At 39.1% G+C, this 72,089-nt stretch overlaps 1 long non-coding RNA gene across 2 annotated transcripts; it reads right to left on the bottom strand.

Annotated features, from left to right (window-relative positions):
* Positions 1-36,859: 36,859 nt before the first annotated feature.
* LOC136292950 (uncharacterized) lies at positions 36,860-71,557 on the bottom strand. 2 transcript variants are annotated; one of them, XR_010722012.1, is made up of 4 exons: positions 71,478-71,557; positions 43,562-43,679; positions 41,424-41,548; positions 36,860-41,270 (listed from the first exon to the last, which is right to left on the bottom strand). It is a non-coding gene; the product is annotated as an uncharacterized lncRNA (long non-coding RNA). The 2 variants fall into 2 exon arrangements; XR_010722011.1 differs by lacking the exon at positions 41,424-41,548 and having other exon boundaries at positions 36,862-41,270.
* Between the last annotated feature and the right edge of the window lie 532 nt (positions 71,558-72,089).

The following is a 72,089-nucleotide window of genomic DNA, read 5'->3' as shown; positions in this document are numbered from 1 at the left end:
GAACTCAGTGGCTGACATTGTATTAGCCCTGTTACTATTTCTCATATGTTTCAGAGATACTCAGATTCTGTCTTAGGGAAATAAAAAAATGCAGTAGCTGTTCTGGTTCCACAAGTTTTTCCAATAACACTGGCATCAAATAGGTAGAGTTTTAAGACAGCTTTCAGTAGGAATTGCAGGTATCTCTCTTCACTGTCTGTCCTACAAACATGCAGAGTACGTTTCTAACAAATACTGTGATGCTACACTACTTCATAGAAGGAATAAATTAATGACAATTTCTGCACTGGATTGAATCACCAAGTACTCAAACTTTTAAAGAAATATTTACATTAATAATCAGTCACAGTCTAAGAAGAGGGTAACGATGATGTAGGTATCTCCCAGAGTGGTACGTGCTCAGTGGCACTGCTCAGTCAGGGCAATGACTCATTTTATGGCTTCTTCCTGTCACAGGAGGTGTGAAAGTTATGGCCACATTCACCTCATTTGAAAGTATTCCCTCTCAACATTCTGATCTTTTGACAATCCTAAAAAAATTGACTAACCTAACCAAAAGAAACTTGATAAGGATCAGTACTGCCAGAAAATGAAATTCCTGAAGGAAGTAAAGAAGCATACTAACATTTAGCACTCATGGAAGTGGTGCCTCTGCCTGGTTTGAACTAAATCTGAGGACATCACAGCCAGAGGAGTTTTGTGTAATGATTAAAGCAGTGATAGTGCTAACCCAACATAACAAAGATTTACAGCATACTTTTCTTGAGGTTAATTCACTCAGTTGATGCCTTAAAAACTCTCTCCTAATTTGGGAATTTCATGTAAATTTTGTGCCAGAATCTCAAAACTGCATTGGTGAGTGAAAACACTAACTAGGAGTGGAAGATGAGCATTTGTCATGACTGTCAATTGAAGGGGAAAAACTGACAGCTAGAAATTGATACCCTGATTTATGGTGACAGTCTTGCAGAGAATTCAAGAAGGAACTTTAGACAGACCAGCCTTTGCGGGTCTCTTAGCTTCCATCAACACCAATAGTTTGGTTCCTTAGAATCATGGTACCCCAGAGTCCAAGTTTTGCTGCACACAAGATAACTCCACTAAAGTGTAAAACATACCAGAGGAAGCAACGACAGAGGTTTTATGACAGCTGGAGTCTAGACTACGGTTTTCTCCAAAATTAGAGTTACAAGACTTGAAATAAACCAAATGTTTGATGTGGTGGAATGTAGTAAACGCAAAGGGATTGCACCATTCCTTATTTATTAGCTCTCTCTAAACTAATAATATGCAATTAGTTAATTCTATAAACAATCACTAAGAAAGTACTTCATGTGAGGACAGCATTCATGTATCATTTATGTATTATTAAGCCATTAATGGAAAAGACAGCATTTCTACTCTCTTGCAGCTGTTGGTGGATGCCACATCAACAAATACATGACTGAAGGTTCAGAGCATTAGAATATGTTTGCCTAAGAACAGAGACAGGAGTGAGACTGCAGATCTCATCTCCATTAGGTAAAAGACAGCTGTACACTGCTGGGCTGCTAGAGCATTATTTTCTAGGAGAAAAACTTGGGTTACTGATCCACAATCTCATTTTCATACAACACCTTATCTACAAGAGTAAGTCCCTTTATTATTTAGGCTACTGTCCATATTCCACAATCTTTTGGGCCTTCCTGTAGGTCTACCAATACGCGTTTCTCGCACATTGGCAATAGGGTAGAGAAGGATACTATTATGCAATTCAGAACAAAATGGTAGGCTGGAGCATTAACATGGATAAAATGAAGCCTAAACAGCATTCACAGAGTTTATACACGTTGTATTTTTGGTAGTACTACTCATGTGATTATGGATAGCCATTTATCAGGGTACCGGGTCCTCACTGACAAGGGAGTTACGTTGCTTCTTCAGAAGCAAGTTGCTTGTGTCCTTAACATCTTAAATTAAAAATCAGGCACTAAAATGAAATCCTGAAATGCTAATACTTTTTAAACCAAGAAAGACTTCTTCTCAAGGCCTATTTACCATTTTCACCATAAAAGGCATTCTCTATTATCTCCAAGGGACAAAGAATACCTTGCCAATAACTATGTCAAAGACAAAAAAAACCCTTCCTACAATTAGATCCAAAGTACTCCAGTGTACTGGGGTGGAATCCTTACACCACAGAGGATTACTCTTGAACATTATTAGAAAAATTTTTGATCAACTTCAGCACTGCAGCCCATTGAAAATTAAATGTAATTTATAATAAGTATTTTTAAAAAAAAATTATCTATGTGTAAGTATTTTATTGGCTTCCAGAGCAGTAGCATTAATAGCTATCACGAAATAAACAGAAAATTTCTTCTCATGTCTTTTTTTAAGCAGGCTGAGTTAAAAACATCCGCTATTTTCCAAGAACATAACACCTTATAACCGTATTTTCTTTAGATCTTCTGCATCCTTCTCTATTTTTACAGCATCACTTCTCTTTATAGAAAACATACCAAGTAGTGTGAAGTAACCTCCCTGGGTACAATATTTTGCCTTATATCCACTGCCGTCAGCTTCTATGCATGCACAAATTTGTGATTCCCATTCTTTGCATTAGAATTTTCTCACCAGTTAAAACATACATATTCTATGCTGTGTGTTATGAAGTGGAAGAATTTGTATTTTCACAGGCAGTTCACCTAAGTAATTTCAGAGAAATGCACACATAAGGGGAGCTACATCACATGTTCTAGCATGATAATATCTGGTCATGTATTCCTTATTACTCGCATGCTGGCATTGATAAATGCTGAATAAGAGGGACTAATGCTGGTTATGCTCTTACAGCGTGTGCCTAGAATGAAGCCATCAAAATAAATTTGTTCCTTTTGTGATTTTCTAGGTTAATTTTTTTGTTGTAATACCTTGAAGTTTCTAGTATTTCATATTTTTAAAGTCTATAGACTACCTGTTCCACATAAATTGTATCTGCGCAGAAGTGGAAAGATACATTTCACATATCTGAACTACCAGAAAATTTCAAAATGCAACCTTTTTCACAGCTTAAATTTAATCTTACTTGAGAAAAAAAAAAATTAACTGGGGTTTTTTTTTCCCAGTGTACATACACTGTGAAACTAGGTACTGTAAAAAAAAAAGGGGGCTTCCTCCATGATTTTTGAGGCCAGTGTTGCTATTGAGATGATTTTGTCAGCTGTGAAGTGTTAAAGCCAGACAGAAAAACTCACAAGAACTGTGCTGAAGAAAGCTTGAGTCAGTTTTATAAACAAAGCCTTTTAAATAAGGAATTATTTACAACATGCTAATATCAGTTAGCTGAAAAGTATTAAAACCCTTGGAAGAGAAAAGCTGAATTTTGAAGTGATGTGGCTGCCATCTCTCCCTCCCCATCTGACCTGAGGAAGGGGGAAAGGCATTTCAGTGAGGGGGCAGTGCAAATCAGCTGAAGACAATGGCAGGAGGTGGCTCAGAGCTGGCATTGAATGTGATGGGAGATTGGCACCTGGCAGACTGTCTGAGTTGTATTTTGGAGTTACTGAAGAGACAGTTTCCAGATGTAAGAGAAATGCATCAGATCTTTATCAGGACGTCTTCATTTTTTATTTCCAGGGGCCCAGCTCAGATGGATTTATTCTGGATAAATAGAACTTGATGGCCCAAAGAACCTTTCCAAGAAATATTTGTGGCAGGACTTAGTAGTATTCATCATGAAAAGGGTGACCCTTCAAAAAAAAAAAAAAAAAAAAAAAAAAGGAGGAAGAAACAAAAAGTGGCCTCGTGGAAGGTCTTTAATTCTCTGAGGTAAACATAACCACATCAATTTTTAGAATGGAAAAAAACAACATTTACACTTGGCTGGTACCTTTCTGAACAGACTTACTAGTTTCTCTGGCAGTTTTGATGGCCATCTTGTGGCCATGGCATTTCGTTGTTGGGCCTCAAAACTGTTCTGACAGAGGGACACACTCTTATTTCTCAGTTCTATCACTTTATACTAACCCCGTGGAAGACATCAGCATGACCACACTAAAGTGAGGTAAAGAATCAAACTTTGTACCCCCCACTCAAGATGCACAGTCATCTTGCTTATATTAAAATTTAAAATATAGATTTATTTTTAAATAAGGATTTGATTATGCATAAGTGGAAGGCTTCAGAGCAGGAGGGATTCACTAGAAGGGATTCCCCCAACTGCTGGCTCCTTTGCAAAGCTTTTGTGCCAATTCTAGCTCTTGAGCACCCATTCGAACAGTCCAGCACTGCTGGTTAATCAGGCATCAAGGTGTTCAGTGAGGCAGTTTTCAGTAAATATGGGGAAATACCTGATGAAGCAGTCTTGTCATTCAAGGACATTCCTTCATCCAGGAAGGACTTGAAGGACTTTATTCAAATCCTCAGTGTATCTTTTCCTGGGTTGTATACACATCCCCACAGAAGCCAACGGGAATTTGCTAAGGGAGGTGGTGAGGGGAGGGACAGGCACTAAAAATACTGAGGAGACAAGGAGAAAGTACTGAAAGGAGTGACGTGATACTGAGAAATGTGCACCAGAACACTCCTAAAACAACAACAGAGCGCAACCATTCTTACCCAGACTTCATACAAAAGATTTTGAAGGATTTTAGACATACACTGAGATAAACCTTCCTCACAGAACCAGCAAGATGTTTTCTTTTTACTGCAGGTACACAAAAGTACATGTTTAATCTAAGTACAATGTTTTTTACATACTGTGATAGGCCAATTGTTTTCTCTCTAGATTCTTAATTATAACTAACAGAAAAAAATAATTTAATCTGACTACTTTTTAAATGTATTTTAAACATTTTTTCACATACTAAATGAAACAATACATTGTTGAAGGACCCCATTAAATCACCTGTAATGTCTCATTTTTTTTATAAAAGCTGATCTTGACAAGAGAGGAATTTCAGCTCATGCTGAAATTAGCATAATTTCAATGTAGCTTATTTACTTTTTGGAAACAGCAGGTGTTGTAACTTGTTTCTGATTATGAGCCTCCTAGTCACGATTTATTTTTCTGGTGACTAAAGAAAATGGTACTGTGAACCTTAAAAAACCTAATAATTTCTAAAAGGATAATTCATTACTATATACTATCAGTCTTTATTGTTAAAGAATCTAGTACAGCAGGACAGTGACTAAGGGGTCCCTGGTATTGCAATAGGACTAATATTGATACACTATTGGCTGACTCTTTCAAACTCAACTTTGAAACAAAAATAAATTTAGAAAACAATAAATTTTTATCATTTTAACAATTCTAACATAGAAATAATGTACTTTTAGTTTTGGAATTGATGAAAGAAGTTTAACATTTAGATCTGTCCTCCTCAGAGCTTGATGAAGCATGTATTAACGGGGGGCCTTATTTTGCAGTGACAGCATGTGGACATGAAAAAGACACTTGCTACAAGCCCAGACCAAGTCACTGCATAAAATCACCTCTTCTTGGAAAGCTGGGTCTCACAGAAACCTGGCAAATCTGCTATGTCTGTACCCTCCTAGTGCCTCTCCCCTCTTGCCAGAAGTCTGGCTCTGTTTTGTCTACATCCACAGCAGCTCTGAGCCTGGCTTCTGCCACATCCTAAGAGAGATTCTATTTGTGTCCTCAAAAGTGAACCACAAACTTTGGGAAGTAGCAGCATCTCCACAGTGGAACATATGAGAGGCACCTCTGATGAAATCACATTGCAATACATTTATAAATTCACCGAGATTGATTGAAAATGGATGTTGGGTAGCAGAAAAAGGGAGAAAAGAGTTCATCGTCACCTGGAAGTGATTTGCAAGACTGTACTGTGCTTGGTAACAAAATCAAGATTTCCCAAACATGTAAACATCTCTCTGGGAGCTGCTGAAGTCATAGGTTCCATTTTTTCATTTTTCTTTGGGCAATCAGGAGAAAGAAAGCTGGCCATTGTTGAATCACCACAGAACAGAAAGTACTTTGTCTTGGCCACTGACCTGCTGTGCAGGTAACCGACAAACTGCTTTGAACAGGAGCTCTGCAGGATGCACAATTCTTCACTACACAGACAACTTCCCATTATTCAAGTTCCAGTGCTTTGCAAAACAGATTATTCTCCCTTTGAGGTACAGTTTTATAGCACACCTGTATTTTAAGAAGCAAGAAATGCCCAAGAAAGATGGAAGATGCCAAAGGCAGAATGCTGTTTGTTTATACCTACAGGAAAAGTATTTCAGCATCAGAAGCAAAGGAAGAAGCTACATAATTCTGAACTGTCAGCAATATTTTTAGATTTTCCTCAGACTAACCCATTCCATACACTGTGTGGAAGCAATTTTATTGCAACTGCACTAAGAAATCACTTTCATGAATTTCAGCTGTTGCAATAGGGAAAGATATTTTAACAGCTGCTTTACAGCTGGTCCTTAATATGCAGAATAGTGTTAAATAGAAGAGGGCAACTTTTTAGAAGCTGAAGGTGGTGTGATCATAACCACTGGAATATTGGTGTCTCTGACTTCTCTCTAAACATCAGTATGAGAAACCATGCTTTTGTTATTTCCAACTTTGCTTGAAGTTTCCATTTGTTTCCACTTTTTTCATGATTTTTAGTTGCAAGACTGTAAGAAAGTAGCTATACTCTGGGTAAGATTGTTTAATCTCGTAAAAAAGAAGTTTAGTAGTGTGTGCAAATGCCTTTGGGGAATACTCATGAGGAAACAGTTCTGCAACTCTTAATAAAGAAAAGCTGCAATTGCAGTGGAATTGATTGCTACAGTCTTCAAACGAGGATACAAAGGATGAGGGTTTGCAGCAATGTGGTTCTGGCAATCAGGGGGAAGCATTAATTGTGAGGCTGTGTGAAAACAGTCACTCTTCTTTCTCTAAAAGCAACAATAAAAAGCCTACCCTGGCTACTCAGTCTTTCATCCTTGCTGAAGAACTTAGGTGCCCAGGTTTACCTACCAGGTGTTAAACCTAAAAACCACCAAGTTTCCACTCAGCACAGATATTTTTGCAGTCTTGCTGTACTGAATGTGGGTGTGAGAGAGTTATTTGTCTTCAGGACAATCTGTAGGGTGGTGGATTTGACTTTTGTGACCAAACCAGCGTTGACAGCACACCAATGTTTCAGTTACAGCCGAAGAGCTCTTGCACAGCTTTACTGCACTAGTGAGTAGGCTGAGGATGAGCAAGAGTTTGGGAAGGGACACAGCTGGCACCACTCAGCCCAAAGAACCAAAGAGATTTTTCCATCCCATATCACATCATGCTCAGCAATAACACCTCAGGGGGAGAGGGGGAACACTCTTTCCAAAGTTACTGCTGCTGTCAGTGAGCTTTGGTCATTCAACGCTGTGACGAATTCTTTGGACAGCACATGCTGTGTTCAGTGTCCTGTTCCACTACCTATTTCCTTCTGTGACTTCAACTGCATCACATAAGCAAAGTTTTATTCATTTAAATGCGACATGGACATGGAATAGAAAAAAACCTCAAACCTATAATTAATGTAGCTAGACTGGCAAGGCACTTGAACATGCAGTAATTTCCATTTTCATACAATTACTTGCCATGAGGGAAACCCAAAGGAAACCTTCTGTCATCATAAACAAAACACTTTTTCAATATTGATGGTGCCTTACTTTTTCTGCCTAAATGCATCCTGTCGTACTGTGAGTGCTATATCAACACCCCCATGGAAAACATTCTAACAGCCTTCATTCTGGTTATCCCCTCCAGCCTCACAGCATCCCCACAAGTCCTCACAGAACTTAAATCACACCAAACTCTACTTAAATAAAATACATTGTCTCCTTTGAACTGCTACCCATGACTGCTTCATACGAAAGGGCATGGGGGATAAAAAGTGAGCTGCAGTGTAGATCTGTGAGTGGACAGCAGGCCATGCAGGTCCACTTCTGTACATGGCTGGGCACAAGAGCCAGCAGCCACCACTCAAATTTACTGTTCTTAGGCAGAAAATGCCTTGGAAAGAGAGATTCCTCTTCATGGCTTGTCCTCCTTCGTTAGCAGACAGGCTAATAAGATTTTCTTTGCAAAGGTTTTGGCTAAGGGCACTAATACAAGCCTGTTTTGATAATATTTTTATAGGCACACTACCAGATAAATTATACAGCTGAGAAAATCTCAATTGGTTTCACACAAACTCTGAACTTGAGCAGAAGAGCATGTGGTCTACTTAGCTATTCCAAATTACTTCCGAAATCAAGATTAAGGGCTAAGGATTATGATAATAGAGGATAAGCTACCCTCATAGAAAAGTCCCCCTGGAAAAGGAAATCTGTTCAAGCCTTCGATTAGGACCTGCAGGCCTGATTTAAGGTAGAGCTTTCAGATAAGCTGACCTTGGAAAAGGACCTAGAGAGATTTGGCATGACCTGTTATTAGATGTGTGTCTGTTCTAAAACCTGCTGATCATGGCTTGACTGAGTTTTATGCTATTTGAGCTGAAATAACCCGAGGCAGGAGAGGTGCACTCCCAGATTCTTTTCAACCTCAAAGATTCACTTTGTGTTCTAGCTGCACTTCTCCTCAACAACTTTGTACTGAGTCCACTGCTAATAAAACCCCCCAAAATATGAAAGGACCATGCTGTCTATACTATGATTACAATTTGGTATGGACAAGCTTAGTGCTATTCAGTGCATTCCAGGATTCACTTTGCCTTACATTTCCACACTGTAATTTAAAGGAAAAACAACCACCAACATAATCTGCATAACTGTCCATCAAACCACGTGAAAATATTTTCAGTTCATACCTGAAGTCTTGTCACTGAAATCAAGTCACCCGTTTGTTAAGTTACCTAAAAACATAGCACCTGGATTAGAATCACATCCAGTCCTTAAGGAATGACACATTTAATGCTTTTTGTGCAGTCTCTTTCATTTTCTTAACATTGAGTGACTTTAAGAGAAATCAGTGAACAAATATATGTAGTAAATATGATAGGAGAAAAACTGAAGACAAAAACAGGACTTAGTTCTTTCCAAGAATATTTTGAATTACTCTGTTACCAGAGCATTTGGTATCCTAGAAAGCAAGATATAGGAGGTGGGAGGTGATCCTTAGAAAGCTGCATCTATTTTCTCTCTGCTGTTTTGGGAGTTCCTAGGCACTAAAAACATTCATTTTGTTGAAGTCAACTATTTTTACTCAGGGTGCTAAATTTTATAGCCCAAAGTAGGAGCTTCTGAATGCACTCTGAGTTTTTCAGTTATTTTAGCATTGCAAGCAATTTTTTGATAGCTTTGAGAGAAAGAATGAAGTCAGAATGGCAGGGAGCCTTTATTAAAACTATATTATTTTCCCTCTTCATTTTGAACTTCTTCTTTCCACCTATTCAAGTATTCATGTAACATTTATGAGAATACGCATATTTTTTTCCTTTGGCACAGCTGGAAGTTCTTTGAATCTTTTTATCACTTTTTAAATCAAAATCAGAGACTATATAAAAATTTAGTTACAAAGAACTTTATGAAGGATATTACCAAGTCAAGGAATTTTCACTGTGGGATATTGCAAACTTCTTATGTAGAAGAAGTGTAGGCAATATCTTGAATTAGCCTGAAACACAGGGCATGGTACAGTGAATTTTCAATCAGATGCAGCACTACAATTCAAAAGTAAACCTAGAGAACAGCAGTGAGGGCCCACAACAGACTTACAAATGGAGGTGAGGCAAACACCTCTATTTGCCATGTAAGTGATTTAATGAGGACTGTGAGTTAATAAATCATTCTCGTTCCAGCATAGCTGCATTTTGCATTCTCATAAAACACTGGTCATTTTTCTGGATGGTTCTAAGACATGCAGAAGTTCAAGAATACACAGAAAAAACCCCAAAATGCAAGAATATCACAGGAAAGAGGCAAGCACAGGTGTGAAAAGTATTGCTAGTCAGCTTTAAACAGACGAAAATGGATGTGTTCTACCAACTGAATCACCTAAGTATCTGTCATATGAAGTAATTCTTCCCAAGATTTTTGAATAGGAAAGGGAACTGTAAACTCTAGGTTGATTGAAAATTCCTGGAAGAACTTAGCACTAATTTTATCCTGAAGTTACAGGCTACCTTTTCCCGGAACCTGCCACCTATAATTAAATCACTATGGATCATCTTGAAAATTTGAGCACTTACTAATCAGTTGTTACTTTGTTGATATTAATTATTTAACTGCTTTATCCTCAGAGAATTCCCTTTCAGAGGATGGGATAAGGAGAGAACGGTAAATGACAAGCAGTAACATGGAGAGGACTTGGTAAGAACTTCAGCCCCCCAGAGCATACGGGTATTCTATAGCAATCTGAAAAGTCTTGCTAGAAGCATAAAATTTAGCGGTTTTTTACTTCAATTTTGGCAGAAGATGCACAAGTTCCCCTTTGAATTCAGCATACTGGACTATTCACAGTCAGAGGTGGGTAGAGGAGTTCATTCACTTGTGTGTATTTTTTGAGTAAATGATCTTTTGTGTGGTTTCTCACTTCTTTGAATGAAAATAAAGGCAGGTGCCAGCTCAGGTCACACCACTCAGTGCTCACTTGTCTGCTAATTCTGGAAACACATGTGGCTCAACTTGCTCTAGAGGTCATTAAGTTTTGAGTGAGGGTTTAGTTGAATATTCACCCACTCTGATGGGTTGCTTGTCTTGCAAGAATGCAATCTGCTGGCATTATTTAGATTATTAATTTCCACATTTAAAATTGATCACTTGAAAGTTAGCAAGAATTTCCTGTAGAAAAACAGTAATCTCTATTTCTAGATCTTTTAGAATGTACTGGCATGTATCATTTGGCAGTGAAATCAGGCAACACGGGACAGGAGGGGAAAACAGTTCATTTTTAGTAAAACTGCTGATTTTGACAGATTTTAATTTCTCCTTTCTTGGGCAGGAAATATTTAATGAAACCAAGAAAAATGGCACTGAGGCATTTGCTATCTAGAAATAATATTTTTTGTCCTACTCTATCATCTTTGCTTACTTTGGATTGTTTTCTCTCACTGATTGGAGTCCGTAAACAAGAAAATTCTATAAGCAAGAGTGGAGATGAGAGAATAACACAACTCCTCCTTCCCTCTGAAACTTTTATTTTATTAAATTGATCTCTCTCGCATCTAGTTTGCTATGATGGAAAGCTTTTTATTTTTGAGGGATAGATGCAGGGCAAAAATTAATATTTGGATCGTTAACACAGCCTTTCCACACCTAAAGGATTCTGTGTTGTCATAAAGACAAAGAAATGACCTGGTCAACATGGAAGATTCAGTTTGAAATTGTGTGGGATGATCAGAGATTAAACCCCCAAACTTTGGGACAAGGGAATCAGGGAGGGGACAGTATTCCAGCGATCACACACCTTGTTTGTTCTAGACTACAGTTACCTTATTCTATTAATGCATTACTGCAGCAACTAAGGTGAGACAGACAGCATGAGAAACAGAAACCAATGGAGAACACTCTGGCACCTGGAAATTGCCACTGCTGCAAATAGAAAGATTGAAATAAGGCCTAACTGCTTATGAAAGGTTTCACAGAACACCTGCAACTGTGTTGCAAGGTAAGGGCAGTGCAGCTACAGAAATACTGATCTTTTCCTACCTATTCATTCATTCATTCCCGTTAACTTATTTTCATTTATTCATCGGCTCTGAATAGCAGAATCTGCTGAAGCATGAAGCTTCAAAAATATTTGGTGCTGGTTTTCCCCTGCCCTGGAAAAATGCCATCCTCTTATCCAGCAAAGCGGACCAAAGTGTGAAAACTGTACTTTTTTTCCATACCTCAATGTACTAGGATATTTTTCCTGCTGGGAAATAGCATCAGAAGAGCAATACAACATTTCACATCCTGCAAATATTCAATATTAAAGAGGATATGAAATGGATTTCTGGATTTGTATGAAGGAGGAAGCGTAACTGTGGAACACACCGCAGCATCAGTCAGCAAGATTTCTGTCTCCAGGGGATAATAAACTCACTGAAGCAGTGAAATAATCAAGTACTGGTTAAGTGGGAAATTAATGCACATAGACCCCCTTCCCCCATCATTGCCTTTAGTGAAAACATGAGACAGTTTAGCTGAAATACATCGAAAATTAACTTCTGGTGGCGCAATGAAGCACATCCACGCCATGCTTATCCTAAAGCCCAAATATTCTTAACAAGATTATGTACAGTTCAATACCTATTAGTAAGCCAGATAAAAATTGATTTCTATGAGCTTGCTAAGAGTAAAATTATTAAAAGCTTCTCCTATAAAGCTCCTTCTCTCTCTTATATACTGTAGAGAGCATTCACACGGGTTCCTCAAGGTAATATGTTCTGTATATTTTATATTATGGATTCAGTATTGCATTTTGGTCAGAACATACCCATGGCAATGCTGCTCTTCTGACCATCCCATACATTTGCTCAGAAATAGTCAAAGCTTTGTCAGGGCAAGAATTTGGTTTTTGGAAAAAGTTCAGTACTAAGCCAGTACTTGTTAAAAAGAAATAAGATTAAAAAAAGAAAAAAAAGTTGGCTCCAGAAAGATGTACTAAGACTAAGTTTCCTGAGCTGCTGATTCATCTTGGTGGAGCTCCACGCATGTGTTTTGAGTTCCAAAAACATCTTCCCTGTGTATACAAGCCTGGCCAAAGGCATTACAGAATCCAAATTTCAGCTGACAGCATCCAGAATGTTTTGCAAGCTTGAAACCCTGCACTAAAGAAACAGCATTGCAAACTTGCCACAGACTGGGTGCTGTGTCCACAACGCAAAGAGCAGTCTATGCTGTGAAAACATAAGAAGGACTTTGACTCACACAGTTTTGTGCCACTTTGGGGCATCAAGACCACCTGGTCTAATAAACTTCCTTGAAGGTGGGTCTGGAAAATTCTTGGAATACACCGGTGCTATGCCACAACCCCAGGGCGAAGAAAGGCTTAGTATAGCGTGCTCAGATTGTCTGAAACTACCAGATGGTTTTTGGAGAATGTTCCCTGTTATACATGCTACCGCCACCCCAAAGTTGTATCAATGTATGTGAAAGTAAAAGCAGAGCTCGGCTAGGCCCAGCTCTAGGAACCGGCAGTGACTCCTTAAAGTTTCCTCTCCAATGTTCTCTGGAATAACCAGGTACTTACTGCTGCCAAGATCTTATCCCTGGTACCTCTTTTTTTTCAACTGATTTTTCAGTTCTGTAGATTGAGGAGCAAGCTCATTTGAATACATAATTGAATGAAACCAAGAGCACAGGCAACCGAAACCCCCCTGTGACACTGACAGTAAAGAGCATTTATAAAGCAAAAGTTACATACTGGAGTTTTTTCACATAGGGACCTTGCGCAGCTTCACCTTACACTGCCCAATGCTACAGTAAGAAAAAAAAATTACATTTGCTTAACCACGCCTCGGTGATGGAAAGAGCAACTTTAGAAATGTCATGTATAGGAAACTACCCATAGCACACCCAGTTATGGGTTTGAGAGACAGGTTAGGTCAGTGCAGTATTTAATGCTGTAAAAATGTCAAATTAACCCCACATTTTAATGACAACATTAAGATGCAATATTTCTGCAGTAAAACAGTTTGGCTGTGATTAAAATGAACACTTCTAAATAGCATGGGCCATTATCTATAGGCCTTTTATAAAATGTCACAGTTTTCAGTGACTTTTTACTTGGTCAATAGATCTTTTGACTGTAAAAAAAGTTTGCAACTGGAAAACAAGCGTGTCTCATTCTTAGGAGCAAAAATCACTTATTCCATTATCTAGGCTGCAAACCCAGAAGATGTTTGCATTTGAATGACTGTACACATAAAAAGAGAGTTCCTGGCAAATCTGTCTGCCCAGCTCTCTTCCACAGCAAAGCCATGCATTGAGAACAGAGTATTATAAGGGAAAAGTAGGTACCAGCACTAAAAAGCAGCACAGCAAAGAATGAAGTAAGGACCTTTTATTCCAGCACCAGGCTGTGGTTTTGGGACAGATATGACTAAAGAGATGGAGTATAAGAAGAGGGCAGGGGAGGCTGGCTTTAAGAAAATATTCTTAATAGTCACAGGGAACCAAGAGATACTAACTAAATATTTATATTCACATCTGATTCAATTGGAATCTTAGCATAAAATTATTTAATTTTTAAAATGGTCAGCCTCTCTTCATATTCTACCTTCTTATCTGTTAACCGTAATTTTATCCTTCAGAATGGTTCAGTCAAATTTGATGTCTGTTTCTACAACATCAAACCACATTCATGTGGAGTACAGAACATTTTCATCTTAAAATCGAAGTGCCACATGCCAGCAGCCTGACAGTTGAACCAAGAGCAGGGAAAGTTATGTGGGGATAACTGCACTGTAGTGGAGATATGCTCTACTATTCTCAATTTCAAAAGACAATTCAAAATAACCTCCCAAACAACCAACTCCTCACCTCCCAACCCCCCAAAAACAATGACAAAAAAGCAATGTGTATTAAAGGTGTATTTTTCCCCAGTTCTTACATTTTACAAAAAGACCTCAAAATAGTAAAATCCATATTCCACACCATGGCAAATCCTGGGGATTTACTCTTAAGAGTTCAGTAGTCTCCTGTTCATTTTCCTTCAATCTTTTATCAATCTCTTCCCAAGATGTTATACCAGACAAATAATTTTCCTTATGTTCTAATGAACTGATGTTTCAGGAATTGGACAGCCCTACAGCACCTGCTTTAGCTTATAGAACAATTCAGACTTCTGTTTGCATATAATTTGACTTTTTTTGCATATTCTGGAACTCTCCGGCATACTGTCCTCCTGAAATAAGATATGCCATTCCTGTTCATTGTTATCATGCATGCATGATTAGGTCTAAACCAACCATTTAATGTCTCAGTCGAAAACAACACAGAAACACAGAGCGTAAAGAAAAAGAAATAGCAATTTTAGTTTGCCTTCCAGTTTTATCAGAAAGCAAAAATCAAACTTTTCCACTCTAAATGCCACCCTTTTAATAGTTGAACTAAAGGAATAAGTGTATATAAGTAATTTTTGAATCTTACCTTTCAGAGATATCAAAACTGCAGACCACTATTTTGCCATAGAATAGCTTAAGTTTGTAAATAAATGTAAGGATATTAAAACAAAATTGGCATTATTTTAGTCTAGTTTTTCCAAGTGATATATGCAATCTATGACTTAGTTTTGGCATTCTCTTATTCACGCAACTAACTCAGCCAGAATGTTATGTGAACATAGTTTTTTAAATTTAATTTCTCCCTGCTAAAGAAACTGCATTATTTTTTATGAAAGTATTTTTTTGTTGTTGTTCTTTTTTTTTTTTTTTGGCTGCATTATTCTGACTATACCTAAGAATACTTCATTACTTGGATTGCCTACATATAACCTTCTGTCCCTTGGCTATTTTCCTTGTTAGGAAATACCTTGAAAAGACATCTGTGCTCATGGCACTTGCTTTAGACATCTGATCCATAGGAATAAATTCAGACTTGGGAGCTTCTTAGTGGATGATGGTAACAGTCTTATATTTTTTTCTTTATCTCAGTAGACAAAATTATTATTACTTGAGTGTTGCAACCAACGGACAGAAAAAAAATGCAGCTCCTGAAAGATGTGAATTTAGAGTTGGTTTCAATGGAAAATAAGTCAACTTTTCACTCCTCTGCACTTTCCGTTACTGTATTTCTGCTGTGTGGAGATTGGAAATCTTTCTTTGTAAAGCAGGGCAAAGTAACACTAATAAGATTTACCATGCCAGCAAGACAGTTCTCAGTATGATGTTTAACTCATGCCTAAACAACAACAGGCAAAACCAGTTTTTGCAAGAGTCTACCATGAGCTGGATGTAACTTACACCCTAAAGTGAGTTTTCCCCCTGCTGAAGAAATACAGACAGGCAGCGTATTACTACACAGAGCAATTTCTTTAGCAAAAATGCATGTCTGGAGCAACACTTTGCTCCAACTCGCCTCATAAAAACCCCAAACCACATTGTGTCCCACTCCCATGCTTTAATTTTTTTTTAGTTCTGCAGGAAAAGAATGGAAATTCACAGAATATACTTTTAATTAATAGTGTTGTAGTGCCTGTTTCTCAAGTGACTGAAAGGCTTCACTGAAACGTGAACAGCAAATAACAGTTTATCTAGGTGTTGTTATGAAATATGACATAAGGAATTATTTAAAACAGACTTGGCATAATAGAGAAGAAAAAGATGTGTATTTATATATCACTGCTTATTGTATGGAATAAAGAGGAGGGAGATTTAAATTAAAAATAGAGATGACACTACTTCTGTCAAACAATTCACAGAAGATTGAAGCCAAAATAATTTGGTACTTTGATAAAAGCATGTTGCAGAAAAATAAGTTCAGTGTCATTTACCAAAAACAAATGTCCCAATTTCCTAGAGTATTTAATGCAAGGACACATAATTCATGCATCTGGACCAGTTAATATATTAATCTAATCTCATCTGGCCTAGAAATTGAATTACCTCACTTCTTGGAGATCCACAGCATACTGGAGGTCAAGGACAGGCAGGGTTTTTGACCTGGCTTGTTGAAAGGTTATGTAAAAGATTGGCATTAGGTTTAGACTCCACTGAAAAAGTGCATTTACCAACAAAGTCTTAAATAAAGGAAGAAACCCTGAAATACAAAACTGTACACAGCAGTGATCTTTAGAAACTGAAGAGGATCACCTGAACACTGCCTTAAGAGTACACTAATTTTTTTTTTCAAAATACTGCTGTTTAAAATATCAGACATTTATTTTATTTAACGTTCTCTAACAGTGTTGGGAGCCAGCCTAACAGTGGTCCATAACTGTGCTGGGAAACAAATACAAGACCCCCAACCTGACAAGTACAGCAGCACCACTCGTACCATGGCTTAATCAACTGTTTTAGTTGCAGGTAAGAGTCATATTTCCTGCAGGTTTATGTCACTGTTAGTGAAGGAGGTTGGACATTGAGAAGAATTTCTTCACAGAAGGTGTGATTAGACATTGGAATGGGTTGCCTAGGGAGGTGGTGGAGTCTCTGTTCCTGGAGGTGTTAAAAGAAAGCTTGGATGTGGCACTGAGTGCCATGGTCAGGTTGGCAAGGTTAGGACTGGTAAGAGGTTGAAGTCAATGACCTCAGAGGTATTTTCTAGCCTAGTTGGTTCTGTAATGCAGTGACAATAGTGGAATTTCCTAGGAATGAATTACCAGGTAAAGATCCTTCGAACTGCAATAGGATGGTGTGACTTGGCTGATTTGCAAAAAGCTGGCTACAGAAATGTTGGGCCAGAGGATTTGGCTGTGAAACTCTACTGCCTTTTTCAACTCCACATACAATTCCAGAAAAGAATCTTTGAAAAGCTTCTTCCATAGGCTTCTCTTTTGGTTTTGTCTAGTACACGTATTTAAAACCTCCCCCCAAAAAACTTCTGCTGGGTGTTTGGGAGTGAGCCACTGCAGCAAAGTGGTTTGTAGCTAAGAGAGCAATAAATCCCACTGTGTGGCCAAACACTGCTGTTAAGAGGACACAAACAAACCCCTGGATTCAAAGGCTTCTATAAGTGCATGCAATCTGCAGCATATCCAGGGTGTGAACAAGTCAGCACTACAGCAGAGCTGAGTGGGGAGCATATTCCTCTGACAGAGACCTTGGTGGACATTCCCATGAAAGGCCTGCTGACAAGTCATCTGGTTTTACACAGGAGGTCTCCCTTGGAATTTGAGAGCAGAGGGCTCTGTGCAAAGAGCAAACTGCGCGACAAAGAAAATAGTGACTCAGATATGCCAGAACTAAATCATTTATGGTTATAGATTAAAAATAAATTGAATTCCTCTTTGCAAATACAGCAGACCATAACACTCTGCTCCCCTAAAGAATGTATGTCCAAATGACTTCTGAGAACGACTCTCATCATAGATGCAAATGGGATTATTTCCAGCACACCACATGATCCCAATGGCTGACATGAGGAAAGAGAAATCCATAAGATAGGAATTTCTAGGAACATCCCATCTGTGTCTTCTCTGATTTAATGGATAATACTTTTCTAACCCTAAGCTATGCCAGTTTATTCTCTCCAGGGTTTTCTAAAGTAAATAATGCATTTCTCTGAATCTGTGCTTCAAAGCAAACTGATTGGTTGCCTCAATTTTTAAGTCAGTGTGAACAGACCAGAAGCAGGTAAGCTCTGGAGAAATACAGAAAAGCTTACAGAAGTATTTGCAAAGTCTTGAGGCATAAATCCTAACATGAATGTAGATTATACAGACAGCATTCCCATGAAAACACAGGTCAAGCAAAGCTCTTCTATTTTGGGCCCACAGATTATAAGCAGGGTGTGAACTCCTTCATGTTCCTGAACCTCCAAATTCCCTCCCTCCCCACACAAGCCTTCCAAATTTATCTGGAAGGCAGATATTTTTCAACAGTTAGTGTCCCATGAAAAAAGGGAATCTGAGGATGGAGTAAATACATACACTGTAAAGAGATTTTGGCAATCTTCCTACTGTCTGGGTCTTGTTAAACTCCTACTGACAGTCATACTTGCATTGTACAAAGGAACAGAAAAGGTCAGGTGCATTCTTAAACAAAAACAATGCCAAGGCTTCTTTTAGATAAATTTATTGCTGAGCTTTTTCTCAGAATTGTTGAAATTAAATGTCAGTTATATAAATTATGCAAAAACATTGTTTGTGTGTATACAGCAGAGGATTCAGACAAATAACACCCAGTGCCACAGAGGCATTCCTCACACTCAGTACACTGAAGATATTAAAGGACAAGATTGTCTATGCTCTCAACTCTGTTTTTTTGACAGGAGGCACCTATAAAGTGCAGGGGGGCCGGTTTAGTGTAAAAATTACCAGGTTTTATGCTTAGACTTCTAGTATTCTTACAAGGATACTCCAAAGAGGTTTTAAAGCTTTCTTCTATTTTCCAGATTAAAACAACTTTGATCATACAAGCAGAGAATCATTTAGGTTAGAAAAGACCTCCAGAATCATCAAGTCCGACTGATAACCCAGCACTGCCAAATCCACCACTAAAACATGTCCCTTAGTGCCACAGCTACGTGTCTTTTAAACACCTCCAGGGATGGTGACCCCACCACTGTCCTGCGCAGCCTGTTACCATGTTTGTCAAGCCTTTTGGTGAAGAAGTCTCACTTAACATCCAATCTAAACCCACCCTAGCAAAACCTGAGGCCTTTTACTCTGGGCCTGTCACTTGTTTCATGGGAGGAGAGACCATTCCCCACCTGCCTACACCCTGCTTCCCACATGTTCTTGTGTCATCGTCACTAAGGGAAAATTGGCCTCAAACAAACCGCTGGCAACTGCAGAGACCTTATCACAGAATGCTTTGGGCTGGAAGGGAGCTCAAAGATCCAAATCCATGCCATGGGCACAGACACCTTATACTAAAAGAGGTGGCTCAGAGTCCTGTCCAGCCTGCCCTTGAACACTTACAGAGATGGAGCGTCCACAGCTTCCCTGGCCAACAGGTGTGTAACCCTCATGGGGAAGAAAGTTGTGTTCTCCATCTTCAACTTTGTAGCTGAAACAAACCAAGCTCTTCTAGCCTCTCCCAGCCACACTGAACCTCCTGACCAGTTTCCCTGCATTGGCTGCATCTTTATTTTATCTTTAACGTTTTTAAATGGTCCTGGGGGACCAGAGTTCTAGGTCATTTTGAGAAGTACTTTGTGCAGCACCCCTTTGCGCTGCCCTGCCGAGCCCTGGCGGTCACCGCCTCCCTCCCGGTGGGGCTGCGGCAGCCGTGCCTGACACGCCACAGGGGATGATGCTGCTGCTGCCGGGAGGAAACCCTGCCTGCTCCCTCATCCCTTCCTTTCCCCCGGCTTCCCTTGGCTCCCCACACTCATCCGGCACAACCACCGCCCTCTGCCTCGCCGAGGGGAGCCGTGCACGGCCCGCGGGGTCGCGAACCGGGGCAGCGCCTGAGGGGGCGCGGGGAGAGCCAGGGGCCGCGGTGGGAAAACCGAGATGTCGGAAGTCTTTCCCGACTGAATTAATTGTGTGAAAACGGGGCTCCTGAGGCAGGAGCTGCCACGGGACCTCGGGACCCCAGCGGGGTGTGCCCAGGGAGAAGAACGCCTCCACTCCGAGGCTGAGGATCACCGGAAAAGGAGAGAGAGATTATTGCAACCGCACCTGCCTTCCCTGGGATGGGTGTGTCAGGCAGACTGTGACAGAGGCATGGTGAACTCATGCACATAAATCCATGGGAATCCATCCCAGAGTAGAGGCCAGCATCGCTATGTGCCCCTTCGCATTACTTTCAGAGGTCTTGGGGTTCTGAAGAAGTCCCAGTCAACGAGAAGCTGGCTAATGTAATCCTGGTTTTCAATAAGGGTAAGAAGGATAACCCTGTAACCACAGGTCTGACAGTCTCACTTCAGTGCCTGGTAAAATTATGGAGAAGATTATTTTGGGAGTTTTTGAAACACACTTGAAAGTCATTGATCATAGCACAAGTGCATGAGGGAAAAGTCCTGTTTAAGCAACTTAATTTCTTTTTATGGCAAGTTCACCCATTTAGTTGGCAGAGGGAAACCAGAAGATGTGATGGGTTAGGGATTTTAGCAAAGCTTTTGGTACTGTCTCACAACAGCCTCTGGTTAACCCTTCCAGCTCGCAGCTAGAGATGTCCATGGTGTGTTTGCCGAGCAGCTGGCTGACACAGGGGGTAGAAAGAGGTCACGTAATTAATGGGTTTATATCAGGCTGGTCATCAGTGGGGCTCCCCAGGTCTCCATCCTATGGCCAAAAGCATAAAAACTTTTTAACGCTTTTATGAGCGATCCAGATGCAGGTATCAAATCTGCATTAAGTACATTTGCTGGTGCTACCAAACTAGGAGGAGCTGTGAGTGTTCTTAGAGGTTTGTCCAGCAGTTTAGTAGCAGCAAAGTATAAGTGTGAAATCTTTTTTTCACTTCTGTTCAGTGGAAGTTTCATTGCTGAGCTCAGTAGAATCCATAGACAGCACCTTTAAGCTTGTATTCCGCCTAACAGTCTGCATTGGATCACAAACTCCATAAAAGCATTTGAAATGGTGGGCACTCTGTACCACAAACATAGCATGCTCTGGGTATTCCAAATCACCAGTGTCTGGTCTTGTACAATCAGCTCTTGTCTAAATAGGAGCACTTACAAATTTCTGGTGAACTGCTAAGTGCTCAAAGTTAAACAAGTGTGGCTTGAATCTATGCAGCTCTACTGTGGAGGCCATTCTGAAGTTATGTAGCCTCCAGACTCTGAAGGATCATGAATTAGAACCAATTTAAGTCAGCATGCACTTTTGGTCACGGCCTCACGTGTTTAGAAGTAAAGAAAGGCAAAAAAAGTACTTTTTAAAAAAGAAAAAAAAAATCAGTCTCTTGGGATATCTGCTTAGCCCTAATTCAGAACAGACTCTTGATGTAGCAGATTACCCTGAACAACCTAGCAAGACATTTGTTTCTCAAAAATAAAAATATGTCAAATCTGTCTCTGTAAAGAGCAACATTTGGCTTTTTTTTTTCTCCTACCAGAACAGAGGTGGTTTCAATCAACTGCCTTTAGAAACTGACATGTGAGCAGAAGAATAAAAGGGACTCTAGAGGACTTGATTGCTCTCCTTTTGCTATAGCTAGAACCACAATAAAGTACTAGCTGGGATGGATAACTAAGATTACTAAATTTTGAATTTTAGCTTTTTGGTGGGACATTTCTGAAATTTTATACAAATGATATCTAACGTGATTGTATACAAAAAAAAAATCTCCTTTATTCTTAAGGTTTTCCTCCATTTGGAAAAATTGTTCTAGGTAGAATTTTGTTCATCTTCTGACTGTAAGGTCTACAGCAGAATTAAGCAGGATTAAAATATTTTTTGCTTCCCAAACTAATTCAAAAGTCAAAAAAACCTTCAAAAATTTTGAGTTTGTTCTTTCTCTGCAAATTGATGCTTCCAATTTCAAGTCTTGGACAGAAGAGGATGTCACAGGGGTGTTTTGGACATCTCCCTGGTGGAAAGCCAAGGCCAGTAGAGGTTTTAAGGACTTAAGTTGCAGCAGAGGGATTTTATGTGAGCAAAATATCTGACAGTCACATCTTGCATCCTATGTAATTGTTTCCAGGAGGTGTTTAAGAGCAACATTCCCTGTTTGCATGCTTCACTGTCCTCCAAAGGCGGGGAGCTCACTACAGAGCCTGATGTAGTGCTGCTTTGTAAGATATTTGTGTCTCTGATTCTTAATTTCATGTACAGAGCTTATTCAGAGAAGAGGGTATGAGCCAAAAGGCTCTCTTCATGTGCTACAAAACCAGGTAAACTTGTTCAAACATCCAGAAATTAAAAGGAACCAGACCTGAAATTTGAGACACCACTGTTCCGTGTGTTCTGAGAACATCTTGGTGACAGTGTTTTGGAGAATGTTAATGGATGGCAACTTGGGAGATAATAGTCACGAGCTGCAAAGTTCAAAACAGAAAGAGAAAAAGCAACAAAATAAATTTCGTACACTCCAAGAGGCCAGCTTCTGTAGGGCCAGAAAATTGACACGTGAGCACTCAAGAGACAGCAATGCAAATATAGAAAGAAAGAAAATTGGCATTAATTGCTGGCCAGGCAGATAAGAAAAGATGAATTTGAGACAACTGAGAAGGTAAACAAACTGCTAAAACACATCGAGAGTCAGTTACAGGAAGATCATTCAAGCCTGGCCCACTGTTTCCCCTCAACCTTCCAGAAAAGGAAAAACATCAAAGGCAGCTAAAAATGAGTCCTGCTGGTGTGAAGGTCCTATTTTGAGCTAATCAGGGAATTAACAGTTTAAACAGTACTTAGTTGCAATAGGTGTCTTCAAAGTGGAACTCTCACATATGTAGAAAATCATCACTTGTTATCTCAAAGCCATTAATCTTTGAGAACAAGTAGAAGTTAGAGAAGACTGGAAAATGGTAAATACAGTGCTAAACATTAGTATGACACATGTGAGAACTCAGTTCCAGGAAAAACAGGAGAGTCTTAAGCCTGTAAGAACAAAAGGATCTGAGTAAAAAGGCTGTATTTGTTGAGAACAAGTGGGGTATATCCACTGCAATATTTTGGGGGGACAGTATTGTAAGCATTGTGGATAATGGAGAAACCTTGATTTTAATAAGGCCTGTCTTTATTTCACATGCAAGTCTGAAAACTGGGGGAAAACATCTTTGACAAAACTAGTAAAAGGCAAGTGGAAAACTCGGAGTTTTTATTATGGACCATCATCATAATGAAAGCAGGGTTGTATGTAAGGACACCAGGTTCTGTCTGCTCTGGAGCCAGGGCTGCTCTGTATTCCTGTTAATGACCTAGATGAAAGAACTGAGACCAGATTTTCAGAAGCCCGCTTGTAGTACAAGATAAGAATTAAAAAGCACTCTGAAAAACTGGAGATAAGGACTGGAAAAGCTGAATCCCATTAAACAGGAAGAAGAGCATGTACTGCATCTACTGCATCTAGGAAGTCACATTTGTTGCAAACAGTCACATTAGAGATCTGTTTTTTGAAGAGGGATATTTGGGTGTTACTTTGCATTCCAATCAGAATATGAGTCACTGGTGTCATGCTGCTAAGAAAAGACAAGCATTAAACTTTCAGAGAAACAAGAGGCTAGGTTATAAATCACAGTGGAAGGATTATTTCACCTAAACCCAAGAGCATTTGAATTCTCAGAACTGTATTTCAAGAAATTTGTGGATCATTTGGAAGAAGTCAAAGGGGAAACAGCATATGAAATAAAATAAATTTTTAATCAATGACTTTAGAGGACAGGACAGGATCTTTATTTCACATTGTATTCCATAATTTAGAAAATTAAATTGAAAGAAATTGAGATGTTTAAAAGAGATATTGATTTAAAGGGAAGAACATATAGAAATGGTCTTCAAATACATGAAGATAAGTAGAATATATTCTCAATTCTCTATGGATAGAGCAAGAAATGGCAGGTCTAAAGTGGGAAAAGGTGTGGAGGGAAAATGTGGACTAGACAGTAGTTCCTAAAAATAAAGGTAGCAAAGTAATGAAACAGATAGCCTTGAAGGGTGGTGCGATGTTCAACAGCAGAAATCTTGTCAAAGAGACAAAGAAAAACCAAACCAAACCCAGTTCTGTCCACTATTACATAGATGTGCTTTGGCTCAGCTGACTTAGGGGCCTTTCATCTCTTTTTCTGGGAGTCTGAGATAGGTGTGTTAGGAACTACCTAATTACACCTTATAAGTTGGTTAAGCTGGATGAGAACATAAATTTGCAATTAAAAATAGTACTTCAGCATAAAATTTAAATTTTCCCATTGGATTTATTTAGCTACTACGACAGACCCAACCAAAATATCATAACAATGACCAACTTCAGTGTATTAAAAGCATATACATGCCAACAAACCTGCAAGAGTTTTCTTTTTCGCCTTTAGATGTGTTAAAATATACATATATCAAATGCTAACAAACTAAGAAGATTCTGAAAGCACAACAGTAAATAAGGTACAATAAATTGCATTCACTCAATATACAGATAGACTTCTGCTCTAACGACTTAGAGCCAGAGTCTTCCAACCATAAATGGATCAGTCCTGCAGGGAATCAAGAGCTAAATATTTCCTGTAGTCCCTTCAACTCGGTTTGGAACTAGCCCTGTTCTGGAGAAAGGCACTGGAAAAAAGTCTGGTTTAGTGAGAACCAGGGAACCTCCTTTCTACTCTTGGCTCTTCTAGTCAGTTTTCCTTAATTGTGCTGAAAGCTAAAAATACCACACTGACAACATTGAATGGCAAAATTAAATGAGGTAGTGAGATTTGTCTGCACTGAGAAAGAGAATTACCTATCAGCAAAGGAGTTTAAGTGGATTCCAGAAGAGCAGAGAAGTCTCATAGCACTCCAGCAAAACAGGCCTTGTCTTAAAGTGTTGTGCAGAAAAAATACCGCTCTGGGATAAACAAAGGCTACAAGCAATTCCATGTGTTTTTAAGAAAGAAATAAGAAAGAATAAAAATCAGGCAGAATTTTAAAGCTGTTAAGCCTTTTGAAAATCATTAAATTACGGATTCTAAACCAGCTATGGAGACCACTTAAGCAATGGCCATTTTCTTTGGTATGCGATGAAAGTTTCTTTGTTCTATTTTTAGACTCACTAGTATTTATCAGGCTCAGTTCAACTATATGACAAGATGTAATTTTATTATAAATGCCAATGGTAAGGAGATAGAATTGCAAAAAAACTGTGTCCAGCAACCAGCAGGCCTGATATCAGCTCGGAGGTACATAACATAGAATTGCTCAACTTGGAAAGGACCTCCAAAGTCATCGAGTGAACCTGTTAACTAAGACTGCCACATTCACCACTAAACTGTGTTTGCAAAGGCCACAGCTACACGTTTTTTGAACACTTCCAGACATAGTGACTCTGCTACTTCCCTGTGCATGCTGTTCCAAGGCCTGACCACCCTTATCAGTGAAGGAATTTTTCCTAATATTCAATTTAAATGTCCCCTGGTGCAACCTGGGGCCATTCCCTCATGTCCTGTTGCTTGTTACCTCGGAGAAGAGACCAACGCCCACCTCGTTACAGCCTTAAACGGCATCATATGTGTATCAGACATTGAGCTGCTGCTTTTTTCTTGAACAGAGATGTTTTTTACCCAGGTTCCAGAAGAAACTAGCAAAAAATTCAACCCCACACACAACTGAAAAGATGAAAAACATTTTGACCTAAAAATGTGGATTTATAAATGTAGAAAGTGTGTAGAAATATTTCTTGAAAGCCTATGTCTGACAAAACTAATTATCTGTATTTCTCTTCCTTCTATTACAGCCTATCAATCATTTTTGCCCTGATAACAGTGTTGAGAAAGTGGTCCTTTCTCAAGAAACCAGAAAGATTTTGCAACACAAGTTGCACAAGCAGCCCAGCGCAGGTGCAGTCTTACAGAAGAGAGGTAAGGAAAGTCAATACCCCAAGACTGCAACTAATTTAAACCTCTGATGACTCAAATAGCATTCTGGTATTTTATCTCCTTGTAGCAGAAAGAATTTAGCCGGTAATGTTAACCTCCCAGTGCTGCAACTGGTTCAAGTTAATTGGAGAATCAAATCCTTAACCTGACATCACAGAAAAACAAAAAATCTCAGGTTATTTTATTGTCAGCATTATGCAAGGCTATTCTTTTATTATCCTGGAAGAGTGAAATAGCTGATTTTAAATGCATTTCTAACTCCACCATGTGTGCTTTGGCTACAGGAATAAACAAACTAAGAAACATTCAAATTTTTGTTGTCAAAAATTTCAGAAAAAATAATTTATCTAACAGCAGATTGCCATGTCACAACTGTGAGAGTGAAAAAAATTGCTACATTACTCTTGTAGTTGACATACCATGACACAAATTAAACTTGATTTTTCCCCCCGCTTTTTTTTCTACTGGTGAATTGTTATGTGGACTACTTCATCTGTACCCCTATTCCCCCTGGAATCTAGGAAAGAATTTCTGTCTTGGTTCAAATTAAGGAATTATTTTCTTTTAATTATATGACTGGACAAGTGAAGTGTTAGTTTCCCCTTTGGAGAAATCCCCATTAGGTGCAAAAGCTGACTTCATTTAGGAGTGTCCCAGATATGTAACAAAATATATTCCAGGTCTGATAAGTCCTTGCCTCATATTTTGGTGTCTGATCCTGTATCGATAAGGAAACGTCAATTCACAGTTGAGTCTGAGTAAATCCTAATTCACACCAGGATGAGTTGACGGCCAGCTGCATTTTTGGAAGATGTATTCTTGCACTTGAGAGCTGCTACAAAGTCAAACTGTAAACTTGTCATATTGTAAACTTCAAAATATTTTACGATTTTCACATATTCTCAAATATTTGTGATAAATAAGTCTCTGACTCTAGACAAGGCATTAACATCTTCCTTAGTGAATAACGAAGCAAATTTCCTTGCTGCCACCCATCCCCATGAAGCCTCTAAACAAGCCGGGTTTGCAGTGTGGACTCAGGCCTCTATTTCCAGTCACAGGCATCAATTTGAATCTGTCTATCAGACACTGACTGTACAGAGAGAATGGACTGGGATAAAACCAGAAAATATTTCTTTCATTGACACATGAAGTAATTAGCTTTTAATTGACTGAGAAATCCAATAATTTTTAAAGCCTTTTAAAATTTTGTATGCAAGGGTCCTATTCATTATTTTTTTCACATTGCATGAAGGGATCAAAGCTGTTAACAAGCAATTCAATAAGCATTGTGTTCACTGTTGCTGGCTTAAGGACTTATCTGACAATCTCAAAAAAAAAAAAAAAAAAAAAAACAAAAAACCCCACAAAGCTGCTCTAGTAAGATAATTCACAAAACTATTAGAAAATTAATAACCCAAGGGAAAGAGCCATCCATGATTGATCGCAATGTATTCTTCTGAAGAAACAGAAAGCTTGTTACAGCTCACAGCCCTAAGTGCAAAGTTCATCACTTTTCTTTTGACTTCATTCCCTCCACACTGATTCTCACTGATGACTGTCCCAGTGTCATGCTCAACAGATGAATAGTCTTCCCTGTGCCCAAATATTCCACTGAGATTACTCATGCACACACACTCCCAGAACGTCTCCATCTCACTTGCAGTGCTCTGCTTCAAAGCACATCCTTCTGAGCATCAACACAAATACAAAAACCTATAGAGACCACAGAGGTTTTACAGGATGGCTGCACGGCCATAAGTAGGAAGAATAAATATGATTTAGCAGCTACAGTTACACTTCTGCACGGTAGGATATTGTGGAATCTCCTGCAAGGGTTTGTTCCCAGGGAAAACTTCCTAATGTGGTTTTTGGTGGAAGACTGAGAAAGTTACAGAGTCCAGGCTATGCCAGAAATGTCATGCTAAGGATTTGTGCACACAGTCTGTATATTAAAAATGTTTAAGGAAAGAATCTGAATTCCACCTCAATCAAGCAGCAATGAAACAGAAGCCTGAAGGGAGAAGTGCTGGACAAAGAAATGGTTTGTGCCTTTTAATTTCCATGAAAACTGTGATGGAGAATAGTGTCAGTTCATGGCAAAGGTGAACGTAACATCTCATTTTATCTCACCTAAACATACCTTGCTCCCCAAGGGAAAACTCTTAATTCAGAATACACGAACAACAATTACACTGCCATACATGAACAAATAAGATCTTTTTTTTCCACATAAGGACATTAAAAATGGAAAGGAAAATCATTAAAAATTAAATAGTCTGTTACAAGAATCTGATTCTTCCAAGAAGACTATAAATTCCACCCTATATTTATCCTGGTAGAGCAAAACTCTTTGCAACTACATTGGTACAAATATACTAGTGTTAAGAGAATTATACCTCCATTTCATTGAACAAAATTCCTTCATTTTTTCCCCCTCAAGTTATCCAAAACAAAACTATAAAAAACGAGAAAAACCCCACCCCAAAACCCCCAAACAAACTACAAGATGTTCAGAGATGCTTCTTCAAAAGTAAATTTGCCTCTTGACAAGGTAAAAAATTTAAGATACACAGCATTTATCATTAAAGGCCATCATGCTGTCAAGGTAGATTTCTTCACTAAAATCACAGCAGAGTTGGATCTTTTTCCCTACAGCACAACTTCTTGATTTTTAGGAATGAGTTCCCACACCTTGAGTACTGATGAGTTTCATAAAGCAAATAAAGAAAACCGTTATTTTCAACTGTTCATTAGAGGTATTTACTCAGACCTCATTCAGCACCTTCAGCTTCCTGCAGCTGTGGAAGGACCAAGGTGAACAATAACACCAAGGAGCCAGAATGCTACCCACATACAGAAGATCCTGTACCCTGCTTTCTAGAGATTTGCCTACCTAAAATCCATCAAGTGCCAGACACTGAACCCAAAGTTACATCACTGGAGATGGCTGATGCTGGTGTCTCACCCATTTTGTAGCTCGCCATAACAAACTCCAGCAAGGCTACCCTGGATCAGACTGAAGAAAGGAAAGAAGATAACAAGCCCCAAACCAAACCAAGAACTTCTGGTAGTCAAGTTGCCTACGAGGGCAGCAAATCACCATTTGTTAGGAGCTTAAAGGTGTAAGTGTGAAGCTGCAGGGTTTTAACCTACAGAATCCAAAGGAAAGCATTAGCATTTAGGTGCTCATCTTCACCAAGGGTGAGTTGGTGACATTTCAAACATCTTGCAGTCCAGACAAACATCCTTGAGCCCCAACTTCCAGCTCAAACTGGCCAACCTCTCACTGACGTAGACCAGCACTCAGCCTAGCACAAGCCTGCACTCCATGTTACCTCATCCTGCACAATGCAGATTGTGCTTTGCAGCACAGCTTCTCTTAGCAATTATCATCTCTGCTGTCACACAGGTGAATTTGAATCAAGACCACAGCAAAAGCACATAGCAAGTTATAAAATTATTCACAAGAGAAACGTTACCTCTAAGGGTGAGGAGCCTACTCAAAACCAGGGCCAAAGGCAACAGATTCAGCCTTTCTTCATGCTTCCTGACCCCCAGCCTTCTCTTCCTGGGATCAAAGCCATTGTCTTCGCCCTAGTTCCTTCTCTTCCCTTGGCAGTGGGCCCTGATTGCTTGATAGATCCCAGCTGCTTTGATCTCTCCTCTTAACTCCCTCCTCCCCAGTACTCCAGCACTAATGACACAGCTGGGGACGGTTGTTACTCACACATGTGACAAACCAGGGCCCAAGTATCCTTTCAATAAACAGAGGATGAATAAGCCTCATAGCAAAAGAATATAGGAGAACTTTCAGAACATCTTTGTGTAATCGGGCCCCTCTAAGCTCTGAGATGACATCTCTGAGAAGCAGCATTTTACATAAATGTGGATAGAGGAAGTACATACTGGCTTAATCCAGCAGCCAGAAGTTTCTAGAGCAGCTATTTCCCCCAGTCCTCCCCTCGGTGTTATTATTAATAACAGAGATGGTTTGTCTAGTCCTCTCCTTACTTCACTGTCCTTCCTCTGGCAGTTGTGAGGCACAGGCAACAGGCAGGGGGAGGATTTTCTTTTTTCTGTTATCATGGCTTAACAAGTAGTTTGAGATTCATAGCAACATAAACAGGCAGAAAACCAAGAACAAATTACACACGCAAACTAACTTAGGCTCTGGATTTAAGAGTTGCTCAGTACGTGGCATGTGGAGGGGCAGAACACAGTGCAAGTTACCTTCCAGCTGACTTGCAGACTTCAGTGGGTCATCCTAGGGGTGGATAAGTCTAAATCACATTTCCTGGTTACTGCAGAACTGTATGTTATGCTCAGCTACTGACTACAGTGGGGCTACACTGGATGGAAAGACAGTGATTTGGGCACAAATGTGGTATTAACTACACCAGCTTTTGGCAGCTCTGGTCCTGCTGCTGCCCAAGAAGAGGGATTTCCACAAACTTCACTATTACATAAATCACTGTGTAGGTGCTTGGGGCTTGACAATCCATGCAGAAATACATGCTGGCTTTTCATCTCTCCAGCTTTTCCTCTGTGATAGTTTTTTCCTTTGAAATTTGGAAGAATGGAAACTATTTTTGCAAATTCCTTTCCAAGTTAAAAGATTCAAGCATTCATTTTTTTTTTTTTTACCATGAAATTTAATTTTCTTATTAAAACCTGGATTAAAAGTGCCAAGCATACTGAACTCATGGAAATCATACCCTGTTAGGGAAATATTAAAAAACATATGTCACGTTGCCTCTTAAATCCAGAATTCAAGTCATGGGAAATAGATCCTCGGTAAGACTTGAAATGCACATGACATATGCAAGGCTCAGCAGTAACAAATATTTCCCATAGTCTGTTATGGGATTGGTATTGCAGTTGTGTCCTCCCCTGAGCTCTGAAATAGACTGCTCAGGACAATGAGCTTATTGGACCTGCCTGTGCACAAAAGCTACAACATTTTTTCTAGTTTTCTTCTGTTCTTTTGAGAGACCTTGGAATACCATGGGGTTCTTGAAAGGACTAGAGGCCAGCTTAGAAGTACCCATAGAAATGAGTAAAGAGATGCAGTTTGTGAAAATTGAATTCACCTTGAACTTTCTCATCAGTTCTGGCATAAGAACCAGTGAATTCCATACACACTGGTATTCCCAGTCTGTTCTTGTACAGAGGATCTTCAATAATAACAGCAGAACTCTCTGATAGGGCCAGAGACCATACAGCAGGACATGCACTCCCATTTATTCCAAGTGTTTCTTTCTGGGGGCAGCTCCAGAGGGGTGAATATTTCAGTGTAAACTATAGTTATCAGGAAACAGCAAGATTTTCAAGATGATAAATTTTGACCGTGACATCTCAAAGATCAGGTGCTTTGTAGCATAGTTCTAATGTTCCCTCAATAGATGACACAGCATTTGCATTTATGAAGAAAGAAGGTTGGGTAGATCAATTCTGCCCTTTAATATAATAAAATGTAGTTTTAGAGAGTTATTTTGCAGTAGGACAAGCTTAGAAACTTCAACTGCCCACTATGAAACAATTAATTTAATTCTCTTGGCTTTCTACCGGCTTTCTCCTTAGAATATCCTGATGTTGTTATCTCTTATTGTAGAGGTTGGACTAAAAATATTCTTTTTTCTCATTCATTCTGATAGCAAGTATACAGGCATATGGAATCAAGAGGTCTCATTTCACCCTTACCCAAGGCCAGCAGGGTAAGGGTGAAATAAGGCCTTTTTTTCCAAATAGGAATTGCAATTATATTATCTGCCATCTTGGCCCACGTACGTGAGGGGCAACCGAGTTTCAGAGTCTGACTTATTGGAGCAGTTCTTACAACATTCTATTGTTATGAACCTCTTGTAAGCCTTGGTGTCAGCTGAAAAGTGATGTCTGGAACTGTAAGGTTTCATTTGAAAGTAAGGAAATCTGCATGATCAGAAATTTATTTCCTACAATATGAATTCTCAAAAAAGAGTTCAGCTATCAGTGCAGAGTATAAACAAGCACAAGGAATGGGTGGAAAGAAGGACAGCCAACTTACTATACGTGAAGTAATCTAAAATGACCTTCACACCTTACCAGTATAGAAATCTGCTCTTTACAGACATTTCAACTCTTCCCCACCCAAAGTGAGTAATGACTGCTGCAAAAGCCTGACCTCCCTGCAGTGTATCAGTGGTCCTTGGTACACCTTTGCACACCTCGGTATTTGCTCCTCCACTGCACAATAAGTGTTACAGAATTCTGAAACACAAATCAAGACTAACTAAGGCTTGTAAGAACAGGACTCACACCAGCATCCTGTGCATGGAGTTATTGAAAATCAACCACGAGCAGTACTAAATGGTTTAAATCCTACTCTTGTCACAAGCTCCTCCTCTCCCTAAAGATTCACAGATGAATCCTGTTGAGGGTGAGCTCTTACACATATTCTGTACAAAATGCTTGGACAACTAGTCTCTCTCTGAAATTTAATTCTGCAATCCCTCCTTACTGAATTAAATACAAATCAAATGACTCATAAGTATATAAAGTATTTCAGCAAAGTATGGTACTAGCTGCTGCCGAGTCTTTGGAAGAAAATCCTAAAATGGGTGGGGTATTTTAAGGTCAATTCTGTTCTGTATTTTTTGAAACACACAAAAGGGAATTATATTTGCCTTTAAAACCTTAAGATTGACATGAAGATGAAATAATGTTATAGCAGTGAAAAATGTTTAAAACCACTTTATAATTGCAATTAGATTTTTTATAAATGAAAATACATAGTCACACTAGGAGGTAATTTATAACTTACCTTAAAACCACAAATGACAACTCCCAATACAGAATCTTCAGTCCACAAAGGCGCTGGTGGATTACAGTTTATAGCCTAAACAAAAAAAATTGTTAATTAATCAGATATGTAAACACGTATGACCGATTTTACATGGACTAATCTGCACATTGTTATAAAATTGCTGGGTATAAGTTTGTAAGCCAAATGAAACAATTACAGATAAATCACAGAGTGCAGGGAGATGGCTATTATAGTAACTTCTTTTATATAAGACAATACAGAGCCTATCCAAATATCGTGTTACTGGAAAAGTGCACCAGGGCAAACCCTAGAGATGAAGTAATAGGGTAAGTGAGCCAAGGTTTCTCTTTCCTAGCCTGCTTTAAGTGATGTTTTTGTCACAGATGTACCTAATGACACACACTGTTGGAGTGAATGTGGAAAAATCTTCGCACAAGAAATGTTATACTTTTATTTTCCTTGCCAGGCATAAATTGATTCCATATAATGTTACCACAAATCCTGTGAATACTCTGTTCTGTGCAGAATCATACTTTGGTGGCACAGATATTCTGTGTTCTAGTTTTGCTGGTTTTATTCAATATTAAAACTACTCTTTGTTGCTTGAACTTTTATTAGAGGCATAAAGTTTGTATGACTGAAGATGAAGGCTTAGCTTGTACCACTACAAAAGCTTGAGAAAATCACTCAAATGTAGAAAAGGAAAAATGCAACAAAATAACCAAACTTTTTCCCCTTTCAGCAAAGCTGTTGTGCGAAGAAGGCTTCAGCATAAGTGCACATCAATTCTATTTTAACACAAAGATATTGAAATCAGGGTCAAAAACCTAGACATTGGTTATTTTGTGTTTGGGGTGGGGGTTTTTGTCACTAAGCTGAGCTAGAATGCCTCCTTGGATTTCCTGTGTGCTCAAAGGGCACTGCAAAGCTTTGCTTTACCCCTTCCCTTTGCCTCCAGGTCCTATATAATTGATTCTGACCAAGTGTTAGCAGTTACATCCAACTCCCAGAAGTTTTTCCTGAACTACGGTTATTCCTGGTGATTCATACGTCTGAGAATCTTTCTGAAAAATAAACTATTGGAACCTTTAAAATAATTAACTTGGCTCTTCTAGTGCACAGGATCTTTTGAAGAGATTGTAGGGAAGGGAGAGATGTAAGAGAAGTGGAGGGCTGGCCCTCGTGCTTGTGGAATCCTGGCATTGGGAGCGCAGTTGTCTTTATCTGCTTACACTGGGGACAGATGCAGAAAGCCAAGGGCAACTTACCCCCCAGATGCAGTGACTAACGGCATGTAAACATATCAAAGAGGTCTCCTCTTTTCCAATAAAACAGAGTCCAACTTCATTTTTGCTTCTTCACAGTGAAGGGGAAATTTAAAATAAAAAACTAAAGGTACAGAAGGCTTGTACTCTTATCTAAACTGGTCAGTGCCTTTCCAATAAATATTTTAAAGTAACTTTCCTTTGCCTCATAGGTATTCAGTCCCTTCCACACTGAGTAAGGTTTAAAGCAGGGCAATAATCGATAAAAATTCAAACGACCAGCTGCTAAGCTTGTTGCTGACTCATTCACAGAGCTTAGAAAGCTGTCTAATCTGTTTTCTAGTTCTGTTTATTCACCTGGAAAATTTAGGAGCAAGTTATAATTAGTGTTTATAAAGCACTCTGAAAAAACCTCATGTAATTACTTCCTCATTAAAAGCCTGTATGATTTGTTTGACTCTACCCCACCAGTACCTGTGTGTGTCCTCCTGACTCAAGGATGTCCTTCTAAATCAAATACTATAATTTCTGAAAGACTTACTTTGTTTCTTTTCTGATCCCTTTTAGTTCTCTGCTTTCTCTGGGATTTGATATTCTCCATGCTATGTTGTGTGTTGGCTTTAAAAAACTGAAAGTAAAGCTGAGAACCTACATTTATTCCCTCAAATGCTGAAGTCTAAATATTGGGATGTTCAGAGGATAAAAAGAGAATTTGTACCTGAGTCATGTGCATAGCAGAAATTCATCAAGTAGAGAAGAAACTTCTACTCCCTGCATGCTTTCTACTTCTACTCCTGGGCTTGCTTTCCCCAGGAAGGGACTGGCAACTGTTTTGAAGGTTATTGACTTCAATCAAGAGCTCTCAGGTTTCAGGAGAAATCAGGTCTGGAAATAACAGAAAAAAATGAGTTCAGTGAGTCCTTTACCAAGAGTAACTCTTTCTTATCCCCTGATACAAACTCTGTCCTCTTTCACGACCTCGTAGGGTTCCCACTGGCTGAAATTTTGCATGTGCTCTGTATAGGAGCCACTCCAACACCCAAGTGCTTTCTCAATAATAGCTTTCAGCTCCTGGTTTTCCTGTAGCATGCACTGAAGGGAATGAGTTCCTTGTTTCTTACAGTCATCAGAACTGTAGGCCCTGTCCCAGATTTGCATTACATAGGCTTGTTCTCCCTGTTCCTTGGAAGTTTGAGCAAATCTGCCCTCAGATCCCAGTATTTATAGGATTGAAGACAAAAAGAAATTAGATTAATAAGTTTTGGCTTTCCTTAGTTAGTTGGAGATTATCTGTCTGCATTCAGATAGACAAATGTATAAAAACCAGACTAGCAACTACTTGTCTGCTTGCTTTGCCTCAATACTCCTGAGCCTTCTTTTGGCTGTGCTGGGGTTCTTGAACTGTTTGTGCATGCTCTGAACTGAGATCCTTCCTCTGTCTTTGTGACCATTTGGGTCAGTGTTCTTCCGCTCTCCTGGCTACTGCGTGCTCTCCCTCTGAGTCTTTATGTCCTAGCAATTAGACATTATGTCTTTGTTTTCCCACTAGGGAAATTCCATTGTTCCAGCTCCTGGCTCTAGGGAGGATGGGGAAAGACTAAGATTTTCTCTCTTTTTTTTCTGTTTTGCTTTTTTTTTCCCCCCTTCATTTTGTCTTAGGCAAATTTATTCAATGATTCAGGGATATGCCTGTAAATGCTCTCCTGCTCCTTAACTCCTGTAGATTTAGGGAATCTTCTGTATTATTTCTGTTTTGTTTCCATCTTAACAGAGAACTCAATTACAAACAGTAATAACTAAACTAAACCATCTTCTCTCGCCCATGCAGTGAGTCACCAGGATTTTCCATAATAATAGATGAATAAGCACATTTTTTAGGCTTTTAATAGTCAACTATGCTTCACAGAAAAAGGGAGCTTTGACACTTCTTCTGGACCTAGAATCTTCTCCCCCTGCAAGCTTTTTGCCCTGTGGATGATAAAGGGGTTATGCACTTTTCCATCAAACTGAATGTTGTACATCTTGGTCTTATGAGTCAACACAGCTTTTTAACTTAGCTGCCTTGTAAGCAAGATAGCATCTGCAAGATGAAAATGAGAAACAGCTGTAACAGAGGACAAAATAAAATCTTGTTCAGACACTGTGTGGAAATGCATATGATAACTTAGGGATATTCCAAAAACTACACCAGTCTCCTGAAAATTGAAGGGCACTATCTCTTTCATTAATTTTTATGCTGGTTTGAAGCAAAATGTGATCAAATTTATCTGTCCATAGGATAGACACAGCATGCAGTGAAAGCTCAAAGTACTGTAGAAATCCAGAAGTTTTCTCTCTCTGGCAGGACTTTACAGGGATTTCAGTGTACTATTTCATATTACTGGAAAAAATGACAAGTGGAAATGTAAAGCTTGCTTAAAAAAGGTTTTCTCAGTGTAACTGTAGAACTCAACATATTTCTGCTTCTCATAATGTGGTATTTCCCCCAAACTGTGACATGATTGTCCTTTGTAACTCAGTATAAGCACTTCAGATGAATGCAATTTCTATAACAATCACAAAAAAAGGAATGGAATTTATCAATTAACCATTTAAACCATATATGAAGAGTTGTTTTATTGTTTGTAGCAACATTCTGTAAATTGACAAGGAACCAGTGAAATTAAAGTCCCAATGCAACATACTCTTTGCTATCAAGAGCAATGAGTGGTCTTATTAAGAGTGAAGCAGTCATGAGGGGAAACCATGTCGCTGGGGTAAAGAAACCGATATTTCATATGGGTTTGAGAGCCAGGCCTGCTCTCAAACCATTTCAACTTTGAAAACAAGCTCAAGGAATTACCAAAGTCTGGGGGAATGAGGCAGAGCCCCTGGTAGGACAAAACAGTGAGGCTGCCTGATTTCTAAGGGATGGAATGATTGCAAGATAACCTAGAAATACCTTAAAGACTGGTCTTTTCATCACCGTCACCTCAGACTGTGGTGATTTAAAAATGCATGCACCAGTAGGCCACATAAGGAGATAGCACAAACTACCTGTTATTTTGTGCTCGTATTCCTATATTTTACATTTATGGTGGGTTAGTCGGGGCACACCAAATATTCTGAGTTAGTATCATTTGTGTGCCTCAGTGTTAAGATGCTGTTAAATTCCAGTTTCAGATAAAGCATAAAGTTGTTAATGGAGGCACAATATTAACTTCTTTTGTTTCTAAATATTCACTCTTAACTGCACATACGCCTTTTAGTTTAGTCCTCTTTATTAGTATTCCTTGTCCTTGTGATTTTTATGATCCAGACAAATCAGACTGAGAGCAGAATTTTAAAAAAGTACAACATGAAATAGATTGCAAAATAATTTACTCTATAATGTATTCCATAGAGCTATATTGTGCCTATAATAAGCATAGATAAAATCATTTTGATGTATCATGCTTAGCACAGAGGTAAGTGGGCATGTAATTAACTCATTTATTTCGTGTTTCTCCACCTAGTACTACTGTAATTATTTTTCTTAGCCATCAAGTTATTACAGCACAATTTGATTTCAACCTAGTGTATGATTTACTCTACCAGATCTTGTGATTCTGTGAAGGCAAAGAAATTTCTCCTGCCTCTCCATTTCAGCCCCCTCAACATCTGCCCCATTTCAGCAAGTGGAATGAAGCCACTTGACATGCTGCTTTCAAAGTCAGACTGAAAAAAGCCCCGGAATATGCAGATGCATGATTAAGTCTTTGCTAGTGAGAGGTTGTATGTGTTGATTTAAAAGAGCTGCGTACTACCTTTTGGAAATCTGTCTTTAAGATGAGAAAGCCAAAGTAGCCTAGCACTAACTTTATTGGGTTTTGTCTTTGCTCTGTACCAAATCTGCTTCTGAGAGTTCAGGTTTTCATCTGACAGGTAGAGTTGGTATTCTCCAAAGACATCTTAGAAACATGCTGGATATTAAAATGGAACATAAAGCCAAGCTACTGAAGCTTGTTATAATCTCATTGGATGTTTTGGCTGAGTTGCTGTGTGACATATAAAATGACAAGACTGCCTTGAAGACCAGAGATCCTTCAAGGTCATCTTAGCTGGATGCTTTTCTGTGCCCAAGGAATTTGGCAGATTGCAGAAAAACCTGTCACATGTGCTTCTCAACATGTAAATTGAGTACTTTCCCTTTAGAAATCTAAGCCATTGTGCCTGCACACTTGGAGAAATTCTGTGTCCTCAGGAGCATGAAGTTATGTGAAAGGACTCCTCCTTTACTGTGTGGCAGAGACCTTCATTCAAGAGGAACATGGCAGAAATGTTTGAGAACAGGACCAGTCAGTATCAATCTCAAGAACACTTAAAATGCAAATATCAAGATGACTGCTGTACATTTGCATTGTTCGAGAAAACGTCTTACCCTGCAAATGCTCTCTTTCTGCCTTACAAACAAATGTCGACATTGTTTCAGTTGCTGCCTGCACAACCCAGTTTAATCTACAAAGCAGTTGAAGACAGGTGTCAAAACTGATCTGTGCAATTAAGGATGTCACTTTCCTTTGTGTGTTTGCAAAAACACATGGAAAAAACCCCTAAGACCCCCACTTCGTTTGTATGTAAAAATATGCTGGTGATGTTTCCTGTTTCATATTCTATTGCTGTAATAGAAATCTTCTCAAGAATCCTTTCTTTTACTGTGAGGGGTATAAAAGCTATCTGTCTTATCACACTTTCAGAATCCCACTTCAAGAGGTTAAAAAACTCATAATTCATGTGGCTGGCAGCAGCTTAGTTTTCATCCTTATATTGCTATGCAAAACTTCTACTCATGTGGCACAGTTCACCCCCCATCCTGTGGACTCTTGCATCATTCTGTGTTCTGTGAAATCCATAAGGAAAATGTAATTTGTTTGTTTGCGCCTGCCTCACCTCTGGCAGCAGCTGTATGGAATCAAGTGAATGAAGTAAGATTACCTATCTCCTGGAGAGAAACCAGAAAGGATGGTGTCAGTCATGGCAACACAACGCCACCCTGAAAAATAATATAAAACTCACTGCCACTCAATGTACAGTGTCTGTGACTGATCCTCTGCTCATCCCAGGTGTCCTGGAAGGGCGTGAGCATATCAGAGAGTCATTTAGTCTGGAAAGACCTTTAAGATCATCAAGTTCAAAACCAATCTGCAAAACTGCAGGCAAGCCACAGGAGAACCTTTTCATACACTGAAAGTGCAAATCTATGCTTTGAAAAAACCCTGCACTACCTGAGACAATGAGCTGCTCTGATGTTGCACTGTTTGGTTCATTCGTGGAAGTCTGGGTAATAATTCTGCATTCTACTGACTTCATGTGAGGCAGTCCACAAATAAGTTAATAATTCTGTATTTTAGGCAGCATCTGACAAGACCACAGTAATAAAAGGACAGGTCACCTTAGGAAATTGCTTTTTAATGGGCAAACTCAATCCTCCAAACAGAAAGAAATAGCAATCAAATATATGATGTTTTAATGAAAGGTATAAGCAAAAAGAACTGAGTTGGAAAGGCAACTTCTTCACTTGTGACTTAAACCCTTGACTTTGACACCTTGCAAATTTGTTCCAATATACTTTTAAAATAGAGTGTGTGTTTTAATTTTTTTGTTTCCTATCTGATACATTGTTATTCTCTTGTAAAGAATAGATGTAGGTACAAAGGTAGATGCCAAAATTCAAAGAAACATTGTGATACTCCTTCACTGTTTAAGAAACTAATTGATTTTTTAAGAAGAAATTATTGTACTATTTTCCCTTTTAAATGTGATAAACTTCATGTTTCAGCTAATTTCACTGGAATGTATATAGTAATGCTGCCTGCTTGAACACTCAATACAGATTTAGAGCAGTACAAATTGATTCGGCAAATGAAGTCTTTTCCTGACAGAGATGATTCAGAAATGAGAATCACTGGCAATAGGACTGGAAATTCAGTCACAAGCTGGAAAATAGCTCTTCTCCCACTTTAAGGAAAGGGGTGAGCACCTTAGCTGGTTGCTACACAGAACACTCTCTCTTTTCAAATATCATCTTACAGTTACAAATGTGATTTCTTGTTGAAATTAGGGAAGAAAGATGACAGTGTAGTTGCCCAAAGTGCAAAATTTAAAAACACCAGAGTATTTTGCTAGAAAGGTATTGTGAAAGTTTGCTTATCTCCTCAAGTCACATGCTCCCATGCATGAAAGCATCAGGAAATATAGTTCATTTAGCTGGCCTCTGCGGGTTGTGACTACAGGCACAGTAGTAGAGACAAAAGACACCATGCTTCATACACCTGCATAAAAGGAGCCAGCAATTTTCAGGCTGACCAAAAGTCCTCGTGTGCCAGCCAAGAGATGTGTCCAGATTTATGATGGAGAGTGTGCTAAACTTAAGGGAGGGATGGAATAAATTACTCTGTTGTTCCAGCAACGAAGAAACAGCAAAAAGGTCATGTTTAAGTCACATTTTTCTCCTGATGCTGCTCCCAAAATGATACTCTATAAACTCTTTATTATTAAACTGATGTGCCTATCATTAGTTCTCTTGCAGCCCAAGTTCAAGAATATTAACCTTTTCTGTATCACAGACAGGTATTTATATATTTTGTCTCTTCCATAAACCAGGAGCTCTTTTTATGTCAAAAATATTACTTTTACACCAAAACTGCTTTGGTTCCTCTTCACATTTGCCAGATTACAGATTAAGTTTATACAGAGGTTTAGTAATGTAAAGGAGTTTTGCAGTGACTTTCAATAAAAATGAACAATGCATAAACCCTTTCCTTTTTCTATATATCCCGTAAGTAATTGACCTTATTTACTACTTGGCATACAGGCTATGTTTTCATTTGTGTGAGATTAACCAATATTTCCTAAAATAACTCAGCCTGGAATACCACATAGAGGTTTTGGCTTTATCAGGCAACAATAAACAGTTAATGAGATCTTTAAGCAGATCACATGTCCCTTCTTCCTCTTGAGAACATGAAAATCAAAGCACAGTCTTTTTCTATGGATGCCTTCAACTTCAGATTATTTACTTCTGGCATATCTTCCTGCTTCAAGGGACTATGAGCTTTTGGAAAGGGAAACAAGGTTTTCCTTGTGGAAAGCTTGGTGCCATTATTTCTAGTCCTTGGAGATGAGTGGACATATTTCCAACAATTAAACACTTCTGTATCCTGTAATAAAAAAGATGAAAGCGTATTCCTGGTTTCAGGAATTCTGCACTCACAGTTTCCCAGGAGGGAAGTGCAATGCGGTACAGTACAGTGCTCCTTCCTACACTGTGTTTCTGGCTTCTGTGGCATAAACCCTCTATGTTCAGCACTCACCCATGTTAGAACCTGGCCAGTTGTTCAAGAATTATACCCATTTTGTTCCTCTTGGTTGGCTGAGTGCAGGTTTCTGAGAAATTCTCTGTGTACCCAGTTAAATAGATGTCAAGCTGGGGTTTTTTCTGGGAGGAAAAAAGCATTCAGGCATAAAGATTCTCTTCTGTAGCATATGACATGCACAGATAAAGGACAAAGCCATTTCATTTCTTTAAATATGATGGCATGGTCATTCCTCAGCCACAAACAATCTTGTTACCTAACTTTTCCCCTAAATGAGCATTATCTTTTTGCTGGTTCTTTTAAGTTTGAATTCTACTTTGAAATATCCTGTAGTACAGTCAGATTTTTACATTTTTCACCGTGTCTGAGTCAAGTCTCAGTTGTCTCACTCCAGGGTAAAAGAGAATGATAAATTCCCAAATGGTTAGTCACAAAACAAGCACTCCAAAGACTGTTTTTATTGTGCCAAAAATTAAAATCTTGACACCAAAAAAAGTGCAACTCTGCTGTCACCTACCTCTGCTACCAAACAACTTGTCTGAATGAGTACAACTTTCCACTTCAGCCACAAGCTAAAGGCGAATATGGTCTAATTGTCCTATATGGGCCTCTAATTCTACAATAGATCCCTTAATGAGTTTTTTGTTCAATATTTTCCCACATTTTGCAAACCAGTTGTAAACATACTCAATCCTCATTTTTATCTCATCTGTGCACTGCAACTGATTTCATGTTTTCTTTGAAATTGAGTAACATCATTCATGAAATTTCCTTCAGATGTATGGGTGTCATAAAGTTTACAGAAAAAAAAATCCTTGAATTAGATAGCAATCACATGAGGAACACTGATGCCTCACTCTAAGAAAATAAAATATAAAATAAAATTTCTTTAGGGTAACTTGTGTTGGACAGTCATTTGCCCTACTGATCCTCTAAACTTAAGTTCCACACTGTAGAACTCATAGCCTCCAAACCAAAATGCAAATTTTGTTACACTTAACTCCCCTTTCATCTTGTAAACTATTCAAACTCTAATCCAGACCTGCCCACTCTCCACCTCAATTTTACATAAATTATGCATAATGCCTACATAAAGGATGCACAATTGTTCCAGTTTCCCAGCTTCAAATATGCATTTGAATGAACATATTTAAGAAAAATGTTACTACTGCTGTCTGTCCAAATATGTGTGACAAACTCACTGTTTTTGAAATTACTTCATGACAGAAAAATCTTTGAATTCTTTCCAATTAGTTGAAGTCTTTGTCAATGCATGGCAATTCTTTGGCGTAAATTAAGTTTTGCCTCATTTTAGGTGAACAAGACAGACTGTACTTCAGCAGCAGGGAACAAAGCTTTCAAAGACATGCCAAAGAACTGCTTCTCATTTGTAAAAAAAAAAAAAAAAAAAAAAGGGCTTTGTGAAAATTACATTTGAGATACACTTGATAATGCAAAAAATCCACAAGTTTTAATTTGTCTCAGCAATTTTTGACTGACATTTCAGAGCAGATATTTTGACAGATTTTGACCTATTAACTCAGAACATTCTGATGCATTATGAAAAAAGAACATTTTCATTTGACTCTTTCAGAAAGCCTGAGCAATACTAACAACAAAAAAGTAAACATGACTCTTTTTTTCAGTTGCTGAATGAAAAATGATATTTTAAGTTAAACCTATCCATTGACATTGTTTGAAATGTTTATACTTTTTACTTTGTGTTCTCAAAAACATGGCACACTGAAAAGCTGACAGTTTAGTTAAATGTCTTACACAGTTTAAATATTATCCAGGAAAAGTTTAAATTTAGGATTAAATGATTAAATTTCTCTTACAATAGTGATCTTGTATACACCATGTCTTAAGTATAAAAAAAAGCAAATAAAGTCTGATTTGTTTATTGTAGACCAATATTATATAGATTCCAGTCATTTCTTATAAACTTCTTGGGTTTAAAGTATCAATTTAGAAACCTGATAAATATCACTTATTTTCATTCCTTGGGATTTTTTTTCATGAGGGCTTTATACTAGCCTAATTATAAAAATGCAGCTTAAAGTAACAAAAATTATCTGCTAGTAAATTTAATATTAAAATGAAGGGGTTTATGCCTAATTTATGCCTAGACTTACCTGGAAAATGTGTTGAACAAAGTGCAGGGTGATTTCGGCTACTGAAAATGTAGGAATTGAGATTTTCTTGATGTCAAGATCTGTGTATTTCTCGTATATACAAAAACTACAATCCATCCTGTGGGAAAAAGAAAAAGAAACAAACATGGTATTGATGTGAGCACATAACTACTGTTGTATCAGAAACAGCTCAGGGGAAGAAAGAGAATAGATACCAGTATTCTGTGGGAAGAAGAAGCTTTTCCCCCTTAGACCAAAGACTTCAACCACCGGCATCTTGCTTTTGAAAAACACCATCTCTAGGTCTGTGACAGACACAAGCAGCATCAGAATCATCCATGTTAACCAATTTTAGTCGACTACAGCTTGGCTCTCTTCCCAGTTCTCTTTGGTGGGGAGTGCCCAGTACACAGAGTCCACATGGACCTCACTGAGTCAGGGTGTTGGTGGGGAAAGGAGCAATGTTCAGATGTTATCTTGCCCACCTGATTATGTCTCTCTCACAACTGAAATGTAATCTAGACAGTTCAAAACCTGGGCCGCATTGCAGCCCACGCAAGAGGATTATAGTGCCACTGCAAACATCTGCAGTAATGCAGAGGTTGAGCTTCTGAGCACGTTCCTCCTGCCTTTATCCTTGGCCCCACTCTCTGTTGGTGGAGCCTAGAAGGGCTTCCCAAGGGAGCAGCCTGCAGCTGTCTTGCACAGATCCTACGCCAAGGCAATTTTCCTTCAACAGGAAGCAGGCTTTGAGAATACCTTATACATCCTCAGCCCTCTACTCTGTAGGAAGACACTGGAACAGACTTGGGAGTATTTCTTAGCCACTCTAACTACACTGTTTCCCTTTATATTGTGCTAATGGGTAACACTTTAGTGCTGACTTGGAAAAGTGATTGATATTTATTGAATTCCCAGTGCTATTTCCTCTTCAGTTTTGTCTTGGATTGCCCTTTCCTGTCAAACTATAGCCTCTTGTTATAGGTTGGCAGATTTGAAGAGATTGTAGTCTTGAGTATAGAGACTGAATAACATCCTGTATGAATGACATCCAACATGCAGCACAGCTATACATAACTACTAAATCAATTACTGGAAAGTGCATGCTTTTTCTTAATTTCTGCTCTAACAATGGTTATGTACAGAGTAATCATCAAGAAAAGATGTAGCATAAATCACAAATTACTTGAACAACTTCCTTAATATTTTTCTATTTCTTTTTCTGTGTCAAGACAAAAGACTATAGAGTAAATCAATGATCAAGAGGCTTAAAAGTGCCAGTGGTGTGCCCAGACTACAGTGTGAAGTAATGGGTGTACCCACAGTACTCGACGGAACATTGTATAGAGACCCCTGAATGTGGACAACCAAGCTGATGTGACATTTTGTAACTTCACTGAAATATTAGTGATCTTGCCAAACAGAATATCTTTACAAGTCCATCTATCTTTTTAAAATAGACCAATTATTGTTCTTGGCTCTACAAAAAAACTGTGGAGTGACTTTCTTGGCCTTTTCTTCTTGCACAACTCAGTTCCCGTGTTTTCCTGCTGCAGTGCCCAAGATCATTCCCTCGCTTTTTAAACTGCTATAGTTAAATTGAAGAGATTACAAGAAAGCATACATCATTCATTCATACTTAACTGGATATATTTCATGCTGTTTAGGAAACAATTAAAGCAGGGGCATGATTTTATAAAGCAAAACAAACTGAAGTATCAAAGCACTTCTTTGTGTAGTGACTAACAGTGATTTGCCCATTATGAATTCCTGTGCAAGAAGTATTGGAGATTGGACTTCAGCCCGTTTCACCACAGTAATACATCACCACTTTTTCACTGTTTTTCAAAGACTCCTGTTCTGGTATACTTCAGCTGAAAACAAAATAAAATATTTCCCCCCAAATCAAGATTCCAGAATGTTTCTTCAGGGCCTTGAACCTCTTTAGAAAATGAGTCATCCACACGCTTTCTATCATACAGAATGAACATCTGTATTTCATATGGATGAACATACAGATGTTCATACAGAATGAACATCCATGTTCTGTGAGAACAGACTGAATGTCCATATTTCAAGCAGAGCAGCAAGGTACCTGAACATCCCCCAACCCCACCATGCCCCCGAAGCTAGATGTTTCCACTTGTATCTGAGGCATGTGAGGCAAAGCCCACCAATTAATCTGATAAACTAGTGATGATCTTGTTCCATTTTAATCTAATACTTGTGAAAAACCTTCCCTTGTTCTAGTTTATTATTAGTTTCAAGGAAAGATAGTTTACTAGCTCTTCATTGTCTGCAATGAATACACTTATGAGGGCTTCTTCTGCACATCCCACTAATGATGGCTCAGTGACAGAAGCATCTCAGTGTATATACTTTGGAAAGTAGTTTTCCTCCCTTCATGTTGATAATCTGAGCCAAATGCCAAAAGGTTGTTGAGACTGATCTTTTTTTTCCTTCCTTGCCACCATTGTGGGTATTGTTAAAGAAAGTAAAAGCAAAATTCTGCTATGCAGTTTGTCCTGCACCTGTCTGCCTCCTGAACTGTTTCCGACCAAGGCAGGGAACATTATGAGTGCATGACTTTTGCTTGGAGTCCAGCAGGAGATGTCATGATGCAGCTTTTCTGGGAATCTATTCGGGGCAGAATGAACAAGCTGGGCTAAAACCTGTTTGGAAATATGTTTTTCCTGTCTTGAGAAAATGAACCCAGCAGCTTCCTCCCAAATGCTGCATTTGGAGGCTGGAACTATAAGTATTGAATGGTATGCAGTGTGTGTAGGAATATTTAGACCTTCAGTGTATTTTTGGATATTGGTCCCTGGTAACAGGCTGGGAGCTTCCATTGATGCTGCAGGCTGCCAAGCTGTACTCTGCAATGGCACTAGGCTGTGATGGGTTTTGCATTACCCTTAAAAGCACTGCTGGAAGAGACACCACACTGCTGGCTAGCAGCATGATTTCTACACACACTGATTCAGAAATGGAGCAAGCCTCCAAACATGTCAGCACTCCCCCTTCCTCCCTGAACTCCTATTCCATCTCCAACAACAGGAGTATACTCACGTCACATATCTGAATTTCTGCACACAATTTCTGTGCACCACTCCTGGATGCCAGGAGATTCTAGGCACAGAGACATAATGCTGTTTCTGCACATTTCCATGTCTCTTCCTCATTTTACTCCATACAAACAAGCAAAAACATAATCACCCAATTTCAGGGAAGATGGCTCCTGTGCCTTTGATGGAAGGCAATGCAGATAGAAAACATTTGGCCACAACTTTGAGAGGAGTGCAGAGGCCAGTGCTGAGCTCCAGAAACACAGGATGCTGTGGCTGCCCAGGTTCTTCCCTGTACTACCTTACTTCCTCCAGGACAAAGAAACTATAAATTCACAAGGAAACAGGAGGATCCTGTTCATCTGTGGGCTGTGAGTAACCCTTGCACCAGGCAGAAACAACAGAGCTGAAATTTAGAGGGTCATGAACAGTACAACAGCATGACCAGAGCACAGGAAGGCTTGGAACCCTCACCTGCTACAAGCAGCAGGGATGCATACCTGGGTAGGCAGGTCATCAGCAGCAGGAACCACACTGCCTCCAGCTAGAGCCATTTCTGCTGTCAAGTCAAGAAGTGTCTATTTTTCAAGGGCCTGTGGCTTTCTGGAAAGGCAAATAAGGTTTTCCTTTTGGAAAAATTGATGTTTCTATTGCTAGTTTTTGGAGTTAAGTGGATAGATTTCCGAACAATTAAACACTTCTGCATCCAGTGGTGAAAAAGGCTCCCTTCCAAAATGTGCTCTCAGTTACAGGAATACTGTACTCACAGCTTCACAGGAGAAAAGCATAACGTGGTACAGCATAGGTCTTCTCACACAATGTTTTCAATATTTTCACTGTGTTAAAACCTCGTTCCTTTATCTATGTGAATTCAGAGACGTATTCCAATCTCTGTAGTGAACTTTCCATGTTTCCTGGCTGTGCAGCTCAGCATAGTTGAAATGCTTAAAATCATTAACCCATAGCTTCGCGTGAAATTTATTCCTCATCTGTGTCTTAATTTCTGAGGAATTTGGGATTCCTTCTCCAGTAGTTACTGACATCAAATCAGGAAAGGAATGAGAAATGAGAATGAGAAAAATGTGTGCCTTCCAGAAAACATTCAGCATTTGAGATCAACACAGAAAGCTAAAACAAGTTCTGCAGACACTGGCACCAAAGCAGAGGTGTGGAGGAATGCCACAATAAAGAATTGATTACCTTGGGCTTCCACAACGTATGTTCTTGTACTGCAGCAATTCTGTGCTGAGCTGAACATAAGACAGTTTTTTTTATGATATAAGAAGAGTATAAAAGTTTCTGTTGACTGGATCTAGGGCTAAAACTATCAGCCTTTCTCCTTTCTGGAAACTCTTTACTGTCATGGGAAGTAAAAGTGGAGGGACAGGAAGTACAGTTATAAATTATGTCCAAAGCCTGGCTCAAAGACCACTACAACAGTAAAAGAAAGACGAAGTGCTGCTGCCTCAGCAGGTAAAAAACTAAAAACAGGATCTGCAAATCCTCATAGCATTGGGTCAGGTCCATGATGTAAATCCAAACAATAAATGCAGCTCAAAACCACATCTTCCAAACAATCACAAGAGCTAGATATGCTATAAATGGTAGAGAGAAAATAGAAATTATACCATCAAAAAGAATATTAGTATCAATAATTTTTTCGTTTTAACCTGACTTGGGGGAACTGCATACAGTCTAAAACCAAACAACATTTTGCATTTTCTTTTCCCTATTCCAGGCTTAATTTAATATTCTTTCCTTAAAAGAAGGTCAAAACAAATTTCATCTAATCACTGCTCCTGCATACAATAGAAGGGTACACATGCACTAATAAAGCCTGGTACAGTTATAACCCTCTTCAGAAGTTTTATTAAGAATAAAAGTTTTAACAGGTTTTCTACCTGGGAGTCCCAGAGTTCCTGGTTATACTGAAGTTACATCCTGAAACAGAGGTTTGTGGCTCGCATTCCTTCAGCTCAGCACAGTGAAAGCCTATTGGCCCATTTTAGAAATGGTGCAGCAAATCCATTCTTGTTTTCTGTATTTAGAACAAAGTACACCACTTTGGCTTTTTATTATTGTTTTTATTGTTCCGCATTGTATGAATGCCAGATATATACTGTCTGGAAGACTAATCTAACTCTACTTGGTTCATGTTATTATTAAAGCTGCCTTCCTTCCTGTCACTCTTGGACAGCTGGCAGACATGAGTAAGCAAATAATTCTGCCTATGGAAAAATTATTTTTATGGTTATTTATAACTTACAGGCTCTGATACAGGGAGTCAAGTATTCAAGATGTGGTAACACAGTCTAACTGCTCTGGTGCATGTTGTTCTGGGATGAACTCCTCATTTTACCCTGTCTGTCCTATCTCCTGTAGTGAAGAAGTCATTAAGATGGACTGAGAATGACTGAACACATAGGTGGGCTCCACTGTGAGATTAGGAATTGAGTCCTGTTGAATTCTTGTCCTTTCTCTTATGAAATCTTCATTTATAAATGCAAGAACAGCATCAAAAGAAAGAAGAATCCCCCAAACCACTCACAAAACTCAAAGCCTGACACTAAGCCTCCCTACTAGGTAATAGGAAGCAGCACTTCAAATCCCCATATAGGGAGGAAAGTTTATAAATAGGTTCATAAGATAGTTTCAAGATGAGAGAAAAACTTCTAGTTATTTAAATCAGATGAAATTCAAAGAATTTGCTCAACCATAGCCACATAATTCGTACCAGTTTTTCTTACCCACGAAGTCTAGGAAGGAGAAAGTGAATGCCAGTTATTTGTCACGTTCCTTGGATAGTATAGATCTTGCTTCCATGTAACTTTGGAGCTGGTCAGGATGCACATCTTCTCAGACAGGCACTGGCTCTTTGTTTCAGCAGGGCTACTAGAAGAATCTTTTTTATTTTACCACCTATGCAAACCTACCACAGATGCAAAACAAAAACTGTGCAAGAATATTTTTAGACTTTACTAGGCCCACAGAGCGAAAAGGGTGTTCTTGGCTTGAAACGGGAGAGTTCAACCAGAAAAGCCCCCTTGGAGGTCAGAAATGTGAATAAGATCAGAGAATTGATGTGTAGGAGCAGAGCCCAGGTTTGCAGTGCCACACTGAATTTCATTTCAGTAACTGCTGAAAGCCAGACAACATGGTCTGAGGGAATAGCTATGGCATAACTTAATGGACTTCTGAGTCCAATGAAAAAATTTAACTTGACTTGCATCCATTTACTTGCTTAATTTTGGAATACTGGGCCAAATCCAGCTGAGATCTTGGAACATCACATCTTGCTGCTGGGATATAATAAATAACAAGGATGCAAGTCCTGAGGAAAATCATTTCTCATCACGCATATGCATCTGCACAAAAGCAGAGCTGGGGGCCAAGCTTATGGCAAAACTGTCTTTTACTTCCAAACTCCTTCTTCTCAACATCAGAGAACTCTGCTAATCTTTGAAACCTTTCTGTCAGGTTTCTCCTGTTTCCTGGGTATTCTGGAGCTCCCTTTCTACTTTTGCTCAGATTTGCCCCACACAATACCATGGGGATGCTCAAAACAAAGATCAAGAAAGAAGGGCCCATGTTACAAGAAGTTCTGGATTTCAAAGAACTATAGAGCTTAAAAGAACTGGAAAGATCCTGAATAGAACATGGCCCTATGAGTGCATGAAGCTAGATAATTTGACACTGATAACCTGTAACTTTGCAAGTTCTCAGCATAACTCAAGTCATTAAACAGTCCCATAAAATGGTTAAATGTGGAAGATTGCTGTGAGTAATGCAGCATTGCAGAGTGTAGTATTAAAAACAAAAAAGAAAAAAAAAAAGAAAACCCTAAAGAAGTTTTCCGGACCAAAAAAGGAATAGCATGAAAAGTGGCATGTTGTAGACATTGGGCCATAAAGCTCTCATAAGTATTTGCACAAAGCAAATAGGAATGCTAATACAGTCAAATAGGAAAGATTTCCCTTTGTGGAAGAGACAGGGCTATCCAGCCACATATAATTTGATACTGAAAACTTCAGCCAGCTTTAACACTATCCTCACTAAGGAGGTAACAAGCTAGAGGGGCCTATAGAGATCACCATGGCAAGTTTAGCATGTCAGAAAATACCCTTAGGAGCCATAACACAAACCTGCAAGCAAATCCTTAAAATCATCAGCCACTTTGTAAAGAAAAAAGAAAAAAAAAAGAAGTTGCAAAACCTCCTCAATGAGTTGCAGCATGGGACCTGATAACAAAGCATTGCATTAATATAGGTACATGAGTCTCTAAACACTTGCCTCAGACTTATTACCACATCACACACCTTAGTAACACCTTTAAATTTTAGGGTAAGTAAGCTTTTAGTAGTTTCCTTTATGGGATTTTGATGGCCTCCACAGCCCATAACAATATGAATTCCTTCCAAACCAAAATAATTTCATTCGCATTGCCCTCAAGCCCTTGGGTCTTTTCTAGAGGAAACATCTCTTTCTGTTTTGGCTTGTCTACATATATTTATTTTTTATTTTAAGACAGAGGTTTTATTGGAGACATTGGAGATGGAAAGGACTTAATTAGTCACTTAGGACTGACTTAGTCACAACCATAGTCTTTCAGTCCAGCCCATTATCAAGTGGTCTTGGTTCTTGCTGTATTTCCCTTCATTGCTGTCTCCTGGCACTCAGACAAGGGAAGTTCCCCCGAGATTTACAACAGTCTCCTTTCTCAGCTTTTTCCTTCTGTCCTTTGACATTCACCATTTGTCCCTTACTCTCATGTGCATGGTTTCATCTCCAAAAAATATTATTTTATGTATTCAGCTTCATTTCTGCTTTTACTGATAGATGTGTTTACAATGTACCCCATTCCTAGTGTGGGCAGATCGCTGTTTGGGAAGTAACACCTAACAACTCTGCCTGAGAGACTCTACCATGCAATGAGGGTACTTGCGTAGCCCCCCACATCAGGGATTAGGCAAGACTGAGGCCTGCACCACTGTATTTGGGACAAGTGGTTATAGCTAAATTGATTAGCTTTCTCTTCAGTGCCCCACTGTTTTAACAAATCCCTAGTTTGTAAAATGTTTGGCATTACAAACCCCCTTGCTCCTTGAGCAGAAATTAGAAATGGCGTCCAAACTAAAGACAGCAGTTTTTACCTTTCCTTTCTTTAGTGACCCTACATATGATATAATTTGGATTTCAGACTGAATCGAGAGTAAGATGATGGGTTTGGTTTTGTGTTATTGATTACTCCTTTTCAAGTTTTCAAGTATGGTGTGCATTCAATTTGTTCTTCCCTTTGCATGTATGTTTCAAAAATCCCTGTAATATTTTCTTTCCAAATGACATAATTACTTCATGATGTCTTTACTTCTCTCTTGTTATTTTTGCTGGAAACAGTGAAAATGTACTTAAACAGCTCTTTGGCAGACGTATGTATCATACTGACCCAATTTATAGCATCTGCCTTGCAACTTTGTGTACCATCATTTGCCAAACATTCTGTAACTGCGAAATAAGAAGAAAATAATAGTGAAGTGTTCCTACCCTTTCATGCTCTCTGTTCTGCATCCCACACGTCCCACAGAGCCTACATAATGAAATGTTTGCTAGGTTGTTGGGTCAGCACAGAGGAGCAGAGTAAAAGGCATGCTGGAAGTACTCACTGAGTAGGGGCTCATGGCTCCCCAGGCCAAGGTTCCTGCTGTTAAACACACTGTGCTGCATCTGCTATTAAGAAAAGCTAGAGAAGAGTGGCCATTAAAGCTGCAAAGTTTAGCGGCAGAACAGAAAATCCTTCCACAAAAGTAAAAAGTGAAAGGGCAACAGGAAAAAAAAATGGCACATAAACTACTTAAAACTACCTAAACTTGGATGATGTTTATCTTTGAGTTATACACGTGTTGCTTTTCCTCTGATTTTTAGCACACTTGAATTAGCCCTGGGCTTTTTTTGGGCTTCTAAGCCTGTATTTGTGAACAGCAAGGGCCCAATTCAATTTGGTGTACTCAGATTACAGTACAGATGGCACTTCTTCCAAAGTCCTATTTAAAATATTATTAAAATAACAAATGGGAGAAATATTAACTCCACTTTAAAATTACCATTTTACCTCCAGCTTTGGAAGGCTGATGTAAAATGAATTAGTGCATTTCTTTCTGACAGCTGTAGATAGAATCCTTCCTTTCATTCCTCTTCTCTTCCTCTTCTACCTTCCCAGAGAGAGGTTGATTTTATATTGAAATATACAGAAGAGAATTGAAGAATTACACCCCATTGGTTTCTGAGAACTGAATCTTTCATCTCAGCTGTTAGGTTAGTTTTGTATCTTTTTTTTCTAGTACAGCTGCCTCTTCAATGGTTTCTGTAACTTTTCCAGGACAAAACGTGTTAGTCAGATTCTCAAGAACTTCTTCATTTCCCTAGACATTCAGCAGCATGGCTATTTTTGCTGGGACATGTTAAAAATAATGGTCTCTGTGGCCTCAAACAGGACTGACCTAGTTGAAGCCTCAAATTAATTCTTTGGAGGATATCACTTGTCCTTATTTTGAGTGATACACTCATTGCATAATTTATGAGAACCAGCTATCTGGAAGAAATAGGGAGATGCAAAAATGGGATGGATAGGAAAATTCAACAGCAGAAAACATCTTTTCAAATGGACAAGCCATAGGGTGTGCTAGCCTAATCATACCTTGACTTTCTTGTTCAATATTGATCTGTTTTTCAGAAGGATGAGTAGCAAGAAGGAAATCAAACTACAGCATAAGCTTGTGCAACCACAGAAGCAGGAATGTTAGACCTACAATTTTCATTAGGATATATCAGACTGCTTAGTATTTTTTTTTTAACAGAAACTTTTTGTCATCCAAACTATATCGAAGTTCCACAGCACATATTTAGCAACTCACATAGTCATATAGGATGCAAAATACTTGCAAAATTTTAATGGTTTTGGTATTTTAATTCAGCTGAGTCATAATAGGTGTGAAGAAGTCAAAGCGGTGGAGCCATTAGATCAAAAACAAATAATCAGGTTTCCCTGAATACACAGAAAAAAAAATAGCATTTTAAGTCATGGACCTGGGCCTAAATAAATGTACTTTTCTCTTTCTGCATGACTTGGATCTGCAGGTGACCAACTTGTCACAGAAGTCAAGACAGGGTGGGAGAAGTTGGCGTCTTGTAGCTCTCCCCCACACACTGGATATCATCTCTGTCCCTAAATTGTCCTCTCAGAATAGTCTGGCACCTCCCACAACCACGAATTGTGAAGTGAAAAAGGACATGCGTAATTTATTATCAGCATATTTTTCCCCTCATTCTTCAGATTTTGTTTCTGTGCACAGTTGTGTCTTAGATGTCCCAGCCCTGCAACAGATCTACTGCTTTTATGGGTGTTGCCTCGTGTCTCCTCAGTCCTTGGAGCACTCTGAGTGGATCGGTCAAGAATGGGTGAAAAGATGTAAAAAATAAGCGTTTCCCACCCACAGATACTTGGTTGAGGCCATTCAAAGATGCATTGTCTGATAACTACTGAGGAAATGGATTTGTCATTGTGTGACAATCAGAGTAGGGAAAGGGATTTCTCCATGGCTAAGGTTCTGAAATATTTTGAAACCAGTTTTATTCCATTAAAGTAACTAAGTATTTGAATCTATTGCCCAAGTGAAACCACCCTTTAAAAATCCCTGTGTACTAAGAGGAACATCACCGCTTGGTGAAGATGGATAAAATGGGCAGAATATGTAACATGCATTAAAACAAAACAAAACTAAACAGTTAAGAACTAAAATACTGGCTTATTATTAAATTTGAATAGCTTTCTAATTTTACCATGTGAAAATTCTCATGAGACTAGCACTTCTGAAAATGAACAGAACACACAATTTGACATGAATATATCCTCCAGCATTTATTAAACAGCATTAAAGAAAAAGCAGTGAAAACTTCTGGGAAATATGAGACGTGCTCTGCTTAACTTTGGTTTAGAATAATGAGTACCCATAACTATTGCCTTCGGAGCTGGAGGCTCCCCATGCTCACAATTCAATTATTTTTGCTGTAATCTGAGGGCAGGGAGGCTGAAAGAGCTCTGTGGTTAACACACCTCCCTTTGTGTCAGAGTGCACTGCAGTTGCACTTAGAGTTGGTATCAGCCATGGAGCACTTAGACACTGCACGAACAGAAAGCACATTTTTGGATGCTTTTCTGCGAATACCTCACTGAGCTGTGAGAGTTTGTTTACAGAGTTGCTCAGCAGCTTCACTTTCCATTGACACAGTTGCTGGCTCCTCAGGTCCTTAGTTTACAAAGGGAGGAGTGATGGAAAAGAGAATATGGACACTGTTACAAGACCTAAGCTGCTAGATTCTTGTAATATTTAGATCTATTCAGGACAGTTAATTTCTAAATATTTCACTTTAAAAGATTGATAAATTTGCATAGTAAAAGCAAAGAAAATTGCAAGTCTCTTGGGATTTTCCAAGCAGCAGACCCACTTCTGCGTCCAACATCCGCTGAAATTTATTGGGATTTGACTAATTTCCCTAAACTCTACTGAAAATGCCAGTTTTGTTTGAAGCTCTGGAAAAGCCGAAGCATTTACTACTAGCTATGCCATCATCTTAAAACACAATTAAATTGTAAAAGGCATGCCAAGTGCTATGAAATTGCTCAGAAAAGAAGGGAGCTCTGCATGTAGGGAGATTACATGGTTAGGAGTAAGGCAAGAAAAGCTATGTCCTACAGCAGACAAGAGTATTTTAGCATAATCTGAACCGTTTGGCCCCAGAATGAGATATAGAAAATTGTGAACAGTTTGATTTTGGGGGACTAGCCTGCAATGGGACCTATTTTGTAATGAACATCTAATTGACCTTTTGCAGCATTAAAGTTAATTATCAGCTACATTGATACTTTATGAACAAAATCTTATACACTTGAAAATTGCCACTATTTTCAACATGAGCCCTATTCTTACATATGTCTAAAAATCTTATCACTTGCTTCTGCATTTCACTCTCAGCAACTTTTCATTTTTTACCATAGTGTCATCAAAGTGATAAAAGATTTTATTCCTACATGAAACAGAATAAAAATACAGCAAATAGTAACTCTGAGGTTACAGATGCTTAGGAGTACTGTGGACATCCTTAGGCTTAGAAACTTCACATCAGAAGTGAACTCTTAGGCTGCAGGACAAATACAAAAACCTGATAATTCCTCTACTTTGGGCACTTTTCAGATAGTTTTTAGGATGATTTTTAGACTGTGGAGGACTGCCTTGGGCATGTTCTTGTGAGAACCCATTGTATGTTTATTGGTGTGAATTTAACTAAAGAAACAAGATAACTCTGTTTATTGTGAGAAGGGATTATGGTGAGAACTCCTCTGCTGCTGCTAAATTAAGTTGCCTCTTTCTATCCCAAGAACAGGAAGAGGCCATCAATCCAAACTTCTTTCTTAAAATTGCTTCCTGAGCCCATCATTCTTCTGATAGGGAAGCAAGAGGGTTGTACTCCATCATCTGGCACAGTAATTCTAATGCATCCACATGGAGAAACACAATACCCACATGTAGAGGAGAACTTCTGTCTCAGGTAAACACTACAGAGGGTAAACCTGCCCATAATGCTCTGACTTAATTGAGAGCTTCTACTCCTATAACACAATTTACCTATGTAAAAACTGTAATACTGATAGCTGTAAATAATTGTCTAATACCACAGAAATTTTCAAGATAATTCACATAAATGTGAAGACTTGCTGTGTTTAACTAGTATCACTGCTTTGGGAAGGGAATATCACATATCCAAATGAGCAATATTTCTAGTGGAAACAAACTTTCCTCTAGATTCACTAAAGAAATTATAAAAGTTGGCTGGGTGCATAAAATGTCAACTTTTGCAAGTCCTGCCTGACACAAATACACTTGGCCCTCTCAGTACTAGTTCTAAATCTGCATTTTCACCCAGACAACATTAGGCCATTGCCTAACCTCGGCCCCCATCCTCCCCTTTACTCCAGATGAGATGGACGAGATACTAGAGCAGTATGACTCACAGAAACTCCTTCCCACATGAAATCCCCAGTGCTGCTGCCTAGTATGCAGCACTGATTTAAAAGGCCTTCTAGGCCACCTGCCAGCACTACAGCTAGCCCTGATCTTAAGACCTCTTGTCAGGCAGAAATGGTCAGAGAGGAAAGCCAAGGAGCTGTGACTAAGTCTGTGTTAGGAACATCTTTTTCTATCACCCACATCTAACCCCATAGCACTAGCCCTTGCTGACACTGTCAACCCACACCCATTAGCTCCTGAAAACTCATTAGCTACAACACAGTGTTGCCAATTCAAAATTTAATTCTTCATTCCCCCAGCAAGTGAAATTGTGATCCCTAGTCGTTGTCCTGTATTTATCCATCAACCAGTTACTCCGTCACGAGACCCGGGTTTGGCACTGCTTCACATCCTCCTCCAGTGGCTTCCCGAGTGTTTTGCAATACTGGTTAGGTCGTTGCTGTCCTGAGTCTTTAACCATAGCATTGCAGATAAACTAGAGAGACTGGATGCAGGCGAGAGGCCTGATTTATCCACGTGGACAGCTTTTCCCTTTCATGGACTTACAGTTCTGCATCATGTGACTTATTTGAACACTAATTTCAATCCAGAAATGTACTGATTTTCCTCTAATCTGAAATTCTTGGCAGCTAAAAGAACCTAATTAGGGTGTTTCTGTTGGCATTTGCTCTTTTTCTGTGAGAGAGAAACATATTTCAGTTTTGTGCAGTTCAGGCTCCTTAAACACCGCCAGTTAAAATACAAATTTGAACCTAACTGATCATCCTCTCTGGGCAATGGAATTAGTTATAAATCAAACATTGTGACAAAACTAGACAAGCAGCTTCACATGGAGCTGCTCCTTGGCCCTTGTCTGCATTAACGTTAACCCTAATGCTAATCTTAGCCTTAACCTTAACCACAGGCCAGCAACTGCTACAACTACAAACAGAATAAACTAATTGGATCCTAAACAAAATCTATAATCTCATTCCGAAAAAAAAAAAAAAAATCTAGCTTTGAGGCTCCTCACAGTTCAAGCACTGACTCAGATTTGATCACTAGCCCTGAGCTGAAGCTTTATTTCACCAGTTCTCTACAGGACATAAACCAGAACTAGCCCCCCCCCGCTGCCTGTTTCTAAAGCTATGTAACAACCTTAGTTTATAATCTCCTGCCATCTGTGCGCTGGAACCTCCAGATCTGCTTTGGAGCCTTACAAAGAACGGACAATATCAGCTGGCTGGGGTCAAAGAAGTGACTGCCTGGCAACCTAGCTTGCCATGGCGATTTTCTGATTTTCTCACTGGGATTTCTTTCTCCTACTCTTGGCAGTTCAAGTAGGGTTGATTGGACCCTCTGAGAGACACGTGGCTGTAATTTTTTTTAAAAATAGAAATGCAACTTTTTAGTTCTTTGTACAAAGTAAAAATTCTAGTTGAAAAAGGTCAGGTGAATCATTAAACAGAAGAAACACAAAATATAATTATTGCAGTTACAAGCACATATCTTAGCATATCCAACGCCCTTTCAGATCTTTAACAGGAAGATTTTAGGTATAAAATCTAGCCAGCAACATTCACTGAAATAGAATTAACTGCAGGAAAGTATACAAACTCCTTGAAGTGTAAGATCACTTGAGTTCAAGAATGAAAAAAAATAATTTAAATAGCAACAGTCAAGCCAAGACAATTTGAAATGCAGCGACAGGGAAGCAAAGCTGTATAGATTGGACTGCTGGATCTGGAGTTATGAGAGGCCTGGCAGAAAATATAACAGCAGTCATGTGTCCTTAACCACTCCACTCCCCACAGTCCTAAGGGTCTCTTCAGACATTGCAATGTCCAGATGCATTTTGCTCTTTGTTACTCTAGAACATTTCTGGTGACTGACTGACATGTGGACAGTTGCATTGTAGTGGGAAACCCCAGAGCTGATGGCGTTGAAGGCTGCAGGGATGGCAGAACAGAGATGCCTGGACAGGGAAAGGATCAGTATCCTATTTGGTCAATAGATGGTCCTCAGACCTTTTCAGGGGTGGGACTGCTGCTTTCTGCATCTGATGCCCAGCTGTTTTCTGAGGTGCAGCACAGTTTTACTTTGGTAAGTTGGTCATTGGTGCCATTTTCCTATGCTGAAGTTCTTTTTCCTTCATTTGTACTTATTTCAGCCATTGGCTCACATAATATTAATCATTCCACAGAGAAAATGTCACACACGCCAGGTTCATTCTGTTCTAGTAAACCACAAGGAAATGGTTTAGTGTGATAGCAATGCTACATTTACTTTGACCTGCTGTCATTACTGAATAATGCACAAGGACAAATTTCAGTACTATTTAAGACTGTCCAACAGAAAGGTGGCAGGCAGCAAAACCTAAAAGGTAAGTAGGATTTGGTAGAACTTTAGGTCATTACAGACAGCAAATCTATTTAATGGGGAATGTCCTTTTTGGTATGTCTTTCATCTTGCAAGAGGGAACACTTCCCATTGAGATCAAAGGGAAAATGTTACTGGCAATCACCATACATACCTAACATCATCAGACCTTCAGGGTTTAATTAAAAGAAGAATTTTGTCCACAAGAAAAGCCAGTAGTCATCCAAACCATGGTGTGTGTCACAACTGGACTCTCTCAACAGCTTCCCAGATATTGCTGAGATTAGTAGCCAAAGACAAATGCAGTGCTTAGATAAATAACAGATGCCAGGTGCTTGGTGTCTTTGGGCTTAATGTTCCCTCATAGAGGGCTACTTTTCAGTTTCTGGTTTCTGCTGAAGAAGGTCTCGTTTTGGCTTGCGTTAGGCAATGCACATGTGCACTGCTCGTAATGAATAAATCCCACCTGGAAAACTGCCATCACAGAGCTCTGTTAAGAAGCCTCTCCCTTCAGTTGAAGGCAAAAATTGTAGGGTAGGACAGTACCTTTAGGGTGTCTATTAAACCAAACTCCAAGCACTGGTTTCCCTCATGCAATAGTCTGTTCACAGTAATTGTGGTGAAAGACCCTTTAGACAAGGAAGGTTCATCTCTTGATTGCAGTGGTGCAACTTACGTGCATGCTAGTTCAAAGAGGCAACAGATAGGCAAGGTCGTATTACAAGCTCAAGAATGCATTCCAAACTTTGCACCTTTCCAAAACTCTCAGAGTCACTTCTGACTTATTCCAACATGTTATTAATCACCTTTCTGTTAGTGAAGATCATGAAAGATTTTGCATATAATGAATTTTTCAAGAGAGATTATACAAAAGCACCTATAAATTAAACAGATGGCAGAGCGCAAGTGTTTGAGGGAAGAGATAACGTGGAAGACAGAAGAACGATAATTTACAAAATATTAGAACAAATAGTTTCTAACTTCTTTAATTTCTTTTGCCTTTGAGAAAAGAAATCTGGACAAGGAGTTCTGTGAGGAAAAGCAGATATGACAGGCACAGATTAGGAGGAAGATGGAGAAGCTGTTGCAGAAGAGCAATCAGGAGGGGAGGAAATTATTCTCCTGAAAGAAAAAAAAATACAGTGACAATTCACAGGAGTAATAAAAGATATGAAAAACAGAAAATACTGAAAGGCAGAAATAAGCAATCCTGACATAACCTGAAAATAAGAAATAAATTGGCAGAGAGCAATCCAAAGTCAAAAAGTAAGGATTGAATACAACCCTGCTTACAAGATCCAAAAAGACCTTTATGCTGTTAATGTTGCTATAGGCCCCAGAGTTTTTGACTCCTGCTAGTACCAAAAGAAGGGGAATGAAGAGGCATTTGATTGCCTCTTGGTCTGGAAGCCAGCCAACAGCACAGCAGAACTTCTACTTTTTTTACTTTTTAAATTGCTTTGCTGGTGATTACAAGTATTTCTCACTGCATCCTTTGTAGGAGGAAGCTTGGTGTAAATAACCCTTTTTTTTTTTTCTCTGTAAATTCTTCCTTTTACACTACTTATGTTTTGGGTTTCCTTTCACTTAATATTCTCAAAATATTCTCAATAATTCTGTCCACCTCTGAAGCACAAATTATTCCATGTCAATAGACTGGACTTTAGTTGGGAATTTTGTATACAGCAAACACTTTAAAATATTAATGTATTGTTTAAATCACAAGCTTGTATATTCACTTATCCTTGTCATATCAAGACTAGATTCTTCACTGACTTCTGTGGATGTTTTTTGTCGTTTGGTTTATGACAGAAGTCTCTTATTGGCCTATCTGTTTCTTTAACTTTTTTTTTTAACCAGAGGTGGAATATGTCCTTAATCAGTTAACTGTCAGTCAACTTTTTTCCTTCTTCCTGAGGATTTCTAATAAGTTTGTGAACCTCCAAAGTTCTACTAAAAACTTTATGTGATTTTTAGTCTTTTCAGTACTCTGTGACCTATCCTTTTGAGGTCCAAAGTGTAACCAGAGTAATGAGTTCCTTTTTCAAACACATCTTGCCCTGAAACTTCAGGATAATTGTAGTTTTTTCCTATTTCTCATTTGCAACAACAGTGGAGCTCAGCAGGTCTGTGGGAAACTGAAATAAATTGGGACAGAGGCCGAGATGGAAATATTTCAACTGAAAATCTGCTCTCAAAAATGAGGGATCAGTTGCAACCAAGCTGGAGAGAGAACCCTTTGTTAGTTTGGTATGATACCTGATATTGTAAAAACCACAAACAAGCAGATGTTCCTTAACCCAATACCTAGTCTCTTGGATTTCTTGTTTCCAAAATAACCTTCCAAGACAGCACAAGGCACGGGGAAATATCAATTTCTTCTGACTAGACCTGCTCCAGTAAATGAACTTGGCCTGAGACTGTGTTTGGGTCCAGGCGGACTGGGACGGCCTGTGTCAGTGCTGAACTTTCAGCACTGGAGCTTTCACTCTCCAAAAGAAGAGGCTTCAGGAGGCCTGCCTGGAGGGAATGGCCACTACAGTAATTTAATTCTCAAAACACCAAGAAGTGCCCAGGCATTGGTTGGGCACAGCACTGTTTAAAAAATCTGAATTCATGCCAGGCAAAACTCTCTTCACCAGCCCAGACATTGGCAGCCCAGTGCTCAGAAACGTTTTCAGGCAGGCTTGGATTTGGTCATATAGACACAGTCTGAAGGTGCAATGGTGTTTCAAGGGAGCCCACGTGTTAGAGATGTGTTCTATAACCTTTGTGTAGGGTAGACCTTCTCTTACTGGTGTCTAGGAATCTCCATGGGAACAAATGAAGATATAATGGTGTTACTGTGTGTAATACAACAGGAGGGAACAAACAAACATGGAGTGTTTGGGCTTTTTAATAAATCCCTAGTTTGCATGAAGCATGCCCTGACTAAGGCACACAATAGGCAAATTAGAGATCTGCAAATTAAAAAGTATATGATTGATAGTGGCCGTTAAACAGATCTTTTCAATCAATCAAGTACTATCAAGATTGTTCCTGCTCACCTTCAAAGCAGTTGTGAAATTTATCATCTTAATACATGCAAAAGTTTCCTTTTGCAGATCCAGCAAATACTGCTAAGCCACCCACGCCACACACATGCTCCCAGGCTCTATAAATTTTGGGATAGTGCAAGTTCAGATCCATTCCAATTGCCAGAAAAAAAAAAAAAAACCAACCTAAAAAAAGAGCAGCAAATATAAACCAGAACAGAAACCTAAATAAAATACTTCAGAAGGTTCCCTTATCCCATTGTATTCCAGTAAATTATGTGTACTTTCCTGTGTGTTTTGGCACCAGAAAATAATACAAATCTGTCTCTTAATTGTGCAAACACGAGGAATATGCGAGGCCTTGAAAACAAATCTCTTGAGCTCTGCTATGAAACTTTTGAAGCAATTCATGTCACCCTGACACCGTTACTTCAAAGCAAGAAGGTAATGTTTCATCACAGGAAAACTGGTTTGATGCACTGGTCTTTACAAGTTATAACACAAGCAAAGTGCTGTACATCATCTTTCAGGATTCGCCTTGACTTTTTTTTAGAAGTAGAAGCACTTCAGAGAAATGCTTTGGCAAAGCCTCCTTGGTGCAATCTGGAAATTTTCTAGTATGAATAAAGACATATTTTTATATAGAGAGTTTGTGCCTGAGTGTAGGACCTACAGGAAACGGCTGAAGAAGAAACAGGACTTACTTAGTGGATTGTCATACTTAAGCTTGTTAACAAGAAAAATCAAATTATTTTCTACCTTCATCCTGGTTGATTTGAACGTTCTGCTAAATTCAATTGTCAGAACAACAGGCTAATTTTTGAAAAACAGGCTGCAATCAGTCTGGCTGCCATTCAAATGTATATAATTGTTTCAGAATGAGCAAAGAGCACAACAAGGCCATGTGAGGCCAGCGAGAGGAGAGGAGGGAAAGTTTGGATTAGAGGCTTCCTGTATGGAAAACATCTGCACTGAAGCTGGAGAAGTTGCACTTTCACTGCAGGCTGGGTTAGAATTACAGGGCTGATGCAGCACCCACTGCTCACCTGACCTGTGCAGGCACAACTCTTTGGGTGAACCAGATGCAAGAGCAATTTCAGAAGCTTGACCCCTTTTCCAGAGGCAGTTACTCTATTTACTGGTGGTTACTCAAAGCAAACTATTGAAACAACTGTGTTTTGTCATCATATCAACTTCCCCCTGGAAAAACATCTTGTAAATTATCCGCTTTGTATTTCATTCAGGATGGATACTTGAGACCTGAAAGTCTGTGTTTACACAGAATGTAATTACAAGATGAAAAACGGAAATTTTTTTGCTACACATTGTGCTCCGCCAGTTCTAGTGGTCAGGGGAGAATGGTGTGATAAAGTTAATGTTTTTAAGGACTTCTGGCATGCTTGTCTCTCACCCAAAGTGGGTCATCAAAAATCAACTCACCTAACTTGAAAAGAACCAACAGCAATAGAGGCCATAAGAACCAAAGAAAGAGACATGCAAATCCAATATTTTTCCAAATTTCTCTTAAGAAGGTGTTAACTTATTTTGAATTATCATAGTCCTTATATTTTCAATTTCATTGATTACACATTTCTTTGCTGGTGTAAACACTATGAACATGCTTGAGAAGCGCATATTAAAAACCCTAAAACCCCACTATACCTCATCCTGCTGACATCCTGCAGGACTCCATCCTCCTAAAGATGATTTTAGTTTCTATCTCTCTATAAAAACACTTCTCACTCAAGTGCTCTCCCATTTTAGCCCAGCACCTCCTCCCTATTCCACACAGGCTATCAAAGTAACAGAGACAGAAGGCACATTATTCAAAGTTATGCAGCACTTAATTTCTGGAAGACTACACCTCAATCCCATAATTCAGTAACAACAGGATAGGCAAGACAGATAAATTCAAAATAAGATCTAATATGTGGCTTTAAAAACATTTAAAAAACAGAATAAAAATTAGTAATAAAATTAGCTATAAGAACTGGATTTCTTTTTTTTTTTTCCAACATATGTCCAGGTCTTGGAGATTTTTCAACAGGACCTGGTATTACCTAGAGCAGATAAAGATGTGGCAGGAATCATGGACTTGCTACTAAGCACTACTAGGCTCACTGAGAACAGATTGCAAGGCAGAATTACCACAGTATTCACTTTTGACCTTACTCTACTCATAGGCAGTGAATCCCAAATAAATAGCAAGATGCATTCTGTCCAACAAATGGACCCTCTGAATATGAAGGAACAGCACACATACAAAAAGATAAGGTCACACCCTCAAGAAGAGCATTACGAAGGAGGAGGAGAGGCCCCTCCAGCACTATTATATTCCACAGGCAGGCAGAGATGGGGCCAAGAGCAGGTGCCTATTGGCAGGGGAAATGACCACATGGTGAGAGGAAACTAAAGGAATCTAAACAAGGCATTTCCCCAAAGCCACAAGGTCCCAGTGAAGGAGCAGCTGGTTTCTCATCCACAAGAAATGTACCTGAGAGCCTCTCCACCCTTTTTCCCATTGTGGTCAAGTGAGGCAGGAGCCTGTTCTGAGCCAGCTCCTTGTGGCCTCGAGTGACCCTAGGAGGGGAAGCTGCTCAGAGGGAGCCTAGCTAGACAGAGCTTGCCAGTGGGTGCAGTCATGGAGAAATTCCGTGTCTGATCGAGTCCTTGAGTGTCTGCCAGGGATCCGGCGTGCCTGGACACGGCCTCAGACACGTACAGTGCTGAGAGGCTTCAGGGGTTGGGAGACAAGATTGATGCAGCAAGGGATGCTATAGCTGCTTTCTGCATCCAATTTGGTTTGAGTCCTCTACATCCAGCTTGGTTTGCATAGAACGAATATTCCTTTGAGAACAGTGCTGAATTCTTTCTAGCTGAGGCAAACTATTTATATAAATTGTATTGTTCTGGCAAAATCCAGCTAATAAAACATATTTTATTCTCTTTATTATATATGACAATTTTATACTGCACAACTTCCATTAGTAACATGAACACAAAATCTAAGATTGATTTCTAATATAAATCTTATTTTCCGTTTGTCATTTTGGGATCATCATTCTAAAAAACTGATACACATGCTTTTAGGCTGGAAGCATTTTTGTTTATATGGCATGAATTGTATTTCTGAATCATAAAATCCTATGAGAAAACCTCAATTTCTGCTATAATTGTTTCCACTTTAAAAATCAGGTCATTGCCAATCACCCGGACTTTGGGTGAAATAATACCTTGTGTGTTTGGTACATAAACAATTCAGTTTGAAATACGTGACAGCATCATATTCCCCAAACACTGGATTACTGGAGACCAAACTGAAATTCCTTGACTGGAGTGATCTTTGCATTTGAATTCAAATTTATCTCCTTAGGAAGACACAGTAACAAAATGGAAAAAACAGCATTGCATCTGATTTTTACTTTACTAAAAATCAATACACATTAGTCTGTCTCTGAGATCTTAAGACCTTTCTTTATGTGTCCTATCACATTACTTCTACAAATTTGGGGACTTTTGATTGCTCTCCTTGTGAATACATTATAACTCGTCTTGGAAAAAACCTCAGGAGCAAAAGTAACAGCATTAGAGACCTGCCTCCTGATTCAGTAAAACTTTTATTTGCTCTACTGCTCCTCCACGTGCAGCAAGTGTAACAATATGATTAATCTCCTCTTCTGGCAGTCTCACAAACTGCAACCAAAAAGGAGCAGAAAGTTCTTTGCTACCCATACTCCGCAACATGCCATGTCACTTACACAGATTTGATTTGCTCTGACACTTCGTGACCACATCTGTCCATTTTTGCTGCGGTAAAAAATATGATCCTAGAGAAAACATATTGCTGAAACTGGAATAGAATATCACATATGATATGTATGTTTCTGAAGCTAATCATGGTGGGTTGAGAGCTTTAACCTCAGGACACTTAGAAAAGGCATTGTTTCCTTCATCAGACTGAGGATGGCTCCAGAAACTAGAGTGGACAAGTTTTCATAAAAGCATAGTCTTTCATCTACCTGAACTATAGAGAGATGCAAATATTCTTTGTTCCTCTCTCTGATGTAAGAGGGCGGATGGCTTCTTTTTTGAAGCTTCTTTATTTACTGGCATCTCTTGTTTTCCATGGCAGATGTTTCCCTGTCTATTTTTCATGGAAACACTTATTTTCTGCAGCTTGTTCTGTTTTGAATGGAAGACTGAAGTGGAATTGTCTGTGGCCAGCAGACAGCAGTAGGAAGACCTTTTCTGCTTTCTCATGATCCATCTTGTAAATCAGATCTAGTCATTACATTTACAGTCTAGGAGTGGGAAGACTGGAACTGAAGAAAATATGGACTAGGAGTTGAAACAAAATATTGCACAATTTGGTCTCAATTCCTCTAGAAGCAACATCCTTAAAAACAGATAACTGGGATGATAACATTCCTGCAGAGATTATTTCTTAGGTTTATTCTAAAAAAATCAGTCATTAAAACATATTATTATCTTGGTGAACCTTTTCTACCTGAAGAAAAGGGCAATTTTTAAAATGAGGCCAGGAGAGTTGTAAATAACTGGGTAAAAAAATGTAAGGTTTTGTAGTAAAAGTGCTCTAACTATACTGGCAGAGTGTATAAATCATTAGCAAGAGCCTTTAGGGCTGGCAATTAGTCTATATATGACTACATCACTTGGACTTGTCCTTAAATAACAGCAGAGATCAAGTACCGGGACACAAAACCCACAGTCAATGCTTCCCACCTAATACTGCTCAGGAGAGTGATCTCAGCCTTCTTACAGTAAAGATTTCAATGAAGCAAAGCAATTGGCTGTTCCTGTGCTGAGACCAGACAGCGAGCAAGGAAAAGCAAATGCAACAAATCAGCAAGATGTTGAAATAACCTTTCCAAGGGGGAAAGAATGTGACACAGAACAAGTTAAAATGAGTAAAAGTATCTGTTGCGTCTTCATTCTTGGTGGCAGGCAGTTCAAGCTAAAAGGCTAAAAGCATCCTCGACTCTAAAGTAGCTCTGGTTGTCAGCAAGCCGTGAAAGTGCAAAAAGCTGCACAGCCCAGAAAAAGTCCAGCCGTGTGTCCCACCTGAAGCCCAGCACAGGGCTCAGAACCTCACAGCCTTAAAGCATCTGCATTATCCCATGGCAGGATAACTGCCCCAGCTCAAATCAGCCTTAAACCTGCATATCCTGCACCAGGGGAGGAAAACTGCCCCAGCACAACTGAAGTCCTGCAGGGCTGTGCCCAAGCCCTGCCTTTTGGCTGCTTGAGGACAGAGCTGCTTTTGGTCCTCCTGCACTTCATCTGCTTGTCTAGAACCCCCACACAGGTCGTGGCGTTCTGACTGAAGATGCATCCTAACTCTCTGAAGACCTCTGGAAAATGCTCTCTGTGTAAACACACTGAGCATTAAAGGCCAGGATAGGCGACTGTCACAGGACAATTGTGATCAAAGCACTTAGGAATGCTCTTCAGCATTCATTTGTGTTGATGTGGAAGTTTCTAAATCCTGTTATCACAGGAAGTTTTTGGGAGGCAGGACATAATTTTTACTGCAGGACTGGGCTCCTCTGCATTCTATTGCCTCAGTTTTCTGTTTTGCACATAGAACATACCTTATGTACAAAAACATATTGGTTTGGCTTTTTTTAACAGAAAAGATATAGGAATAAGTATATCCATTAGTGTGTCACCTGTCGTTGTCTGGGTAGCACAGCCCAAAAGTGAAAGCAGAATGTTTACGCAGTGCGTTTCACTATTTTTAGAAAAAAGGGCTAGTGGAATTCACATCCTCTGTAGACTGTTATAGGGAAAGATACCGTGAAGTCCAAAACAAAGGACTATTCACAGTAAAAAAGAAGGGCTATTTTACTTGTGTTCAGCACTTCTTTGTAATTATAGGGATGGCTGGATCACATTAGTTACTTAATAATACAAAGCTGAGTTGGAATTTAACGTGTCTGGAGGGATTTCTGGTTTCCTTGAAGTGCCAAGCGCATTCACTCTTTAAAATTGAAAAGAAGAAGAATGACATTCATGATCCTATTGGGATCTGCCTTATTCAACACAATTTCTCTGACTGTGGCAATCCACCTCCTTAGCTTGAGTTACTCTGTTCCCTATAGTGATGCCTCATGCTCACTTGTCACTTCGAAGAGCCTAAGCCATGTTTTAAGGCTGGGGAGAAGACAGGTGTATTGCTTGGGATTGGGAAGTGTGCCAGGGTGCAGGAGGTAACTGTGTGTGCTGACACAGCAGCAGCTCGATCTGCTGAACATCTTAATGGGATCTCCCTGCACTGGAAATGTAGAGGCACATAATGGATGTCCATCCATCCTGATACTTCTGTTGTGTGGGTGGTGGATGAAAGGCTCTTCCTGTGACCCAGCCACCCCACGGCTGTCACCTCTGCAGCAACACAGAAGACGCTGTCTGTACTCTCTGACCATCCTCCACTGATTTGCTAATGTTTAAAAAGGAAAAGCTCTCCCTACCACACAAAGAAATGAAGCTCACTTTTACTAAATTACAAGTAAATGTGTAATCAGACCAGGGGAAACCCAAAAGCACAGCGTAGTCCCAAATGCCTATCATACACCACTTAATGCCTATCAGCTCTGAGACTGTTCCATTGCTGGTTTCCAAAAAATGCCTTTTTTCTTACTGAGCTACTCTGATTAATTAGGAAAAGGCTAACAAAATTGATATCATGATTGAAAGTCTTTCAAAGTAGCATGTGCTTGGTCAGTCACACACTGTTTCAATAAATGCAAAAAAATAATAAAGTCTACAGCATTTCCTTCATAAGCTACATCACGTTATTTTAATTCTCTCTTTAAAGACCTGTGACCTTTGCATAAATTAATCTAGAAATGTTGGTACATGTGTAGGGTGCAGTGGTTTTTCATTCATAGCATTAGAGAAAACAGGATAATAGAGTACAGTTTTATAAGTATGTACCAGTTGTGCATTCCCCACTTTACTTTTGTATTTTTATTTTGTTAGCCTGTTATGTCCCATGAGGAATCTGTTTTAATATATCAATCAGGGAATGATTCTCTTAGTCAAACACAGAGGTGTGGAATGTCTCTCTCCTACTTCTTTTTCAGTGGGGAGGAAAGGAAGCAAGCACACAAAAGTATGAAGTTTGTTTTCATTTCTTCTGACCCTCTTTCTGTCAGTTAAAAAGTTTTGGTTTTAAGTATGCATAAGGCAAGAGATAAGAGAGTTGAAGTCCTGAACTTTGCAGCCCTTGAATATAGAGATTTGGCAAAAATATATTAAAGAAAAAGAAGCTTGGAACTGCAGTATAACTCAAATCCTTAGTAAGATAATTTTAGAATAGAGAAATAAAGGAAGGACTAAGGAAAACAAAAGATACACTTGATAATAAAAAACAAATATTTCAATTTATGATCTTTCAATGCGTCATTCAAAAACTCTCTACCAAGAATGACACAATCTGTGCCACATCATTCAGGGCATGACCAGAGTTGGTAATTAGTTCACCTAAGAAATAACTACTCTTTGACTTTACCTTCAAGAGTGCTGGAGGCTGCACTTTAGACATGGATCATTTTACTGGATTAAATTACTTTATAAAATATGCATTCAAAGATATTTTTTCTTAATACATAATGTGAAATGATTTATGAAATATTTATGTGCTTTTATGGTGTTAACTGAGGTTCAAGCAAGGAGTTTTGCAGACAATTTTACCTTATTGTGCATTAATGAAGGCAGCCTGGTTAACGTTCAGATACCTTCTCAGTAAAGCGGAGACAAGAGGGAAGCAGCACATGTCCAGATCAGAAGGATATTTTATATGCTATATATATTATTGCAGTTCAAATGGTCACTTCCTTATCTGGAAATTACTTTTCAGTTTCTTAAGCAGGTACTTTTTGAATTCAGGTTAAAAGCTTGTTTTGCCCTTATTGATCCATTTTTGCTCTTTAATCTTTCACCATTTCATTCTGTTATGTTAACACGTACAGCTAAGGATACCCTCCCAAGCTTTTTCTTCTTCACTGACTTACATAAACACTTAGAAATACTTGGGATTCACCCAGCACAAAAGCAGATAGTCTAAGATCTCTCTTATCAGCACCTCAAAGTTTATCAGCAAACCCTGCACCTGACTTTTCAAACGGGTTATCTGCACCAGATCCATATGAATGTGGGTTCACACCTCCACCAGTCAAAGCTGACACCTCCGAGGTTATTGGGGTTAAAGTAGTTGAGACTCTCAGGGGTTTTCTTGCTAAAAGCAACACAGACTAAAAAGTACTTTTTACCTTGTTAGCATGACTAGAACTTCCTTCTGAATTGGAAGCTCCTGTAAAGGTATTTAAATATGTATATAAATATATATCTCCATCCTGTGAAGGTATTTAAACCATGGGCATGCTCTTCCACCAAAAAAAAACCCCACCCCATCCAACCAACCCCAAAAAAGTCTCAAATCTTATCTTATTCTTATAGATATCCTCTTGGATAGTCATGATGGATAGTAGAACATACTACTACTGTTTTGATTGATCAAGATTTATTATTCATCTCACAAAGCTGCGAGATAGATAAAATTGTCATTAAGAGGTAAAAAGGGAGACTAGCTTTAACACAGATGACAGAACAGAAAGAGAAGACAATATGCAATCCAAACGCCTGGAATTCCCTTTAGGTATCATAATTGTTTCAAAAAATTGAACAACATGATTTAAAAGAAATTAATACAATAATTTTTTGTATGGATATTATTGATCTCTGAGATCAATCCCTGATCTCTAACATCTCTGTTCATTTTGGGAGGAAATTATTTACTGGAAAACCCACATATTGGCTTTGTAAAACGATATTCCGGTGTGGTAGCAGAACAAAGGACAGAGCAAGTGATCCCTGATGTGTGGAAGTGTCACAGTGGGCAAAGAGGTCCCATCACCTACAGCTCCTACACTGAAATAGTTTATTGTTTAGAGTCCTCAGTTTGCAGGTTTAACACTTAGAACTGTCAACAAATGTTATCCCTGATACTATTAGCTAATGAACTTGACTCTTGCAAGGAAATGTAGGAAAAAACGTGTTTTAATTAAATTAGGACTCACTAGCTGTTGCAGCAGCCCTTTTGTTAGAGGGTAGAAACAAACCAAGACACAAACTTCTTGTTTATCACAGCATGAAAAGGGCCTTGGGGTATTCCTCTTTACAGCTCAGCCATCCTGACTCCAACCATTCACTGACTCTGGCTGCACCAAGCTCTTACTGGAGGTTTCTCTTGCAGCCTCTGACTTCCTCTCCTGCTAACTCTGACTGAAGGCTTTTACCCAGTCAGACTCTGGCTGCAGGTTCCAACAACAGGCTCTGACTGCACACCCAGACTTACCTCACTGCAGTGACTCTCTCTCCCCAGGATCCTGCCTCTTCACAATCCTCTGGTTCCCTCTTCCTCAAGGTTCCTCCTCCTTCATAATTCTCACTCACCAGCTAGCCCACTCCCTTTTATCACTTATCATGATTGGACACAGCTGTGACTCATCAGGGGTGAGGCTGTATTGGTAATTAACACAGCTGTTACTTATCAGGGGCAAAGTCACCTGTATTCCCTTCTCCTACAACTAGCAACTGGAGGATGACTAGAGAAACTAAAATTGCAATCAAGTACCATTTAGAGAAGAGGCTGTGAGAGTGATCTAACCAACTGCACACAAAAATGTAACATTTTGGCCCTTCAAATGCTCTGGAAATAGGCGGATATGTTCTATGCTGATTGCAGCATTAAAGTTTAGAGCATGATACTGATAAAACTATCAGAGATTTACACCAGAAGTGGAATGAAGAAATTCTGCCCATTTAATGAGGCAAGTGAATTGCAAAGAGTACTTGGAAAATACCTGTTGGTGGCTGTGATGGATGTTCCTGCTGAGTATGATGATATTCCTGGAACAAGGAGCTCCCCAGCAGAAGCCACCCTGTGTTTTACCCCTGCCAAGAGGAG

The sequence above is a fragment of the Chamaea fasciata genome, unplaced genomic scaffold (genome assembly GCF_029207755.1).
Source record: "Chamaea fasciata isolate MVZ Bird 193981 ecotype frontalis unplaced genomic scaffold, bChaFas1.0.hap1 SCAF_8, whole genome shotgun sequence".
Taxonomy (NCBI): domain Eukaryota; kingdom Metazoa; phylum Chordata; class Aves; order Passeriformes; family Sylviidae; genus Chamaea; species Chamaea fasciata.
The sequence above is the reverse complement of the archived record's forward strand: the minus strand, read 5'-3'. Positions and strand labels throughout refer to the sequence as shown.